This window comes from Elgaria multicarinata, chromosome 6 (assembly GCF_023053635.1).
Source record: "Elgaria multicarinata webbii isolate HBS135686 ecotype San Diego chromosome 6, rElgMul1.1.pri, whole genome shotgun sequence".
Lineage (NCBI taxonomy): Eukaryota > Metazoa > Chordata > Lepidosauria > Squamata > Anguidae > Elgaria > Elgaria multicarinata.
The window spans coordinates 101,646,212-101,718,300 of NC_086176.1; the positions used below are offsets into that span (position 1 = coordinate 101,646,212).

Sequence of the window (72,089 nt, forward strand, 5' to 3'; positions counted from 1 at the left end):
GGAGCGGTAGAAATGTGGGAGGCGGTCAGCGTCATCAAAATGACCTGCGAAAAACTGTAAGTGGCCAGTAATAATCGTACGATAAATCACTTTTCTGATGGTGCTCATAATCTCTCCTTCCGATCTCTGTTCCCTTTTTTTCTCCTTGCAGTCTCCTAAGAGTCTACCCTTCTATCATGGCTCCAGACGGTTAAAAAAAGGGTTGAATGCACACATTCCACCAGAGGGCTCCGCTGCACAGGATTACACTCAGAACGATTTTTTTTTATCCCACTTTTTGGACAAATACAGTCTCCTGAAACAGCTCAAGCCATTAACAAAAGAGGCCCTGCTCTCAGGCGTACAAACTAAAAAGGCAAGACACAAGGGTAGGAGAGTGCAAGAGAAAGGTAAAAAAGAAAGACCATTTGAACAGTGCCAAGACAACACTGAGTAGTAAGGCATTTATATCCAGCTGGAACCAGGGAGATCTTCCCTAGCTGGTGGTCGTGCTACTGACACAGTAGCCATTCCCTCGCCCAGAGGCAGAGGCTAAGATGTGCTTCCCCTCATTTCTGCAGTCTGAGGGCAGATGGGGCTGAATGTTCTTTCTGGCAGGGAAGGAGGAAGGAAGCTCTCTGGCTGCAGCTGCTCCTTCTTTGGTTTATGGATGAGGCCAGGCTAGGTTTTCTACTTGCCATGCTGTTCTTGGGAAGCAACAGCCTGTAACCTTAGTGGGAAGTCCTATAAAAACCTGCCGTTTGGGTTGTCTATCAATTCAACATGAACACAGTTTCACAGTTTCACACTCTCTCTCTCTCTCTCTCTCTCCCCCCCTCCCCCTTCATATTTCGCATATTTGTTTGCACATATAGAAAAGCTTATCTTTCTGCTAGGCATACACATACAGAATAATTTGAACAGATTGTATTGCATTTGAACCTTCTTTAGGAAGATTATTATAACGTCGAAGTTATTCCTCATAAAAAATGGGCAAATGTGATTAACGTGCCATACTATTTTGAATTGTCGTCTTGAAAAATCAATAACCCACTTAAGAATTCATGGGTTTATTGCACTAGGTGCACACGGGTATGTTCAGGATTACCAATTCTGTGAGGCATATTTAACACAATGGGGGCTTAAGGGCAGCTTAAATTTGAAGTAGAAACAGAATTAAGGATCTGGAAATTCAATCCAATTTAATAAATATAATAATAATAATAATAATAATAATAATAATAATAATAATAATAATAATAATTTCTTACCCGCCTCTCCCTTTGGATTGAGGCGGGGAACAACATTAGAACAGGAATCAATACATCTTTAAAATTCTTGATTTTACATTGATGGATAGGCCTGCCGGAAAAGGCTAGTCTTTAAAGCTGCCTTAAAATCACACAGAGAGTTAATTTTACGAATCTCCTCCGGCAGGCCATTCCACAATCTGGGGGCAACAGAAGAAAAGGTCCTCTGGGAAACTGATGTCAGCCTAGTTCTAGCTAACTTAAATAAGTTCACCCCAGAGGACCTGAGTGTGCGGGGCGGACTAATTTAGTGATACAGTCTCTGAAATTTTCAGACTAGGTTCGCACATAATGGGCAATTGTGGATTAATTAAACCACAAATTGCTTTGCATGAGCTGCCCCCCATTGCGTTCCTCACTTTTGCTTTCATTTAAGACCCTATAATCATCCCATCTGAACCTGGACACTCTGGATTGTGTAGGAGTTAAACAATTCAAATTTAACCCATCAACAAATTGTAGATTAACTCTGGGTTATTAACTCTTAAACCACCCAGAGTGTCTAGGTTCAGATATCATACGAACAACCTACAAATACCCTTGTTTCAAAGAGGCAATATAAGGGATGCTACTAGCTTCCAGTAACCTAAGCCACTGTCACAAATGTGATCCATAAACATCGTGGAAAGTGTGTCCTGGCACCCAGGTTGCATGGACCCTGAAGCGCAGGAACAACAACTTAAAAGAACTGGTTGTAGTGCCATGCAAAATGTTTCTAGCGCAGGGACAGGGGATTTGTGGGTGGTTGTTTTACATTTTATTCTATATCTTTTTGGGTATTCTAATAGAGGTGAGAGAGAGAGAGAGAGAACACCTTCTGGATGCAAGGTTGCAGCACGACCCCTAAAAATGAGGGGAAATAATGATCATGCAATATATAAGTCAGTTATCTCTTCTCAGGTAAATCCATATTATAAGTGCATAGTTCAGTTCACTGGCTCACTTCAAAGGATAAACTGTGTTTGATGTTGAGTCACTTTCATCTATGCAGTATGTAGTCTTATAAAAATGTGTGCAAATTCTGTTTGTCCAGGAATTAGGTTAATCTGAATTGAAACAGGAATATTCCGGTGGCTGGTTTTATTCAGATTTGCTTTTCAAAGGGGATGTTGGGTAAATACTATGCCTTTTCTCACCCAATGGATTGGTGCAACTGAATGGAAACACTTGAAATGTTAATCCAGAGAACAAGTTTCCCCTTCTCATTAGGTTTATAGATCAATTTATACCAGCTGGCAACCATTAATTGCTATGTATTGATTCAAGCGCTGTTTCACAGGTACAGCCAATGTGAAATTACATTCATAGGCTTTAATTATGTATTGCTTTCTTGCACACGTTAATGTAATACAGCATGGGAGCGTACCAGGAAAATGTACCCGGAAGTAAGTCCCTAGTAGTAAGTGTGCTGGACTAGATGGACCAGTATGGCACTTCTTATGTTCACTATGATCTCATCCTCAAAGTGTGAGGTGGTAAGGAAGAGGTGGAGTAGAGCATGTGTATCTCATCTATATATTATTATTATTATTTATTTATATAGCACCATCAATGTACATGGTGCTGTACAGAGTAAAACAGTAAATAGCAAGACCCTGCCGCATAGGCTTACATTCTAATTAAATCATAATAAAACAATAAGGAGGGGAAGAGAATGCACCAAACAGGCACAGGGTAGGGTAAAACTAACAGTATAAAGTCAGAGCAAAATCAAGTTCCCATCTAACCAAACATATTGTGACACACTACAAGCTTAAAAACAAAAAATGGGGATGCTGGGAATTGTAGTTAATACATCTCGAGGGCACCAAGTTGGGGAAAGCTGGGGTAAAGAACGCCATGCAAAACATTCTGGATCAGGCTTGCTTACCTGGTCTGAGCAATTGGAACCTTCCTCTTCTTGCTACGGGCCATCATCATTGCCAAAGAAATTATTTGGGATTCCTGGGCATGCTTAATTGGGTACCATGTCTGTGATGTAACTGCGGGTCCTCTGTAACGGTGGTCTTCAACTGGTCCAGACCGGAGACCCACCTCAGACTTCCGAACTACAACATGGAACCCACTTTCACAATTTTCTCCATGCCCAACGTGATGGCAACAGCTTTGAAGTAACCGATCTAGACTGCTCTTGCAACGAACCAGTGCTCTAAGGCCCTGGTGCCTGGAGGTCACTGAGTCTATACTTTCCCCAGGACTCCCAAAAACACCAGCTGCCACTACTTACTGATTTATAACCAATCTCTCCTCTTTTTTATCCTTAGCATGTGGAGTGAGATATACCAGTCTTCAAATCCACCCAGACCAGACCATAGGTATTTAAAAAGAATATGCCAACAACCAGAACAAACAATACCTTATAGTAAAAAAAAAAGTTTCTAAAAACCTATGATGACATCTCTACTTTCAAAAACATCTCTCCCTCCCTTCTCATTAATAGTCTGTCTCTGATTCTGCTCACAGACTAAGAAAGTACATAAGAACGTAAGAAGAGCCCTGCTGGATCAGACCAAGAGGCCATCTAGTCCAGCATTCGGTTCACACAGTGGCCCACCAGCTGCCTCCGGGAAACCCACAAGCGGGACATGACAGGAGTGCAACAGCACCCTCCCGCTCATGTTCCCAAGCAACTAGTGTACGTAGGCATATTGACTCTGATACTGGAGGTAGCATATAGCTATCAGGACTTTATTCTCCATTAATTTGTCCAAACACCTTTTAATACCACCCGTAGTGGTGGATATCACTACATCTAGCTGTAGTGAATTCCATAGTTTAACTATGCGCTGTGTGAAGAAGTCCTTCCTTTTATCTGTCCTGAGTCTCTCGCCAATCAGTTTCATGGGATGACCCCGGTTCTAAATAGCTTCTCCACTAACTTCACCCAGCATTCCATGTTGGCCTAATTCCTCCACTCACTCTCCTGCTGCGATGTCCTTTCCAAGAACAGCATCCTTCAATTCCCTTAGTCAGGCCCAGCTCTCCTGTAAACCAGACTGAGACCTTTTTCTCGGGCAGCAGTTCAGAGCTGGAGGTCCTTTCCAACCATCCATTGCAGCCACTTTGCTCATGTTTAATCCACCTGGCCAGCCAGCCAAGCTACTTCTATGCTGTTGTCAGAGTTGGCTGACATTATTTCCAGGCAGCCACAGGTGGATGGAAGAGGAGGAGCAAGTGGGTGCTTTGGCATACATGCAATTGACCCACAGCAAAAGGGAGAGACGCCTAGGGGCCACTGTCATCCATCTTCATTGGGGGCTCACAATGAGCCACAGACTATAGAATCATAGAATAGAATCATAGAATAGCAGAGTTGGAAGGGGCCTACAAGGCCATTGAGTCCAACCCCCTGCTCAATGCAGGAATCCACCTTAAAGCATCCCTCACCAGTCAGCTTCCAGCATCTGCCACTGCCTGCACTGCATCCACTCTGGAAGCACTGGTGGAGACTGGATGTTTTGGCAAGATGGGAGAGTTTCTCAGTGCTTGCAAAGCAGTGGAGGCTAGTGCTTCCAATGTCAGTGAGGTGGTGAATCTGCTCTGGGTTTCAGTCAGAACCTTGGAGAGTCTTTGGAGTTCTGACTGGTTCTGACTGGAACCCATAGCTGATTCACCACCCTATTGACCTCGGAGCCAACAGCTTCCACGGTTGCAAAGGCTCCTCAACTCTGCAAGGGGTAGAGAACGAAAGCACTTGGGAAAAAGAGAGGAGGGCAAAGAAATAGCTCCATGGCCAAGGTTTGATTTGAACCTGGGTTTCTCTGGCCATAATCTAACTTACAGCCAGCACACATTAAACTGCAGTTTGTGTGGCTCCTTTACATTCAGCTAGGGTGACCATATGGAAAGGAGGACAGGGCTCCTGTATCTTTAACATAGTTACATAGAAAAAGGAATTTCAGCAGGTGTCATTTGTATGCATGCAGCACCTCTTCATCACAACAGTTCAAGCTGCAGGAGCCCTGCCCTCTTTTGTATCTGGTCACGTTAGGCAGGGCTGCTACAGCTTTAACTGTTGTGATGAAGAGGGAATTTCACCAGGTGCTGTGTGCCTACAAAGGACACCTGCTGGAATTCCCTTTTCTGTACAACTGTTAAAGATACAGGAGCCCTGTCCTCCTTTTCATATGGTCACCCTATTTTAGGGCATAACCACAACACAGATATAAACTGGTTTAAGAAGTGTTCCTTTAGTTCTGTGGGGAGGCCAGTGATTTATAATAGATTTGTTTTTTAATATCCTTGCCAAATTACAATTCTCAGGTCAGACTATTTCAGGAAATCTATGCCCAATGAACTGATATAAAACAATGTAAGTCATTAGACTACCTTGGACTATCACTTTCAAAAATAACGTTTCTAACTACGTTACTCTTAACAATAGTTCCTGTAGTTGATTATTTCCATTTCATCCACTAGATGTCACATGCTGGCAGCTTAGCTCTACCATTCTCTACCTAGATTTCCCTGGCTTTCCTGATTCCAGGTAAGATGCCAAAGGGATCCTTGTTTTTCTTTTCTTCTATTATATATGTTGATAATCTTGCAATTTGGTGAACCCAAGTTTCCCTCTGTCCGTAGATAGATGCAACATAGTAAGAAAAGGACAGTAGGCGTTATCTATTGGCCCTTCAAAACAGCTTTTATAACGGGTGATGTAGGGTTTGTGAATAACGTCTTGGGACCACAATACCTGATGGAACGCCTCTCCTGACGTGAATATACCCGGTCACTACGTTCAACATCTAAGGTCCTCCTCCGGGTGCCTACTCCGAGAGTGTGGCAACAAGGGATAGGGCCTTTTCAGTGGTGGCCCCCAGACTGTGGAATGATCTCCCTGATGAGGCTCGCCTGGCACCAATGCTGCTATCTTTCCGGCGCCAGGTTAAGAATTTCCTCTTTGCCCAGGCATATGGCGGCACATCCTAATTACCCACATGTCTGGTTTTTAATCGGTTTTTAATGCTTTATGTGTGTATGTTCTGTGTTTTAGAGTTTTAAATTTTGTATACTTGTTTTTACCTCAATTTTAGAATTTCTGTAAACCGCCCAGAGAGCCCTGGCTATGGGAGCGGTATATAAGTTTAATAAATAAATAAATAAATAAATAAACTTCCATAATAGAGTGGAAGAAAGCATTTTTTCTCATTCACAAAAGGCAGAGTCTGCACATAATTGAGGAAGTAATGAGGGACAAACATGTGGGCGGAGAAGCGATAAGCAAACAGGATTTCCCCCTGTGTGATGACAGCACTCTTACTTTCTAGTGACTTGGAGAAAGGGAGCAAGATCCTAAACCAGGATGTCTGAGGAATCTGCTGTTTGCAAATTCCTAGACTGAATGATTTGATCGGCACCTATCAAATGACCGTGTGGACTGGAACTCAGCTCTCCACCAGATTTTGCACTCCCCCAAATGTCGTGGTCCAATGTTCAATTATAGGCATGGAGACCTGAAAAAAGAAAGAAAATCGGGGGGGGGGGATGCTGTTGTTTTTCCATGAGGTCACGATTTTGCTTTGTTTTCTGGGGGGGGAAATGAAACATTTTGGATTATGAAATGTTTTCTTTTAGAACAGGGTTGGGCAACTTGTTGCCTTCCAAATTTTTAGCCTACACGTTTTTCTACAAAAGGCTTACTATGCATTCCTGGTTGTTCATTCATGGTAGTTTGTGGGTTCTTTACATATTGTCATCTACCTCCAGGGCCTCTCCCAAGCTTTTCAACCATTATTGTTGGTGTTCCCCCCCCCCCCCAATGAGGCAACTTTGATATTATTTTTAAATGGCAGAATGAGAGGTTTGTATAATTGTGCAATTCTGCTGTCCCATTGTACCACCTAGTGGCTGTATAATGAAACACATACATAGGCAGAGAAAGAAAAAAACCCAGGAAAAAACATGTGTAAAAGAACTATTAATCCTGAATAGAATTGTTAAGCAGAAGCCTTGGTAAACGTGCAGGATAAAGCCTCATGTAGACTCTCCTGTTTCCATAATTTTGCACTATTTTCTTGAAATCATGCTCCTCCGTGTTAATTGAGGTATAATTATGTTTTCCTTCTACTGTCACCTTGCCTAAGAAGATGAATGGAAATGTATTCATTCTGCATAAAGCTGTTTCCCAACATGGCTGTTTTCTACTTAGACAAAGGGAATATGGCTCCAATCACTAGAAGCTTATAGCTTAAAGTTGTACCATCTGCCGTGAAGAATTTTAAATGAACTGTTACTTATGGATTTTAATGGGAACACACAGTAAAAGCATTGCACCAAATACTGTAATGAGGAGATATTCTGATACAATATCCATACACTCATTTTTAAATGCTTTAAAAATTAATACTAAAATTAGTAGCAGATACTTTGGTTAGGAAAATCAACCCATCTCAACAAAAAAATACATCTGCACTTAGGGTGGGTGGGTTTGCACTCCATCTGAAGGATCAAGTGTGCAATTTGGGAGTGTTCCTGGACTTGGTGCTGAGGCACCGCAAGTAGTGGTGATAGCCAGGAGTACTTTTTGTGGTTTGGGGTGCAGTCCTGTGCATGTTTAGACAGGAAAAAGTTCTACAACTCCCAGCATTCCCCAACCAGCCATGCTTGTAGGACTTTTTTCTGCCTAAACATGCATAAGATTGCAACTTTAGGGTTACTACTGGTGTTACCAACCTATCTGGAGATGGCTGGATCTTCTTTCTTGCCTGGACTACTGCTATGAGCTCTACATAAAACTGTTAAAAACAGTTTGGAAACTTCAACCGGTACAGAATTCAGCCAACCCAGATATTGTTGTGGTCTGGGTTATCAGCTCACGTGACACTGGTATTGTGCTTGCTGTACAGGTTGCTATGTGTTTTTGAACCCAATTTAAAGTGCTGCTTTCAACCTTTAAATTAAAGGCTTAATTAGCTTGACCCCACGTTACTTGAAGGACCTCCAGTCCTCCACCTGTACCAGCATACCCACACAGAGAGGTCATCAGCAGGAGCCCTTCTCACTTGCCCCCTGCACAAGGCAGTTAGGTCAGTTAATACAAGGGTAAGGGCCTTTTCAATAGTGGCCCCGCACCTCTAGAATGAGCTTTCATTAGCCTAGATGGTCTGAAAGCCTCACAGTGGCTGCAAGGTGGCACTGCATCAATTATACGATGCAGTAGCCACCTTGCAGCCATCACAGGGCTTTCCTGTGAAGCTGTGACTTTAAAATATCAGTGACTGGAGTGAGGTGAGTACAGTGAATCTTTGCTCTGGAATTGTGGCAGAGGCATTCCTAGGGCGGAGGGTGACCCCTGATTAGTCGCCATCCATCTGGGCAGAGGGTAGGGGGTGGACCCAGTGAGCCAGTGGCCACTGGAAACCCTGCACCCTCCCTCTGCATCAGAATTAGCTGCTGCCACCATGCAGTGCAGGGTGTTGCTTAAGCTGGCGGCAATGTGGCACCACATAGGCAGCCTCTAGGAATGAATCAGGCCCCTTCTCTACAGATTTTCAGGAAGGCTCTTAAGACCCACCTGTTCTCACTAGCCTTTCTAAAATTTGGGGGCTGTTGGTTTTATTATTGTTTTATGTTTTTGGTTTACATCTTGTATTATTTGTTTTTACGTTGTATGCTACCTTGAGAGGGTTCCACCCTAAAAATAATTTTAAATAAATACATAAATTTCTATTTGGAGAGCTTCATCCAGTCACAGCTCTCCGACAGGTCTACCTATACAATTAAGTGGTGCACCACAACACACCTGCAGCAATGTGGTGGCCCTAACAGTCCTTTTTCTGTGAAAGCAACTGTGTGAAAGCAACGGTGCAAGTGGCCCTACGGTGTGGTACCTCAAACTCCTATCATAGAGGTCTCTGTCAGGGCTGACAATTTGAGTCATCTGTATCGTGAACTAGTTGGGCATTTTTTTTTATTGTATCTGAAGCAGTGTGTCTGAGCATGTGCTGAGTTCTAGTCCCTCATCAGTGAGCCTTCAGCTTCTAAGAATTTGAGATGAGGTGGGAGGGAGGAGCTAAACCTGATCCCTCGCACCACTTCCTACTATTTAGTTGTATATATGTGTGGTCCTACTCTGAGGAAGCCATGCCACAATGTGTGACTGCCCTGTAAGCCTCCTATGTCACTTCAATGTATTAGTGACACAAAGCAGTAAGGGAGCTGAGTCCATTGTTCTACTGCCACTGCATTGAATGTGGAACTGCTATTATCAGCAGGTAAAATCTAGCAAAGGGATAAATTGACTGATCATTGTTCTCCCCATCCAAAAGCCTTTTAGCACTGTAAAAGAATGAGAATAATGCTAACTAATCAAAATCCTATTTCCCTGATTTCAATGGAAAACAATTTTCTATAGACCGGTAAACACTGCATGTCAAAAAGTGATGTGACATATGAAACAATATGCTTTAGTATTGGCAAGAATGAAAGATTTCTAGGGAATACATGGATTATGTTCCTTATGTGAGTGGATGCTGTCTCCAGAAGTATGGACAGTGGACGGTCCAGAGCAAACATGTTCACCTGAGAACTTCTTGTTAAGTTTTTTGGTCCTAGTTCTTATCATATGGAGGGTGCAAGGCGGGTAAGCATCCAAGATGAACAAGAAAAAGGGGAGAAATGTCCCAGGATGCTGTGGATAACTTTATTGTGAAGAAGCCCAACGCAGGCTGAAACACTTTGGGCTTGTTCACAATAAAGTTGGCTACAGCATCCTAGACATTTCTCTCCTTTTTCTTGTTCTTACCATATGGAACCTATGTATTTTGTGACACTTCGAGGTTCATCAGATGAGTATTTTATCGCACGCTGGTTACTGCCCACTTACAGATGTGCATGTGTCCTTTAGACATTGACGTCCACCTCCTGTGTGCCTCCCGCTCCTTCTGCTCATTTTCCCATTACAAAATAGACCCTTTTTAATCCGACTTTCTTTTAAATATGGGATGCGCCGCGATCTCCTGCTGTGTGCAGGAAAAGCAGCATGATAAAATGACCCGAGTGGGCCATGTGGTCTTTATTTACATCCTCTTTCCCCTCTCGGCAGAAAGAGGAAGTAATGAGGGACAAAAGTGTGGGCAGAAAAGCAACTGTAAGGAAACACGATTTCCCCAGTGTGATGACGCTCTCCATAGCACTATGTTCACTTTTGATTTTCATTCCAAAATTTCTTTTTGTTATTGCATGTTTTCTTTAAGACAATTCACAACACCCTTCTTGGGTGATAAATATTCTCTTGGTTGCAATTCAGAACTGTTTTGTACAAATAACAGTTTGTGCGAATCACTGTGCCCAACTGTTGAGACTGACCACCTGAATGTTTGGTGTATATACTATTATGTCCTGTGGTACAAAACAGTCAGCTGGAATAGATCATAAAGACAAAAGCCTTCAGCAAGCTAATAAAATTCAGAAACATATGATCAGCAGCAGTAAATCTCACTGTGTAATCTTTCCATTTCTTGAGCTAGAATAAAAGTTGTAAAGGGCTGTACATAACATTAGAAAGTAAACATTCTACAATTTTTATAACCTTGTAAAGTTCTATAAAGCTGGGTATGCATGCAAACATGCCCTCATATAATTTCTAGCTGCCTGTTCTACACCTTTTGGGTAGCAATAACTTTTCTGTCACAGATTTAATGATATATTGTCAGTTGGATTATTTTACTGCATTTTATTGCTTGTATCCCACTTTGGGATTATTTTAGAATGAATGTTTCTTATATACATTCACTCCACTTATTTAAAACTTTTCAGCTGAAGCAAAGTTCAATGCAAAAGTCTCAGTAATTGACACACAATTCCATATGTTAAGTATTGATGTGGACACTGGCTTATCAAAATAATAATCACAGAATAGCAACTCAGAATTTGCATACCTCATAAATATTCTTTAAAGGGTTATGAATGACAATGCATAGCTTAACTGAAGAAGAAAGCACCAGCTCATAAAGACAGATGTGAGTTTGCAACTATAACATTGTTAGTCATATGAGTACACCACTGACATGGGCAGAGGGATCTGTGTGAGTAAAAAAGCTGATCACCAGCTACAGTTGGGATCAACTCTTTGACAAGCTGTATGTATGAAACCTCTCTAACATTCCCACACAAGGAGGAAAGATTTGCAATGGCAGCCAGGAATGTATCTAATGCTTGCAGAATGCAACCTGTGTTCCGCATTCTGCAAGCAGTATTGTTTAAAGCTGAATTCAATCCTGTCTCTCTACCAGTGGAATGGACACCCTCTACATGTCCACCACACCTGCTCTGGAGCAGATTGGGGGGGCACATAATACTCTCAAAATACTAGAACCCGGAGTCATTCCATGAAGTTGATTGGTGGGAGATCCAGGACAAATAAGAGGAAGTATTTCTTCACACAGCACATAGTTAAACTATGGAACTCACTACCACAAGATGTAGTGATGGCCACCAATTTGGATGGCTTTAAAAGGGGGTTGGAAAAATTCCTGGAGGTGAAGGCTATCAATGGCTACTAGCCCTGATGGTTGTGTGCTATCCCGTGTATTTGAGGCAGTAAGCCTGTGTGCACCAGTTGCTGAGGAACATGGGTGGGAAGGTGCTGTTGCACCATGTCCTGCTTTGTTGGTCCCTGGCTGATGGCTGGTTGGCCACTGTGTGAACAGAGTGCTGGATCTAGCATGGCACTTCTTATGTTCTTACCCCCCCTGAGGGGAATGGCCACTGATCATCTAAACTTCACCAATGGAGAGACTACTATACAATTAATAAATTTAGGATTAGGAGATCCTCTTCACAACCACTTAGTTCCTCATGAATATAAATATCCAAACTTTCTCAGGAGTATATATTAGTCTATAACATTTAATGTTAGAACATGACTATATCCTACTAATATCTAGTATTACATACTGTACACACATCAGGTTTATGGTCAGTATTACAACCGAAAAAGCCAAAAGGAAAAGTGAATTGAAGGAAGAATGCAAACTCAGGTACTAGTTCTTAGTTATGTTTTTATGAAGGCTCTCTGGAGGGGAAACGGGGGACACTAAAAGAAAAGAGATGGAGAGGGAGGGAGGAAAACAAACAAACTCTGGTATAAATTCATATGTCCAGCTGGAATGGAAACTGGTAAAGGAGAGGAAGAACCAAAAGTTGCTGGCATCTCAGCTGAGCTGATGGAGTGCCATCCTGCTTGTTGTCTCTGCCTCTGGCAGTGGAAAGGGTGTTGATAGGTGACAGTTGAGGAAAAGACAGAGCTTGCCTCTCAGCGGAGCTTCCCTTTTCTCTTGCTGCAACCTTGTACTTTATTATTTATTAATTTAAAATAAAATACGGTCCATGGCGGCTTACAACTGAAAGCAGGAAAACAGCAGTAGCAGCAGCAACAATGGGTTGGATCTAGTCCTAGACATCCCTAAAAGAATCATAGAATAGCAGAGTTGGAAGGGGCCTACAAGGCCATCGAGTCCAACCCCCTGCTCAATGCAGGAATCCACCCTAAAGCATCCCTGACAGATGGTTGTCCAGCTGCCTCTTGAAGGCCTCTAGTGCGGGAGAGCCCACAACCTCCCTAGGTTTCATTGTCGTACTGCTCTAACAGTCAGGAAGTTTTTCCTGATGTCCAGCTGGAATCTGGCTTCCTTTAACTTGAGCCCGTTATTCCGTGTCCTGCACTCTGGGAGGATCCAGAAGAGATCCTGGCCCTCCTCTGTGTGACAACCTTTTAAGTATTTGAAGAGTGCTATCATGTCTCCCCTCAATCTTCTCTTCTCCAGGCTAAACATGCCCAGTTCTTTCAGTCCCTCCTCATGGGGCTTTGTTTCCAGACCCCTGATCATCCTGGTTGGCCTCCTCTGAACACGCTCCAGCTTGTCTGCGTCCTTCTTGAATTGTGGAGCCCAGAACTGGACGCAATACTCTAAATGAGGCCTAACCAGAATAGACCTCCATTGAAATCAATGAGACTTAAGTTCGTCACCACGACTTACTTAGGTCCCATTCGTTTCAATGGGCCTGCCTGGTCTAAGTCTCTGGAACTTAGCTTCGCCACCACGACTAACTTAAGCGGCGTTGGTTGCAACGGGCCGGCCTGCTGCAAGTGGGACCAAGTCCAGAACGGAAGTTCGCCACCACAACTAACTTAAATTCCATGGGTTTCAATGGTCGCGTCTGCTCCAAGTGTGACTAGGTCTGGATGCAACACGTTGTGGCATGTGAGCTTCCCAGAGACCTTCAGCTACTGGGCAATATATAGAATGTAATAAATAAAATAAATAAACTCAATGTGTTAAAAAACAAACAAACTGAGAACTCCACAACAAGCGGCATAAAGTACATGAGGAGAAAAAGTTTTAAAGCAGACTCCTTAAGACAGCCACACTCTCCCTTCCTGAGGGGGCCCCTGAGGTCACTTCAGCCGCCTTTCTCTGAGTGGGCGACTGACGGGCGACTCTCCGGCTCACCTTCTCCTCTTCCTCCTCCCTCTTTCCGGCGCCTCCGGAGTCTTCCTCCTCTTCCCCCGCCCGCTCCTGCCACATCCTCCGCCGCCGCCGCCACTGCTGGCGTCAGCCGAGCGAGCTGCGCCGCCATATTGGAGGGGAAGCAGCTGCTGCCGCCGCCGCCGCCGCCCGCCGCCGCCGCAGGGGGAGCCGAGTCCAGCCGGCGCGGCCCGTCTCCATTCCCCTCTCCCTTCCCTTCCCCTCCCTGATCGCCTGCGGCGGCCGGCCGGCCGACCTGCCTGCCTGCCTGCTTGCTTGCCCCGGCCCCGGCACGGAAAGCGAGGGAGGCTGCGGCCTGCTCGGGGGTCTTTCCCAGCCCACCCAGCAAGGCCTGCCCGGGGTCCACGGCTCCTCCGCATCTCTTCGTGCGCCTCCGCCGCCATGACTTCCCTGACCCAGCGAAGCTCGGGCCTGGTGCAGCGCCGCACCGAGGCCTCTCGCAGCGCCGCCGCGGCCGACAAAGAGCGGGTGGCCGGCGGCGGCGGCGAGGGCTCCGAGGAGGAAGGCCGGCGGGACGAGCAGGCCGAAGACGAGAAGGGCGACTCCAAGGAAACGCGCCTCACGCTCATGGAGGAAGTGCTGCTGCTGGGCCTCAAGGACCGAGAGGTGCGGAGCCGTCCCGAGAAGTGGGGGGCGGGGGGCGAGACGGGCCTCCGTGTGTCGGTGTGTGTATTCGAGGCTGGGGAGAAACAGAGCGGGGGGGGGCTCTGTGAAGTGGGGGAGCCCAAAACGCTCCTGGGGGCGCGGGGGGAGGGGTGCTTTTGGTTATGGGGAGACGGGGGCAATGAGGGAGGTCTTCGGGTACGGATTGTGAGGTCAAAGTGAGTTGTGATGGCGGGGTTGGTTGTCAGTTGAAGGCCTTGAGATTTCCATGGGCTTTGGCGTGAGTGTGTGTGTCAGAGAGAAAACAAGCCTTGGCAAAAGACAGATTTGAGGATGGGGTGGGAATAATGTGTATGTGAGAGAGTGCGAGGGAGGCATAGGTAGTGGTTGGGGCATAAAGGTAGGAGGTACTTTGGCACAGTTTCCTTAATTAACCAAGGTCCTCAGGAAATACCATAATAATAGTATTATTGTCCTATCCACCCTGCCATTCAGCCCACAAAGTGGCCCAGCTCCGGAGAGCAATCATAAAGCTACACTCCTCGGGGATGAATCAGATAATAGAAAACAGAAGAAGTAAAAAGAGTCGCCCAGACCCCCAATCTGGGTTCGGGGATGAGGAGAAAGGTAGTATGGTTTGAAAGTAGGGGGCATGGGAGTTGAAGGTGGGCATCAGCCCTAGTCTGTGAGGCCTGTCTTCCTATTAGTATACTAACATACTGGGAGAATGCTTATATCAGTTTGTTAACATGGCTATATTAGAACTCTATTCGATTAGGTATGACTGAAACTAAGAAAGCCAGTACTTCAATGTGTGTAAAAGGGGGTGCAGAGAAGCTGGTTTTTATTAGCAGCAAATATGGAGAAAAGGTTCAGTCTGAAGGTATGTGGGCTTGACAGGAGAATTCCATAGGGCAAGAGAAACTACAGAGTTGCATGAATACCTGTCTTTAGTTGTTAGTTTAGTCTAAAGTTTCTTGAGAGCAGAGATCCGTGTAGTATTTTCCTGGCCTCGCACGCTTTGCACTTCATGCCGGTTTAAGCTCTCTTCTGTTACAGTGCGCTAGTAAAGTTGGTGTGTTATACTATAGGCAGATGCAGCAGTGTCATCGAATTTGGGCAGTAACATTTTTTTGTAAATTTCAGATAGCATCACAGCTGCGACTTACATTTCACTCAACTCCTCCCCACATATCCTATGGGACTCTTTGTTTTGGGGCAGAAGTTGGCAGACCTGATTGTTCTGCACTAATGTGATTGGAATGCTTAAATCTAAGAGCTGAAAGATTCTGAACTATGTGAAAAAGCTTTCCTCTCAAAACATCTGAGGTATATGATTGCTTAGAAATGCAGAAAACACCAAACATAAGGTTAAAATGTGTGTTTTTCTCAAAAAATGTGAGGGCTCATAGGATATGTTTATGAACTTTTCTAGAAATGAAAAACCTTGAAGAAGTAGGTTTGGGAGTGGATTCAATGGGTTGGGACATTCTTAATTGTAAGGCTTGTCAGTGGATGTAGTGCCATCATCAGTAAGATAACTGGGTAGGGTAAGAATATCTAGATAGTGAAAAAGGTTCTAAACTATTTTACAGGTTTTAAGGAGTTTGTTCAATACTGAACAAGTTAATAAAGGAATGGAGCTCTAGTTTACATGATGCTTAAAACTGGCTGAGGAATGGAATTTTTTTAATAGAATGTGTGAATAAAATATGTGTGTAGAATAAAACTAATTTTGCCTTTCTCATGATAGTTGGTTTCAGTTATATATCTGCATGGGCTTGTCATGTGGAGAATGTCTTGTTCACCCCTGCTGCCCGCCCCTGGCCTTTTTTGCCCTCCAAGTCATTGTTGCCACCAAATTTTAGTATGGGGGTGGCAGTGACAAAAAAGGCGCATTTTCACATTAAAATAAACATGCAGGGAGCACATGATTATACATTATGTATTAAAACAAGGGGTGCACTCCCAGCATACCTTATTTTAAAGTAAAAAATGGTGTTTTTTTTTGTATCAGTGTTAATTTGTTATGGCAAAAATAACTAAGACTTTTTTTGGAACTTCAAGATTAACTATTGTTATTATGGCATAAGTTTAGGCACTCATCTTGATCTTATCAATCCCCATGGTTTGTTAATTATAATGAATAATTATATTTAAATAGCACTATAATTCTTTATGGAATGGCTATAACTGGGCATCGCTTTAAGCCAGGAATCATGGTTGGGCTGTGATCATTCACATTGTGCTTTATCAAACCAGGATTCCTGGCTTAAAGTGATGTCTGGTTATAGCCAATGCAATGGCTATAACCAGACATCACTTTATGGGTATCCAGACGTCACTGTACTGGATATCACTGTATGGTATGGCTAAACATATGAGGAAGGGATAGCTTTGTATGAGGTGCAAACCCAGGGAGTAAAGCAGGAGTACACATTTTCCAGGCACCAACAAACATGTTGTATGCATCAACACACAACTCATTCACATTGTGCTCTATTAAATTAGAATATTTGGCTTAAGCATAAATGTGAATGTGGCCACTGTGTCCCTTTTAGCCCTCAATTTCTTCATGCCTGTTGTAAGCCACACAAAATATTTGATGATATGGCATGAATAAGCACTTGACACCTGTTGCCCTTGGAAGTTGATTAGTTCAGATCTCTGGCAAGAGTGATAAGTCACCCCTGTGGCAGTCCACTTGGCAAGGAGAACGAGAATGGTTGGCAGAAAGAGAGGAAAGGGAAGGCCCTGCATTGTTTTGGCTATGAACAGAAAAAAGTTCCCACCTTTGGCCTCAGTCACAGGTAAGTAGCCCAACACTACCAAGTAGACAATCGTAAACCCACAGCTTGGGCCAAGAACAAAACCTGTATGCCTCACCATGTCATCTTGTAGTTGGGATAGTGAAATACTGCCAAATCATATGAGTTAAATTGTCTCCAGTGAGTTGCATCTTCAGCAGCATGTTAATTTTTCCTGAGTGTTACCAGTTTCACTGATGTCTTGTAAGCCTGAAATACTAATTTCTCTTGGATGAGACAAAAACTTAGGTGTAATAATGCTGCAGGGATTTTATAAAAAAGAGTTTTCTATCACTTGGGAGGAACTGCTGCTCAATTATTTCTTAAGAAGATACAGTGACACACCAGTTGTAGCACTTTGCAGACAAGAGGTCCTCATCCCAGTGGAAGTGAATTTATAGTTTAGGCAAAATGTAGTGATTGTATTCATCAGAGCATGTTATGAAATATGCATAGCAAAACCTATGTAATAATTCTTTGCTGCTGCTCACATATGAGTACTTTTGTTTTTAATTTGTTTTACTATTTGTAAGACAAGCTTCAGAACAATTAAAAACATAAGGCTTACTGTAATACCAAACAAATATTTATTTACATTTTAATCCTGTTTCTCAGACAGAAATTGGCTCCAAAAGCAGCTTATAGACATATAAAATGCAGCTGGAGGGAGCGTTTTGGCCCAGGCATGATGAAAGAATGCCCAACATTAGCCTTCCTTCCCTTAGTCTTAGCAGTGAATCAGAGCAGACATGAAATCAACAAACTGGATGCACTATTTGGGTAAAATCTTTTTTGAAAGAATGGGTGAATGTCATTACTATATGCAGTACTATTTGCAAGTTACTGAAACATATATTCTGAATAATATAATGTCACACATGATATATAGAGAAATGTAGAAGTTCTTTAAGGTCCTAGGTTCGATCGCTGGCTTCTCCAGGTAGGGCGAGTGTTTTGGTCACAGATCGTTTTCACTATTTGAGATGTTAGGCAGCAAGCTGTACCGCCAGAACTCCTGTTGGCCCCATTATCAGTGCTTCAAAATCCTCATGACCAACTCCTTCACAAATATGTTGTGTTTTTCCTGCTGGCTGCTGACAAGATGGAAACATCCAATCACTCAACAGGTGCAAGATCCAGGGATGTTTCCCAAGAATATGGCAGATAGCATTAGCCAAGAAACTAACACATCCAAGTTGAATGGCAAGGACTGCTAGTAAACAAGACCGTTTCTGGAATTGTGGTTTTGTTTCTTCACTTAAATTAATGAAGGAATAATCCAATTTAACCTCCCAGTCTCACAGGTCTTTTTCTGGAGTGTCACACTTATTTGATAGTTGAGGTAGATAATTCTATGTTTGTTCACGTTTCATGAAACGTTTTGAAGAAAAACACAGGCTATTCTCTGTTGGTTGTTGTTTATTGATATATACTGTTTGTAATAATTTTAAAAATTAAATTTATATAAAAAGAGACTCTTGCGTAGTTTCCTAGATTCAGCATTACTTGGTACAGTAGAACATAGGACTGGGCTTATAAATACAAATTTTCCCCATTGAGTGAAATAAGACTATGAAAGAATTGTATTATTTATCTTACTAATAGATACAGCTTTGTTATTTGGGTTCCATGGCCGAAGTATGCCTAAAGTATTTTGCTTGTGCTTGTCAAAACGATAAGGAGAGAGAATTGTTTTGCAGAAGAAAGTCGCATAATTTTGGTAAGGAAGACAAAATAATGTCCCATGGATAGCAGAGGGAGTACTGCATATTTGTATCCATATAAGGTATCCTGAAAATTCAGAATTTGCAGGTGTTAGATAATCCTAAGGAAGTTATATTTGAATAGCTTTCCATTATGACCATATTGTTCTCTCCAAGAGCAATTATTGTCTTCAAAGAAAAAGAATTACTTCGATGCCAGAGAAGCCAGCTCACACGCTGATATTTACAGTCAGTATATTAAAGCCTTCAGAAGATCAAATACTAGTATCTTGGTTTCTTGTTGCATACTAAAGCAAAGTATTAAGATGCAAAGCACCATGTACATCGATGGTGCTATATAAATAAATAATAATAATAACAAAGCAATGGTTAACTTATTACAACATAATTAGTTTCCAGCAATCTTTGAGAATATGCAGATCTTCTGGAAAAACTTTGAATGTATCACCTAAAAGCATTTTTGTATTTAATAACTATTTCCATACACCCTTCCTGAGTGTTCAAAGCAGTTCACAGACATTCTTGGTAAATAGGACATTGCTATTATACTGATATTGCTAACTTTTTAATATTAAACTAATTAAAAAGTTGGGAATGGGGATGGTGACTGGAGCAGAGAGATAATGGATTAACTAAGGCAGCCTTCCCCATCTTGGTGTTCTCCAGATGTTTTGGACTACAAGTCTCATCACTGGCTGTGCTGTTGGGAGTTGCAGGCCAAAACATGTAGAGAGTACCATGTTGTGCTAGTTCATGACCAGGAAAGAAATCATGAGGTTGTGGTAGACAGCTCAGTGAAAATGTCAACTCAGTGTGCGGCCATTATAAAGAAGGTAAACTCCATGTTAGGCATAATTAGAAAAGGAATTGAGAATAAAACTGCCAGTATTATACTGCCTTTATACAAATCTGTGATGCGACCACACATGGAATACTCTGTACAGTTCTGGTGCCACACCTAAAAAAATGGTTTTCGTACAGCTGAAAAAAGTGCAGAAAAGGGCAACTACAATGATCAAGGAGCATCTCCCCTAGCTGGGGATGTTTAGCTTGGAAAAAAAGAGGTTAAGGGAAGATGTGATAAATGTGTACAGAATCATACATGGTGTGGAGAATGTGGATAGGGAGACATTTTTTTTCCTTCTCTCATAATACTAGAACCTGGGGCAATGCCATGAAGCTGATTCGTGGGAGATTCAGGACAGATAAAGGGAAGTACTTCTTCACACAGCACATAAACTATGGAATTCACTACCACAAGATGTGTTGATGGCTACAAATTTGGATGGCTTTAAAATGGGGTTACACAAATTCCTGGAGGAGAAGGCTATCAATGGCTACTAGCCCTGATGGTTATGTGCTACCTCTTGTATCTAGGCAGTAAGCCTATATAACCAGTTGTTGGGGAAGATGGGCAGTAGGATGCAGTTGCACTTGTGTCCTGCTTGTGTGTCTCTGGTCGACAGCTGGTTGGCCACTGTGCGAACAGAATGCTGGACTAGATGGACCCTTGTTCTGATCCAGTATGGGTCATCTTATGTTCTTATGGCCGAGTTGAGATTTGAGCTCTGGATTTTTGGCTCATGGTTCATTCCTCTAACTCTCTCTCATATCTCTTCAGTTTGTATGGTTATTAGAATGCCTGTGACTGAATTGTTATAAATTGTACTATAATTCTTGAATGAATTGTTATAAATTGTACTGTAATTCACTCCCTCAGCTGAGTTTTATAGGGGTTGTAGGGAAAAGCTGGTGGCCTCTTCATCTAGGATTGGTAGAGATAGAGGTCAGAGATGGGCAACATGTGCACCTCCAGATGTTTTGGCCTACAACTCCCATCAGCCCTAGCCAGCATGACCAATTTAATGGTGGGAGTTGTAGGCCAAAACTTCTGGAGGGCCACAAGTTGCCCACTTCTAATATAGATGAAGGATTGATAGAAGTATGGGTGAACAAAACAGTTTCTCCTGCACAGCTCTCTCCTCAGGTAATTATTTCTAGGCTTTTGGGTTGTATTAAGGACTTATGTTTTGTCAACATTATTTTGGTCTGTAGATATTCACCAGATGAAAGTCTCTTATAATGGGTAGTATATGAGTTATATACTCCCTGATATAAAGACGGTTTATTTTCAGGCAAACATAATTGGGGTGGAGGATGAATTGTAATGTAAGTCATGAAATGTAAGTTATGGCAACGCAGTAGCATGATCTTCCCTAATGTGATGAGATTCATTAGAAGTATAAAATGGCCTTGCTTGGCAGCAGTACACGTGAAGAGGACCTGGATGTCTCTGTGGATCACAGGCTGAATATGTGCCAGCAGTGCAATGCAGCAACCAAGAAAACTAATGTGATCTTGGATTGTATTAACAGAAGCATAGTGTCCAAATCATGGGAAGTTCTGTGTTAGTCAGTCTGCATTTGGACTACTGTGTCCAGTTCTTGGTGTCCCATTTTAAGGAGGACATTGACAAGTTGGAGGTGTCCAGAAAAGAACAACCAGGATGGAAAAAAAATTCTATGAGTAATGGGTATGGTTAGCCTGGAGAATGGAAGATTAAGAGGAGACTTGCTAGCAGTCTTGAAAGGCTGTCATGAAGAAGATAGAACAGACTTGTTTCTCCTCCCAACAGCAAGACTGGAACCAACAGGTAGAAATTTAGGCAAGCAGATTTTGGCTTAAACGTTTGGCGAAACTTCCTAAGAGTGAGAGCTGTTCAGGAGTGGAACAGATTGCCTTGGGAGGTGGTGGGTGTTTGTTCGCTGGGGATATTTAAGCAAAGGCTGTCAGGGATTATTATTATTATTATTTATTTATATAGCACCATCAATGTACATGGTGCTGTACAGAGTAAAACAGTAAATAGCAAGACCCTGCCGCATAGGCTTATATTCTAATAAAATCATAATAAAACAATAAGGAGGGGAAGAGAATGCAAACAGGCACAGGGTAGGGTAAACAGGCACTGGGTAGGGTAAAACTAACAGTATAAAGTCAGAACAAAATCAAGTTTTAAAAGCTTTAGGAAAAAGAAAAGTTTTTAGCTGAGCTTTAAAAGCTGTGGTTGAACTTGTAGTTCTCAAATGTTCTGGAAGAGCGTTCCAGGCATAAGGGGCAGCAGAAGAAAATGGACGAAGCCGAGCAAGGGAAGTAGAGACCCTTGGGCAGGCGAGAAACATGGCATCAGAGGAGCGAAGAGCACGAGCGGGGCAATAGTGTGAGAGGAGAGATAGGAAGGAGCTAGATAGTGAAAAGCTTTGTAGGTCAACAGGAGAAGTTTATATTGGATTCTGAAGTGAATTGGAAGCCAATGAAGAGATTTCAGAAGTGGAGTTACATGATCAGAGCGGCGAGCCAAGAAGATGATCTTAGCAGCAGCGTGGTGAACAGAAACCAACGGACTGATTTGAGAAGAAGGAAGGCCAGAGAGAAGAAGGTTGCAGTAGTCCAACCGAGAAATAACCAATGCATGAACAAGAGTCTTGGCAGAAGAGACAGACAAAAATGATCGAATCTTGGCAATATTATACAGGAAAAACCGATAGGATTTAGCTACTGTCTCAATATGAGGAATAAAGGAGAGCGAGGAATCAAATATAAAGCCAAGACTACGAGCTTCCTTGACTGGAGTAAGCGTAACATCATTGACAGTAAGAGAGAATGAGAGATGAGGAGAAGGTTTAGGAGGAAAAACAAGCAATTCAGTCTTTGCCATATTAAGTTTCAAACGACGAAGCAACCAAGCTGAGATATCTGAAAGACATGCCGAGATACGATCGTGAACATCAGGAGAAAGATCCGGAGATGAAAGATATAATTGTGTATCATCGACATACAGATGATATTGGAGGCCATGAGATTGAATAAGATTACCCAAGGGCAACATGTATAAAGAAAACAACGGACCAAGCACCGAGCCTTGCGGAACCCCTACTGAAAGGGGAAAAGAAGAAGATGAGCTGCCATTAGCCAACACGCTGAAAGAGCGACCCGCTAGATAGGAGGCAAACCAGTTATAGACAGAGCCACAAAATCCAAGGTCATGAAGGGAATCTAAAAGAAGATCATGATCAACCGTGTCAAAGGCTGCAGTTAGATCAAGGAGAATAAGAACGGAATAATGGCCTTTAGACTTGGCAGTAAGAAGATCATTGGTAATGTTAGTAAGGGCTGTTTCAGTGGAATGCAAAGGACGGAATCCAGATTGAAAAGGATCCAGAGCAGAGTTACTAGAAAGAAAATCAAGACAACGAGAGTAGACCACACGCTCCAGGATCTTTGAAACAAACGGCAACAAAGAGACAGGTCGGTAGTTAGACAGAGATAGTCTATCAAGAGTAGGTTTCTTGAGAATAGGAGAGACTGTAGCATGTTTAAAAGCAGAAGGAAATGAACCAGAGGACAGAGAAAAATTAATAATATGAAGCAAAGAAAGGAGGATAGCAGGGATAAGATTAATAAAGACGCGAGAAGGAATCGGATGACGAGAACAAGTGGAAGGCTTTGAAGAGCGCAGTATTGTAGACAATTCATCAGCTGAGACCGAAGGAAACGCAGAGAAATTTGCAGGAGGAACTGACAGATGAGGAACAGGAACTGGAAGAGGAGCAGAGCTGGCCAGCTCAGAGCGAATAGTTTGGATTTTAGCATTGAAAAAAGAGACAAAGTTATTAGCAGACAGAGAGGCGGGGAGAGATGGTGGATTAGGCTTCAGAAGAGAATTGAAGGATGCAAAGAGCCGCTGAGGATGCCTAGCATTTGACTGGATCAACGTTGAGTAGTACTGCTGTTTGGCCAATGAAATGGCAGAAGAGAAAGAGGAGAGTACAAATTTGTAATGGACAAAGTCCGCCCAGTCCATGGTCCTACGCCAAAGGCGTTCAGCTGCCCGGGAACAAGAGCGAAGGTAGCGGAGGAAAGAGGTGAGCCACGGTTGGGGTTGAGAAGGGCGAACTATCCGAGTTGTAGATGGAGCAAGATTATCAAGAGTTGAAGATAAGGAGGAATTAAAGAAGGAGACAGCTGAGTCCAAGGAGACAGCCGAAAAGACAGAAGGAAGAGAGGAGGCTAGAGAATGAGAAAAAGCCTCATAATTGATAGATTGCAAGTCACGACAAGAGCGAGAAGCGGGACGTGAAGGAGGAGGATTATGAGTAATATTGAAAGAAACTAGGTGATGATCTGACAACGGAAAGTGAGCAGTAGAAAAGTCCAACACAGAGCAATTCCGAGTGAGAACAAGATCCAGACAGTGTCCAAGGGAATGTGTGGGTACATCAGACCAAAGCTTAAGATCATAAGAGGAAGATAATGAGTGAAATCGTAGAGCTGCAGCATCTTGAGGGTCATCCACATGAATATTGAAATCACCCAAAATAAGAGTAGGACAGTTATCAGAGAGGAAAAAGGACAGCCACGAATCAAAATCAGAGATAAATTTTGAGGACGAGCCTGGGGGGCGATACAGAACTGCAATCCGCAGTCGCAATGGAGCGAAAAGCCTCACCACATGTACCTCAAAGGAGGAAAAACAATGTGAAGGTGGAATGGAGAGAGGCTGGAACTGGCACAAACTAGATAATAAAAGACCCACACCACCACCCCGACCCTCTGGGCGACTAGTGTGAGAGAAAGAGAGTCTTCCAAGAGAGAGGGCAGCAGAGATGGCGGTATCATGGGCAGGAAGCCAGGTTTCAGTAAGAGCAAGGAGGTGGAGAGACCTAGAGATAAACAAGTCCTGGATGACAGGGGCCTTAGAAGCAACAGAGCGACAGTTCCATAAGGAACACGAAAAAGGCAGCTGAGAAGAGGGAAGACACCGAATAGGAACTAAGTTAGGAGAGACGAAATTGGAACGAGCCATAAGGAACAGATATGAGGAGAAAAGAATTGAGAGGAGAAAATGAGAAGATTGTGTCCTGAATCAGAAAGTAGCAGCGACCGGACCGCGGCTGGGGATTTCCTCCGGAGTAGAAGTTCTGCTTGACCGGCTTTGCGCCCACGGCAGAAAGCCTCAGGCAGAGAGCCCTTGTGCTCGCGCCGAAGGCTCGCGCCTCCAGCAAACTGGAGGCTGGAAAACCTAAAAGAGGCGGAGCAGATGCTGAAATTCAAACAGACCAATCAAAGTTGCTCAACAGCTTCTCTGCTGAGCTTAATTGCAGCTGCTCTTCAAACTGCAAACTGCAAACATCTGTCATCTGTCAGGGATGCTGTAGCTGCACCATGCAGTTTAGAGCCTGCATTGAACAGGGGGTTGAACTAGATGATCTCCAAGGTATCTTCCAACTTTATGATTCTATTATTCAAATTTTAAGGGTGGGGGAGAAGGCATTGAAAACTTATACTAATTTTAGCATGCTGAAAGAGTTGTGTATTAGATATATTGATACTTCCTTGGTATGGTCATCTGAAAAAAGGTTAACTACAAAGTTGAAACTGCCCGATTTGGTATTGTATCCATTTACTATATTGCTAATTAATTTTATGAAACAATGTATGTTTAGAATTGTAAAAAGATGTATGGAAATTTTTCTGCTCCACATCACTGGAAGTTACATATCAACTTCTATGTTTTCTATTTTGCATTTAAAGAAGGTTAACTTTTGAAATGTAGTTAGAGCAAATTCCAGGGACAAGGAGCAGCGAAAGCAATTAAGAGAACTTATGACTGTGACTAAGGCGGGACGCGTTGAGAAAGAAAATGTCTTGCACCTTTAGATAAGCATTCAAAGGTTGAATGACAAGGGCAAGTAAGGACTTGAAGGTAAGGGGGGGAGTTCCTTATGAGTGCTAGTAGCAGAATTTTGAAATGAGATCACTAAGCATCAAGTGATGAAAGTGAGACAGAAAAAAAGGAGATTGCTGTAGCTTTTTCTTGCAAGTGAACTCTATGAATTTTTTAAAAAGCTGTGCTATTAGTTGTTGGCTGCCTTTGCTAAGACCAAGAGAGTAATTTTGTACTTTTGCTTAGTTTCTGGCTATAAAATTATTTTTTCTTATATATTCTTTAAGTTTTCTGTACAAAAATTAAGATGATGATGCAAACAGCCAATACATTCAAAAAAGCCAAATTATATGAACTACAGGATTGGCTGTATATTGCTCGTATATTGGTACAAACCTCTTGCCTTCTCCTTGGCTACATGGGGCCTTGCTAGATGACGGGATAGCCCGGTACGAGCCCCACCCCGGCCCCTGTGCATCCAGATGACAGGGGATCCCAGGCTCAGGCAGGGCTGAAACCTGCTTCGGCCTGGGCCAACCGGAACCTCTTTTGGCCCAGTATTACTCGCGGCCTCAGGCTGAGTCCAAGACTGCGAGTGTCTAGCTTGTTCCGCCACTTTTCCTGGCTACCACGCTTACTTGTGAGTAGCCGGAGCATGCAGTGGAGCCCGGGGGAGGTGGGGGGGAGATTGGAGCCTGGGGGAGATGGGGGGGGGGAGAGCGGAGCCCGAGGGGGGTGAGTGGGGAGATCGGAGCCCGAGGGAGGTGAGGGGGAAGATCGGAGCCCAGGGGAGGTGGGGGGGAGATCGGAGGCAAGGGGGGAAGGGGGGGAAACGAAGCCAGCGGGAGGGGGGGGACTCATGGCCAGGGAGTGGGGAGAAGGTTTTTTTTTAAAAGGGCCTTACCTAAGCGCAGGAGCGTTCCAGAGTCCGGCCCCTTTAAAAAAAATGGCGGACGCGACAGGGCTTTGCTTTCCCCCGTCGCGTCCACATCTAGCAAGGCGCGACAGCCTGTGCTACTTGTAGCATGGGCTTGCCACTCCTCCCGCCCGGATTAGGCGGTAGGTCTAGCAAAGCCTTTGGTTTGACTAAATGTAACAACAAAAAAGGGGACATATAAAATAAATGAGCTCATATTGTAGTTTTGTATCATGAAAGTAGTTGTGGTGGTGGGGAATGAAAGAACACATTAAAATAGGTTTGATCTGTTTTGTCTTTGTGAGGCAAAAAAAAGTCTATTTCAAAGTTGGAATGTTTTCTTTCTCTACTTGAAACTTACTAGAAGTACCAGGAGAAAAGTGCCTAGAGCTACTGAGAGCAAAGTGTTTGTTTCTTTTCTGACAGTGGTGCCACCTTCTCCTCTCCGAGGAAGGCAGGGAGACTGTTTTCCTGTTCCCATAGAAGTGAGTGGAGAGGGATGCAAAGCAGTCTGGTGTGCACAATAGGGGATCTTGGCAGTCACAAGTGAGCCCACAGGTGCTGGGTTGCCAACCCTGATGTAGCTGAACATCTCAATACTGGACATTATTGACTTTGATTTTCTTCTCTCTCAAATTGGCTCTGTGTTTCTTGAGGAACTGCAGACCACCAATCCAGAGTTTTATTAACATGTTTCTACAAGTACGAATGGTCTTAATAAGCCTGGTGGCATAAGCTTGTATTAACAATGGGGAAATAGTCTTGTGTGCAGTGAACAAACTATAATAAGTCTTTGTTGGGGTTTCACAATTGGTTTCAACTCTCTTGGGAAAGGTAAAGCCTTTTCAGCAATGCTTGTCTAGGAGAAGATTGTGCAGAGTGGAACAGGTGGGAAACGAATAGGTAACCTTGAAAAGTTACAGGGAAAAAATTATGCCTGCCAAATGTATATCACAGAAGCAAACATTTTCTAAGGAAGATTGGACAGAAATATTATCTGGAAATTGCTGATTAGCAAGAAAGTTAAAACTAAAGACTAGCATGATTTTAAGCCTCATTGGTATTTTTGAGAATTTAAATATGATACAAAACAAAAACTACATAATTGGTGTAGGAAATTGATCCCTTCATATTGGGTAGAACTACGCACACATAGAAAAGTATAACATGAAATTAGGAGGTCTGCTTGATACCAGCAAGTGCAATTCAGAGCAAGTTACATATACTCAAGTCCATCAGTGGGATTTGAATGTTTCAAGCTCTTCCTTGATTGTTCCCAATGAATGCAAGAGTAATTGTGGAGTAATTACTTACTAAGAACATTTAATCACAGACTGCATGTTTTCTAATATGTTTATAAACTCAGCTGTTTTAGTATTTCAATTGTGGAGATTCGCAGATATTTGTAGATGCATGTATATGCTCATGATTATCTTCAGTGGGCCACGATAGCAGTTTCAAGAGACTCCACTAATTTAGTTGAATATCTTTCAATAGATACTTCAGGCCACAAACTGCTTTGGAAATTCAAAGTAGTTTGTTAGCTGCTATAAAACAAAACTATTGACAAATTGGTAACATAGAGATTTCCATTCTATGACTAATTCAAAGTTTTCACATCTACAATATGGTGACACAATGCTCTTTTATTTTGATAGCATTTTTGAAGATGTACACAGAGAGCATCCAGAGTATAGAATACTTTGGTTTGAAAAGGAGCTGTTTTGACAACTTGGGAATGCTAAAATGTTATTTCCTTCAAACAAATTTTGTGGAGGGAAGAAAAGTTTAGCTGAAAACCAGGATTGTGCGAATAGTGCTAAAATGTTAGAGAGATCTGCTTTCAAATTTCCTTCAACCATGATAAAGTATTTTAGCATGTAATGTTGTGGCTTTAATTTTAATGTAACTATTTATCCAAGTTTTGCTTAATTATTTTATTTATACACTCGAAGCATTTATTCTTTAAATACAGAATGATATGAAGGAGGAAACTTAAAGGGGAGGTAATGGCGGTAGAAGGGGGAAGATTTTATGGTTTGGATTGTATTGGGAAATGAAAAACCCTATAAACTGTTAATAACAAAAAAGGCTATGTATATACTTTGCAAATTCTGGTGAGGTGGAAACCTAACTATTTCAAAGTGGTGTGTGTGTGTGTTTTATCAGACCCATAATTCCTATGGTTATTTACCATGAAAAATAAAATCATACTTCTATATAGATATATCACTTTGCATGAAGGTTCATTAAAAGTTATTTTCACTACACTAGAACCAGCAAAAGGAACTATTTAAAGGAATGAATTTAAGATACCTTGTTATTCTTTATTACTATAACTACTTTGGGGCATATAGAGAGGAGAAAATTGTCTTAAATAAGATTTATTACATTTCTGTAACACCCAATAGCTGAAGCTCTCTGGATGTTTCACAACAATTAAATCCATAAAATACAACATGATAACAATACAATATAAAAATTTACAAGTAAATTAAAAAAAAACAGCAAAATAGAATCTGGCACCAGTGCAAAGACTTAAAATACAATAACGGATGTAAAACAAACTAAAAAGCTAAAAATGCCTTGGAAAATAAGAAGATGGCACTGAAAAATGTACAACATAGGCTTGAGTCTCTCTATTAAGCTCATTCCACAACCAGGGTACCACAACAGAAAAGACCCTCTTCTTAGTAGCCACCCACTTCACACCCTTTAGCAGGGGCTCCCAGAGAAAGTCCGCTGAAGACGTTCATAGGGTCTGTGGAAGGTATATACGAAGGAAATGATCATTTACGTAATCTGGCCCAAGCTTTGAACTGGGCCCAGAAATGGACTGACAGCCAGTGGAAATGGAAAAGTACTGGTGCACTATGATCACATGGGCCAGTCCCTGTTAACAATCTTGCTGCCCTATTTTGGGCCAACTGAAGTTTGAGAACCATTTTCAAAGGCTGTCCCACATCTTTTCTGAAGGTGTGATTATAACAAAATTATTTTTACATATATATTTTATTAAAATTTACTGATACTTTTTTTGTTCACCAGGGTTACACATCATTTTGGAATGATTGCATTTCCTCTGGGCTACGTGGCTGCATGTTAATTGAATTGGCACTGAGAGGGCGTCTTCAGCTGGAAGCATTTGGAATGAGACGCAAAAGTCTGCTAACTAGAAAGGTAAATGGAGAAGGATGAAACAATACTACTTTTTAACTGTATCTCATACACTTTTATACATGCTAATTTGGAGGTTTTATACTGCTTTGCAAACGTGCATACTCATTTCAACATTTCTTTGGAGTAAAAGAATGCTAGAATCTAAACAATAATTTAAGTTCCAAAAGCCATGTACCTTATATTAAATATGTGGGCAGTCTTGTAAAAGATTAGTGCTTATGCAGTTCACTGAATCCAAGGCTTCGTTGAAGGATGAATCAGGCTGTGTTCCTCTTTGTGGTTGATTTTGTTGGCAATATATGAAGGTAATTTTGTGTTTTCTGAGATCTTGGGAACAAAAATGCCTCACTTTATAACCCAGACTTAGTTACATGGGCAGTCTGCCCTGTCAATATTATCTTTTGCTCACCTATTTAAAAATCAACTCTGAAAAGTTTCTACACTGCTCTCCTGTTCAGAATTGAGCAGACAGTTATTGCTTATGCACAGCTGCATTTAGTTATGATTAGGTTGAAATGGATCTCCCGTGTTCTTCGTAAAACTTCCAAGATTCTTTGGTTTGTCAGAAATGCAGGAATGTTCCTTGAAATACCAAGGCAATAAATAACGTGCATGACTTTTTCTAGAACTTTTTAGATCGGTGTTTTTAAGGAAAGTGTAAAAGACATACTTAGGAAATTAATCTGTGCAATCAAGTTACTGTATAGTGTAAGGTATACTTTCAGTTGAGGCTCTAACTGGGTAGAGGTTATGCAGTGGGGGAGCAGAATCCCCCATCTCTATGTCTATCAGAGAGGCATGCGTGTTTGGTATACTTTTTGTGAAGCCCAGTTGTACATATATTCAAAATTCACAATCATTCCCCAGATTTTCAAAGCTTCATGAATTGAGCCATGTGATCGTACTCTACACCTGTTGGTCCTGTTTAAACATTCCATCCAGTGGGTGGATGGCAGAAGGACAGGCACCCCGTGCTAAAATGTGATCCTGTTTTTCTAGTGCATATACGCTCTGTCCTGAAAAACCTTTACTTGAGCGACCCCTTGGATATTCTGTTCTTTCCATACTGTTTCTGTGGAAAGCGTATTTTCACAATTTTGCTATCTAGTCATTAACTCAAAATGAACAGGAATGTTATTCTAAATTTAAGCAATAACATGTAATCTAGAAGTAGGTAGGGTTGAGGAATGTATTGTTTTTACCAGAGCTTTGGGGTCCACCAACTAGAGTCAGACACAAAAAATGGCAGCTTGGAGGGCATAGCCTGGTGAGTCAGAGACTGTAGGCCACCAATTTTATTTTTAATAAGCTGTACAACTATTTCACGTGCTTAAAAGTGCCTTGTTAACTGTCAATACCATCCAAGAAATACCAATCAAGAAATAGAGGGGCAGGGTAGGAAATTTAAAATGTGTGTAGCAGCAGTTACATACTCTACTTGCCCATATAACTTTTTCAGGCCTCCTCCAGCTCAGTATGCATTTTCCGTTCTATCTGTGAGAGTGAAATGTGGATCCAACCCATTGATTTTAACATTGAGCCTAGACATGTAAAAAAATAACCCTGCAGTGTTGCAGGCACACTTTTACTCTCCTTGGTGCTTAAGAAGTTAAAAAGCAAAAGTTTGAGGTGCTGGAGTGAACCCTTGTGTTTCCCATCAGGTGATCTGCAAATCGGATGCTCCTACAGGGGATGTTCTACTTGATGAAGCTCTGAAACACATTAAGGACACGCAGCCTCCCGAAACAGTGCAGAACTGGATAGAGCTGCTTAGTGGTAAGAGACATCTATAGAATATTAACACTTTTTAATGCGTAACAAATTATGTTGGGCTATAATATAACAGTAGTTTCTGAAGAGTACATTTTCAATATTTGAGCTTGGCATTTTCCTACTAAAGTGATGTCATTTGCCCAAATTATTTGCAGCAACATTATATGCTATGACAGTTACATTTAAACATTGGTGTTCAGTCAAGTAGGAAGCAGTTAATGCTCCCCACAAAGTGATACATTCACCAAGTAACATTCATTGCAGTCTGGGGATGGAGGGGTCTCTGTGTGTGTATTTCTGTCATGTTTCTGGGGACTTGTAATGTTGTTTTCTTGCAACTGGGAGTGGCTGTGCTGTTCACTCACTTGGTACAACTCACTGTTTCCTCTTTGGGCTCCTCAGATTCGTTCTGTTTGTAGTTGGAGGTGCTTCTATGATCTGCTAGTACTTTCTGGTCTGTTACCATCCTGATAATGTGCAGCTCTACTCTTTCAATCTCTCTGCCTCTTTATGCATGCTAACTACCTGTTCAGGCAGTGACGTGCAAATCTGGTGTTTGAGGAAGCACATGGGATTGAGGAAGCAAGGGATCATGAGGATACTTCCATTTATATTTTGTGATGCCATAAAGGAATTAGTGTACTTAGCAAATGTTTGAGTATTCACAGCACCTTTTTCCAGAAGGATGATGGTCTTGGGTAATTAATAATCATCTCTGTGCATGGCAAGGCCAACTTTTGAACCAGTGCCATGTAATTCCCCAAAGACCTGGCTATGTCATGCCATACTCAGGACAACCATTTGAAATGCACCAGGAGTCGCTAAGATGAATATTCAAAAAGCCCATTGCTGTTTACATCAAGGGGGAAAGCAGGTGGTTTAATTGGGGATCAACTGGGTGGGAACTCTTCTAGTAATAACATTCTTAAAAGCGTACAAGGTAATCCTAACTAAGAAGTGTTCTCTCCATTGCAAAGACCAATGCTGCAGTTCATGCTTCCATAACTAAGAATAAGGTTAGGAGTTTATGTTATGGATCTCTCCACATCATGGAGAAGGAAGGGGTTACTCAATTATAATTATCCTATTGGGTTTCCATGTTTCTTGTAAAACAATACTTCGTCGTCTTTCTATGAAACTGTTGTTCGGCAGCATGTATGAACACCAGGTTTAGAATGAGAAGTGGAGAAAAATCCTGGTCACTTGTAATTACTGCAAGAATTCAGAAAATACAGTTCAGTCAGATGACTATGAAAAACTGCTGTCCTTTGTTTCTTTTCCATAACTCAGTGCATATACATAATCCAGTCTTATTTTCCTTTCTCCTTCCTTTGCTTACTAAGATTCCTCCACCTTTGTCAAATATCCTACATATATACCATGATGTTTACTCACATATTAGTCCCAGTAAAATTCGTGAAACTTATTCCTTAGTAAATGGGTTTAGGGTTGCAATTAAACCTCAGTGGCACAGGATGAAAATGAGACAAACCTGGAGCTTTCCTGCTAGTGGGGTGTGTTCAGTGTTTTCAAGATGAATCTCATTGTATTTTTTGAGTTCATTTCACAAATAAAGCATTTTTAGCAGAGCATCTGGTATTGCATAGTGGCTCAGAATGACCTACGCACCGAAAGCCTCTGGCCCCTGACTTAAATCTTGGGTGTCTTGTCTTCTCAGCCCTACCAGCTTTAAAATGGGGATAATACAGCAGCCCTGTATTATGGACTAGCAATGATTACTGAAAGAGTGCTTGTGAGGTGCTTTGAGCACTTAGGCAAAGGCCTGTGTAAAAACGCTATTATTATGTACCGTATTTCTTTGATTCTAAGACGCCATCAATTGTAAAACACACACTAATTTCAGTACCACCAACAGAAAAAAAGCTTTGATACTAAGAAATAATAAACGCATCCGCGATTCTAAATAATAAACGCACCTGCGACCCTGTTTTTAGAGATGTTTATATGGGGGGAAAAGTGCATCTTAGAATCGAAAAAATACAATATATGCATTTTACATAATTCTGGTTACAAGGTTAGGATTTCTGATGGTGTAATGAGAGGAAGGAAGATGTCATTGATATTTGGAAACTGGTAGGCCATGAAAACTGACTGAGAATATGAGCTATGTAAGAGAGGCAGGGGATTGTATGAAGCACTCGTCCCAACCCTGACTTTTGGCAACCATTCACAATTTCCAAATGTTTCTCTGTCAATGCTTTCTACTTTTAATTTTAAAAGCTTCAATTCCTAGGTTGCAGAGTTCTGCAAGGCATTTCCACACTTTTGTAATACATAAATAATCATATACTCGCATTACTTTCTGTGTGGCAAACACTAAAACCATAATAATGTAAATATTTCTGCAGGTAGAACTGTCATCCTAGTTCTTATTGAAGTAATAAACCCGTGTCTGGGCTGATTGATCACATGCATGCACACACACAACACACTCACTTTCCATATAGAATACTCACATTTCAAGGAAAAGAGTTCATCAAGTCTTCCCCTGATATGCTAGTTTTCTATGGGCAGAGATTAAAAATATTATTTAATGAAGGAGTATTTATTCATATGAGGCTCTACCTTACTCTTAAATGGTACAGCCATTCACAGATTAACCACCCCAGTAAGAAGTACACTTTAGAAATCCCTTTTAGTTGCATGTTCTTCTTTCCTAGCATGCAGAGTTTACTGAGGTTGGGCAGAATGGAAGGTTGCTTTCCTTTTTCAGAGATCATCTGTTTTCTGATCTGGTTTGACCCTCTTGCTGCCAGTATTTTCAACAGACTTCAGTGTTAGGAATGGGGCTGGTACTTGCAGCATAGCAATAACCTTTTCTCACAACAGTATGATGCTTTTGCAGGATTCTGGCTAAACATATTGAATCTTTTAAAAAATGGTATGATATTTGATAAAAAAGGTACTGATCATTTTATTCATTATTTCTTCTGAATCCTGAAGAATATTTGCACAAGTCCTGAAGAGCTCAAATTTCAGAAAACAGTAGAACAGGTCCTTTATTTAGACTTCCTTGTAGTTAGACGGTTTGGTCACAAGGTGTCACCAAGCTACTGAAGAAAGCCAAAACTGAATTTAAAAATCCAGTTAAATTTTCACAGTACTTTTGCTGGAGCAAAGTCCCCCCACACTTCATTGCTTGTCTTGGGTTTGTTCCACAAGACCTTAGACTGTAAACCTGTGAAGCGAGCCTGTGTGTTCTCATTCAACACCCAATGTATTTTTAAAAATATTACTTTATGAATGATACAGTAATGTGGCTAGAAGTTTTCAGCAGGTGGATGGTTTTCTTCAGGGTAGAATTTTTAAAGCACATGTAAGTAGCATCTCATGATGGGAATTACATATACACAGAATAAACTTACAGTTTAATGACTCCATATAAGACAGACAGTAACTTTTTCCAGACTCTAGCAAATATAATAAATGAGAGGAAGCTGCTACTTTGCCATTTGGTTTTCGATGATGGGCTTTGTTAAGCTGGCTGTTGTCTCTCACACCCTTTTCCAACAGTGTTTGCTATAAACTTTATCTAAAATATTTGGTAGGTATTATAAATAGTAGCTTTGGAGGGTTACCAATTTTGTCTGAATACAGCACAAGTATTATATATAGTAAGCTGGCCAACCAGTATTGAAGAAACTGGCTATTTGGTGTAGAAACTTTTCCATACACCTACTGAACCAAAAGTTTCAAGTTTGAGGCATACCAACAGTAGAAGTTTTATTCTACAACTAGAAGAGGTAATAGACTTGTTCTCATACTAAACTTAGGAGATAAAACTTGCATTTCACCTCCGCAACTGGGATACTTTTGAGATTTACTTGTGGTGATGTTCTGGGAGCCACTTTGTTATACAAGTCTGCAAGCATGGAACCTCTCAGGGTATTACTGGCAAGCTTCTTTGCCTTGAGCCAGGGGTGTTGAACCTTAGGCCTGCAGGCCAAATCAGGTCTGCTTGGGGTCTCTATCATGCCCGCTGGGTTCCCCAGAGGGCCACACACCCTTTCCTTGACCACTGATTGTTTGCTTTCTGGGCGTTTGTGCAGTTTTTCCCAATTATAAAAGATTGAAATGCCTCTGCTGAAGGCTTAGTAACTGGCAATAAGAACTTTAAGCTAAAACGCCTGGATATGTTTTGGTATTTTTGTCCTGCCCCTTTTGCCTTTTGGTGCACCCACCATTGGAATGCAGCCTGGGAGAGCTTCTCTGGAATTGAATTCGGCCCTTGGGCTGAAAGCGATTCCCCTCCCCTGGCCTAGAGCCATTTGGTACAGTTGATCATTAAGTTGTTCTTCTTCCTTTTATACCATTGTGACGATTCATACTCTATCCCTGCCTGATATTGTTGTGCTAATGCCTGCTGTTCTGTCTTGTGCCCATGATAACAATCAAAGTATCAGCCAAACATTCAGGGAGCTTTCTTGTTTGCCTTTTTTTTTTCAGGTGAAACATGGAATCCATTAAAATTGCACTACCAGTTAAGGAACGTACGTGAACGATTAGCCAAAAACCTAGTGGAAAAGGGGGTTTTGACTACGGAGAAACAGAACTTTCTCCTCTTTGACATGACCACGCACCCTCTCACCAACAACAACATTAAGCAGCGCCTCATCAAGAAAGTTCAAGAAGCTGTTCTTGACAGATGGGTAAATGATCCCCACCGTATGGACAAGCGCTTGTTGGCTCTCATTTACTTAGCCCATGCTTCAGATGTCCTTGAAAACGCTTTTGCCCCCCTTTTGGATGAGCAGTATGACCTAGCCACAAAGAGGGTGCGGCAGCTCTTGGATTTAGATCCTGAAGTTGAATGTATGAAGGCCAATACAAATGAGGTCCTGTGGGCTGTAGTAGCAGCTTTCACAAAATAACTGCAATCAGACTGCTCAAGTGTTCTTCTTTCCCATTTCATGTAAATCAGTTTATCTTCTATTGGCGATTCATGATTTCTGTCATCTGCACCTCTCTTCCTCATATGGTGAAAATCAGCTCTTGTTCATGGGAATGGTAGGTGGTGTGTTCTGTTTTTTGTGTGTGTGTATGTGTGTGTCTACTACAGGATTCTGCTGGTACAAGAGAGCTTCCTGTTCTTAAACATGCTCAATTCTCAACTATCACGTTGGCATTCTATTTTGTATCAGATTTAAGTTACTTCATGTGGATTTGTATTGTATTCCCTTTTCTTCCACTGGAATGGTTTCATGCAGAAGGCTCCTCCCAGGAGAGAAACAAGCACCTGGTCTCCAAGTGATTCAGCCATATGATCAGCCTCAGCAGGGCATCTTGGGTCAAAATTAAGAAGACATCTTGAAATCTCTAAAGTTAATTATCCTAGGAGGTCTGGAATACAGTTTTAATAGGCACTGTTAAATCATTGAGGCTTGTGTGGGAATGTCACCCAGAACACTACTGAAATGGAGCAGAGATTAGCACAACGGCAGCACCTGATATAGATCGTCCTTTTTCTTCCTAGACAAGTGTTCAAACTACTTTAAAAGTAGGAATACCTCCAGGTTGGCTCAATAAATAGTTCAGCCATCTCATGCATTTTGCTGTTTGTGCAAATCTGATTACTTCTTGTTTTGTTTTTTAGATAGCTCTGAATCCTCAGGCTAGTATAGAAAGGTCCAGTTGTTTCACAAAGCTGTTTTGGGATGGGTTACATTCCTGTATAGTCTGTATATAGTGTGAATGATTCCATAGCAGACAACATCTACATGTAGTCACCCATCCAGCCGCAGGCCAAAGCCTTTCCAGCTGAGCCGGCCTGCAGCGTGATGGGTGACTGCATGTGGATATTGTCTGCTATGGATTATTCACAATAGTAAGAATTATATATTAACGCACAAGCACATTTTAACAATTTTAGTTGTACATCTGGCATTCCATTTCAGCTGTTGCCTATTAGCAAAAAGATGGGGCTCCTATAAGTGTGTGACTGTGTGTATGAGACACCTCTCTTTCTCGTGTCTCTGGAGTTTGTGCCATCCAGGTACAATCTGTCTATGCATTGCCTTTATAACTTTTGTTCTGTGATGAGACCACTTTATCATTGTTTCTATTTTTATTATTTCATGTTTTGGAAGAGGCTTGTGACCAGTACAATTTTTGGGTGCAGTTTTCAATTTTTGTTTGTACACAAGTTAATATTGTGTCTCATGTCATTAATCTACTTAACACTTCAAAAAAAAATCTGTCATCGATCTTAGCAAGTGTTGCATGTAAATTGTTAGCAGGTGATGACTACAGTTCAACCAATTAAGACTTCTGTAGTAGGAAGCTCTACTATGTTTTAATTTTTATATACAATTATGCTGATTAGCACATTATTGTAAAATATATAAACTGGCTTTTTAAAGTTTATTACCTCTTTACCATTGCTTGCTCTAGCTCCATTCACAATGTAAATATTATGCAGTGAACAAATTAAAGACTTACTTTTTCCCCCTTTTTTGTTTCAAATAACAGAACACACTAATAGTGGGGCAGGTGTCGAGAAACATTTGGTTTAATATTGAAAGCAGAAAATACTAAATGACGTATATAACTGTAGTTGAAAGTTAAAGGGATCCCCAACTGTATACTAGCTTTTTACCTACAGTAAATAAACTATGATCTTGAAAGTGCCTGAAACAGAGCAAGCATGTAATTTTGTATTTTGTGTTCCTAATTCTAAAAAGGGCCATGATTTGTGATGTAAAAGCAAATTCTGATTAGTACATGAGGAGTAATTCTCTCATTACTGGGAAAGCCTGTAAGTAGTGTGATATCCATATCTGCTTGGATCAGCTTCTTCAAGCAGTTCAGATTGGTATAAGAAATGAAGGCAAAAGTTTGATTTTGATCTGAGATTTTCTGAGCCCTCTTTGCTTTAGCAACATGAAAGAGAAATCTTGGTTTTCGTGGACTGATCCAGAGGTTGGAGCAGAAGATGGGTTCTCTTGCTTCTGTAAATACCAGACTATGTGAAGCTGAAAATTATGGACCATTCTTCTTAGAAGTGATTTCCCCTATGTAAGAGAGGCATTAGGACACAACACTCTAGTATTTATTTCAGCCCTTCTCTTGCACGTTACAAATTGTGTGGGATATTGAGAGGGATGTGTGTCCTAGGTTTCAGATACTCTCAATAATGCATTACATGTATGCTTTATATGGACTCAGCTTTGTTCAAAACTGGACACAAAATGTTGCTTGGAACTTCAAGTTCTCATTTTTGATACAGATTTAGGGAGACCTACTTAGGACTAAGTAGGACTTAAGTACTGGTTCAGACAATGCCAAACCAACAGTGCCCTCCAATGGCAGCTCAACATTCCAAACCATGTTTGGATGTAACAGCAAACCACAATTTCCTCAAACTGTGGGTTTGCTGCAAACTAGCTTCAAACTGTAGTTTCAGATTCTGGTTTGGCAGTCACTCACAACACATGAATTAGTGGATGGTGTTGGTTCAGACATTATAACAAACCATGGTTTGACATTACACCTGAGTAACTATCTTAAAAGTATGTGAACCATTATGGTAGAGGAATGCTAACAGCAGAAAAAAATGAGTTGCATGGAATACTGACAGAGAAAGTTGTACACTATGGCTTCTGGATGCACTTTTCTAACATCTTCGAATCTTGCACCACGTAGAATACATGCACCAGAAACCTGACAATTGCAAGCATCTGAGAAAAGCACTAGGTTTCATCTCAGAGACCAAATTCTGGGATTCATGAAGTGATGACAGCCATGCAATGACCAGGTCTATGAATGCTAATTCATAATTAAATCAACTTAGTCCAGATGGGAATGAAAGCTAAGAATAGGTTATGGGAGTCTTTGTTTTTTAGACTGGTCAGTACCATGGAGGAAAGTTTGGAAGTGTGTGACAAGTGCCTGGAATTATAGTGATTGGCAAGTTCTGAGTTTATTCTGCTTGGCATTCCTCATTGCACTATCTTCTTAGTCCAGGAACTCAGCCAAGCTCTTCAAAATGTCTCCCATCCTCTCTGGCAAAGTTTTGCAAACCAGGCGTTTGAAGATTTCAAAAGATGCCAAGGCATGATGACAGAGAAAAGGCCTGGCAGCAGGTGTTGACAATATTATCCTTATCTAGACTGCCTGTGGAGTTGTTTCCCACATAGTCTTGCAAATTGTCAGGCACCAGAAAGCTCTGGCCTTTATCACATCTGCTCGAATGAGCATAGCATCTCGCATTCATCACATGCCTAACGGTGAGTTTAGGTGCAAATACAGCTGGGGAGCTTGCACATTTTTTGCTTGTGGAAGATCCTTTTACTGTGGATAGATCACAGCTGGAAGAGTGACACCTTGCTACACTTCCCCCTATGTTTTGTTTTTTGCTCTGTTGCTTGATAAAGTGACCGTGAGGAAGAAGATCAGAGTTGAAGTGAACCATATGCCTACCTAGCCTCACTCATTGCATGGAAGCAAAATGGTCCACATACTAAGCACTCCTCCACCTGCCACGTACACAGTTTGTTCCCTAGCAAAGAGTACGTATGTTACAAACAGTGCTTTTGGGGCTGTTTCTTAGCATGATGTATAAAAATGCTATAGGGGAAAGTACTAGCTCAGTAACTGAGATTACAATTAGATAATGCATCTGAAATGCTTTGAACACTTGAAAGTGCTATACAAATGTTAAGTATTACTGTTCCCAAACTGGGCCAGAGCTTGCTAGTGGGCTGTGAGAGAATTGGTAGTGTGTCATAAGAAATTTAAAAGGCTCCCGTGAGCCCAAAGTTCTTACTCCCTAGTGATGCCCATTTGCTGTGTGTAGGTTTCACTGCTCTAGCTGTGCCTCTTTTCAATCTGCCCCTGCTGGGCATGGTTAACACCATTTATCTGCATCAGGGTGATTTTGGATCTTAACTGTTTAATTTACCTTAGAGGAAGCAAACCCAGAATATCAACGCTTACAGAGAAACAGAAATGGCCTTCTGTAAAGGTGGGTGTTTTTTTGCTCTTAACATACTCTAAATCAGGGGTGACAAACCTTTTTCATTCTGAGGGCTGGATTCCATTGTGATGAAGCTTAGGAAGGGGCTGAATTCCAGCGGTGGGTGGGACAGAGAAACCAGTCCCTCCAAATTTCATTACTAATTTATAGTAGAAAAAAATAGCTATTCAGAAATGAGCATTGTAATGTTGTATAATGCTTTGTATGAATTGTGAACTGCCCAGAGAGCTTCAGTTATGGGACAGTATTGAAATCATCATCATCACAACAATAATGAGAGGCCTCTGCATGTCTACTCAGAAGTAAACATGAGCAGCATGTCTATTCTGAAATGAGAAGAAATGAGCCTCTGAATGTTTGGTGGGCTATGGAGAGCCCAATCCTGGTGGGAAATAAGGTTTGCACTCCCTGCATGCATTGTTTCCTGGGAGAATTGCTTGGATTAGAGCAATGACAGCGGCCATGTGGGGAGGCACAAAGAGTTGAAGCTGGCTGGATGTTGCCCACCCCTGTTCTAAATGAAGCCATAGAATTTCAACATAGGGGAAACAGCCTAAAACATATTTAGGAAAAGCGATGCTTCAAAGCACACACTGGAGAAGTTGAGTGTGGTCATTGTGTGACCAGAATGCTGGACTAGATAGACCCTTGGTTTGATCCAGTATGGCTTTACATATGGTCTTATATTCTAATTCATTCAAAAGGGAGTTTCAGAGTCGTGGGGCCACCACTGAGAAGGGCTGTGTCTGCTGGCTGCCAAGCTAATCAATCTTACAAGTGGGCATATGAGCAGGGCCTCAAAAGCTGCTGTTAATGTATGGACAAAGCCATATGTTTGAAGGTAGTCCTTTAGGTCATCTAGTCCCAAGCTATTTAGGACTGTTAAGAGTAACACCAGCACTTTAAATTGGCCCTGGATGTGCAATGGTAGTCAGTGGAATTGCTGCAAAATTGGTGTCAGAAGCATTGCAGCTTGGTGGTACCTGAAGCTAGGTCTAATTGCTCCAGATAAAGCTGAAGCTGGCTTAGTAGTATAAGATGGGAAAATGCACTCCTGGCCACTGATGCCACTTGTCCCTCCCCAGATAGCAATGTGTCCAAGAGCACCCCTGAGCTATTAACTTGGCTCTTGAAAGGGAATGCAGTCCCATTCAGGACAGGTTTCAGATCTCCCGAATGGCTGACTTCTCCAGCCAACAGTGCTTTAATTTCATCTGGATTAAATTTCAGCTTGTTCACCCTTAACTATCCCAATACTGCCTCTAGACACCTATTCAAAGTTCCACAGTCCCCTTGGGATTCAGTTGAAGAGAAGAGAAGCAAAGTTCTGTGTCATCTGCATTTTGGTGACATTGAAGCTCAAGTTTCTGGATGACTTCTCTCAGTGGCTTCATAAACAAATTAAGGAACATCAGAAACAGGGTGGAATGGAAAACTAAGGCCGTAGCTAGACCTAAGGTTTATCCCAGGATCATCCCGGGTTCGTCCCTGCCTGAGTGCTGGATGCCCTGTGTGGCACTTAGATGAATAGGTTTGAGCCCAGGACAATCCTGGGATACACCTTAGGTCTAGCTATGGCCTAAGACACCCCCAAACCATAGTGTGGATCAGAACCCCCTAGCACTACCTTCTGAGATTGTCCATTCAGGAAGAACGGGAGCCACTGAAACAGTGCACTTCCCAAGCCTAGCTCAGTCACCCAGGATGTGATACCGTGCTTGATGGTATCAAAAGCTGCTGAGAGGTCCAGTAAGACCAGTAGGATTGCACTTCCACCGTCCCCACTACAAATCATCCATAGGGGTGACCAAGGTTGCTTCATCCTGAAAGCAGGCCAGAATCCATATTGGAATGGATCGAAATAGTTTCTTCCAAAACCATTTGGAATGGAGAAGCCATGATGCTCTCCAATTACCTAAAAAGGGAAGGATAGAAACTGGAAGTAGTTGTCCAGGTTCACAAAGCCTTAGCTTTCTTAAAGGCAGTGGAGGGCACATCCTTGCTCAAGGAGGCATTCATGACCTCTAAAGACCAAGTCCTTAAACTCACCCTTGCAGTCTTTAATAACCGTGATGGGCAAGGATCCAGACAAGAGGTGGTTGCTCTCAGACTTCCAAGTAGCTGTTGTCCTTTTCTTCAAGTTCCACAAGCTAAATATATGCATTACAAGAGGTGATGTTTTAGCTACATCCATCTTTGACTGTGTTATAACTAAGGCATCCCTATGAGGGAAGGTTACATCAACTGGGATTGTTTAACTTGGAAAAAAGGAGGCTAAGGGGGACATGGTAGAGGTGTACAAAATTATGCATGGTGTGGAGAATGTGGAAAGGGAGATATTTTTCTCTCTCAAAATACTAGAACCTGGGGTCATCCCATGAAGCTGATTGGTGGGAGATCCAGGACAAATAAGAGGAAGTACTTCTTCACACAGTGCAGAGTTAAATTATGGAACTCACTACCACAAGATGTAGTGATGGCCACCAATTTGGATGGCTTTAAAAGGGGATTGGATAAATTCCTGGAGGCGAACGCTATCGGTGGCTACTAGCCCTGATGGTTGTGTGCTATCTCCAGTATTCAAGGCAGTAAGCCTGTGTGCACCAGTTGCTGGGGAACATGGGTAGGAAGGTGCTGTTGCTCCATGTCCTGCTTTGTTGGTCCTTGGCTGACAGCTGGTTGGCCACTGTGTGAACAGAGTGCTGGACTAGATGGACCCTTGGTCTGATCCAGCAGGGCTCTTCTTATGTTGTTGTGAATACGAGTGATTTTATCCACAAAAATGGAAGGCAAATTTGATCACCGTGTGTTTTCAAGGTCACCACCATCTAATTCCTTGGATTTCTATAAAGACCTTTTCTCACCCAAAACAGCTCTGCTGGCCAGCATTGTGTGGATGCAGTGGTGGTGATGGAATATATTCCCTTCACCATTGCCAACTCAGAAGATGGCTTCTCACCTGTGTTTGGCTATGCACACAGCAACTCTGTATTTTTTAAAATAATAATACTTAGCATTTCTATGTTCCTCTCTTTGTGTGAATACTGTACAGCAGCCTGGTTTTTTTAATCAAAAGTCTCAATCTGAAATATCTTGTAAATGAGAAATGAGCCATTTGACTAAATTTGTAACAGGATGACACTCAGTTAACTGATGATGAGTGGCTAAAGTATTGAGAGTTGATTGCAGGGTCAAATGCCTGATCAAATATGAATCTATTGGTTCGGTAGCCTTGAGTTACAATTTCTCAGCCTCAGTTAGTCATCTCAAATAATGACCTAATTTATGGGGATCTCGTAACAATTGTTCAGAGAGGAAACTGTTGTCTCTCGTGCTAAGCCTTAAGGATAGGAGTGGATTACATTTTTTTATACTCTGCCCAAACTGGGTTTTGGGGATTATTATGCATGCTGCATAAGTTTGCAGCGTTGGAGGTTTAGTGCTTGATTAACATTCAACATTTCTCCCCCTCCTGTAGACACCTGCTCACTGAATAGATTAAGGCTTGAAAACCCACTCTAATGTAGGTCACTGAATAACAGATTGTGCACCTTTCTCGGGAGGTTAGAACTCAAGGAGGGGAGGTCTGCAGATGCAATAATGCTCCATTTCCCACAGGAGGTGACCTAAAAGTATGCATCGTTCCTTATTGTTACCTTATACTTGCACCTTCTTTCCATGGAATTCTACAGCGAGGATGAAATAACATTCCATCAACCTCAGAGATGTGATGGGATCCCATCCATTTATCTCCCATGGTTCTGGGAGATGTTTTTTGTACTCTCCAAGTACAAAAGACATCTCCACTCTCCTCCACTTTCCCTCCCACAGGCAGCAAGAGTGGCTCCAAGCACCAGATATCTGGTGTTGCCTTCTCTAGTGAGGGGAAGCCAGCCCAAAGCACCAAGGAGATGCTGTAAGTAATTGTTCCATTCTTTGGCCAACTTGAACATTTGCATTGTAATGCTGGTTTTGAATGGATGAAGAAGGTATTTTTTCAGGGACCAGAAGGAGTCTTTTAGTTGTTTTTGCTAGTACTAATTCTCTGAGCATGGATCTTCATGTAGCCAAACTGGCATCATCTAGGCGCAACAGGGAGGTATCAACAGGCTTGGGGAAACCTTTAGGGGAAAAGAAAAACTCTCTAAAGAGGTGCACACGCATGCACGCATGCACACAGAAACACAAAAGCCCAGTGAAAATTGAGCATGCAGGCCGTTTGCCTCCTGCATCATCTTCTTTCCCAAACTCCGCATATTATCTTACTCAAAGAATTCATCTGGAAGTTCAGCCACACCTAGGCTGGGGGTCAATCTCCATGGCAAAAGCTTATCATGGAGTAGAGTATCCTTGAAGAGGGTATGGCTGGCGGGAATCCTGAACATGAGCACTCCACACTGCAATATTTTGTTGCAGGTTACACTTGTAGCTATTAACTGTAAGAATCTGTTATTAGAGGAGATGAGATAAATATGCTGAGTGGACAACTATATGGGGATGCCTATAGTCCCAACACCTGGAGGGTACCAGGTTAGGAAAGGCTTGTATAAGCCAAAAACTTTTTTTTTTTATAGATGGAAAAGCAAAACAATATATTAAGTAGTATTGGAAAGGTAATATTAGGGAGGCCAGGCAGATCTCACATGGAAACAAGTTCTACGATGAGGAGACACCCACAGAGAAGGCAATTGTCCTATGTTTTACCAATCTCACCTAATAGAGGTTAGGACCAAAAGAAGAGTCTGTGCTATAGATTTAAATGCACAGGGAGGGAGGAAAATAGGAGCTGTTTTCTATAATATGTACTCTAGCCTAGAGACTGGCATTTGCCTGTGGGCTACTTTTAGTTGACAGCAAGGGAACTGGTGCAACAGATGGCTATCTGTGTGTTCTGTGTCAATATTAGTATCTAGCAAGAAAACCCACATCCTAAGAAGCTCAATTTTCATCTAAAGAAAAGACGTTTTGAATCCTTATGGGGGGTGGGGGTGGAGAAAAATGTGAAAATATTAGTCAGTGCTTGGTGGTATCTCAGACATCCATGAAAGCTCTCCTCGTGCTTAGGAGTGAAATGATGTACTTAGCGTGAGGGTTTTTAACATTATAGTATAAAAGGCACGTTATAAGTAGGTCACAATCTGCTGCATGGTTAAGTGAAATAACACAGGAGCAAATCAGTAGGGAAAAGGGCTAACTTTTGTTTTTTTAAAAATGTGATAAATCTTTTTGTGAGCCTTTAGTCATAGATGGATTGTACCAGCATAAAAAATTCAGGAGACTAAGCACTTAGTGGAGGATGGCTTTGTTGGCAATGCCGGCTTACGTCAGTGCAAAATAGTTGCATGGACATTAACAATGGATTCTTCATGAGGCGCAGGAGATGCGAGATCTACATAACTTCAGTTACTTATTATGAAAATGAAAACAGTGAGAAAATGAGCCTCCAAGCCACAACTCTTGGGGGGGGCGGCGGAAATATGTCTTGAGGAGGAGATCTCGCTGCTAAAGCTGACTTTTTGAAAAGGAACAGAACAGGAACATAAATTATTATATTTATTTGTATCCCGCCTTTTGCCCAATACTGGGCGTCGAGGCAGCCTTACAAAATTTAAAACATATACATTTTAAACCTAGGAAAAGAAATGTACAAAAATAAATTTTTTTTTTACAATATTAAAACATAAACTTTACAAGTCCTTAACATAGATGGAGGACCAGATTATTCTCCAAAGGCCTGCTGGAACAAACAAGTTTTTGCCTGCTTCCGAAAGCTCATCAAGGAGGGAGCCAGTCTAGCTTCCCCAGGAAGAGAGTTCCAAAGCACTGGAGCAGCCACCGAGAAGGCCCTCTCCCATGTTCACACCAAGCGCACCTGTGAAGATGGTAGGACTGAAAGAAGGACCTCTCCAGAAGATCTCAAAGCATGGGCAGGCTCATAAGGGAGAATATGGTCTTTCAAATAACCTGGACCTGAGCCATATAGGGCTTTATAGGTCATAACCAGCACTTTGAGTTGTGCCCGGAAACAGACTGGAAGCCAGTGGAGCTGTATATATGAGCTGGTGTGGTGTAGTGGATAGATTGATGGGCTTATAGTTTGGGGAAACCTGGATGTAAATCCTGTCATTGAGTGACAGTTGGCCGGTCACTCTCTCTCGTCCCCAGCCTACCTCACAGGCTTATTGTGAGATGAAAGTTGGATAACCTCCATTTACGCAGCCCTTCAGGTTCTTGGAGGAAAAGCAAAAAACAAACAAACCAGTATGCATTGGCCAGTGCATGATATATGTTTAATCCTCTTTAATATGAAATTAGTCATTGCTATTCTGCTTTCTCTACTCCAAATGATGTACAAACCCAGACAGACATGGACATTTATTAGAACTGGCAGATGAATAATGTCTGAGAGCTATTGAAAATGAAGATAAAGCAAGCCAAGGTGTCAACCGATTTCCCGGATTGGAGGGTAGAAAGAGATTTTTGTCTTTCATAACTGATTGTTTTAACATTTCTTATGATCAGGACTGACTCCAAGAGTATCCCTCAGGCATAGGGACCATACAGGTGAGCTTACCTGCTCAGCCTGCCACTTGCCCCTAGACTACCAGGCAATAACTTCAGAGTCTTTTCCTTGCTGGATTCCTTTATTACTAAAACCTCCTAGAACAGTGACACTCCAAAACCCTGCTGCAAGGCCCACACCACCAAGTGGCTGAAACAGAGGCCCCGCCCAGGCCTTCCATGAGGTCCTGGAGACTAGCAGCTACAGGCCTCTTAAAGGTATATACATCCACATATCACATCCCCCCTTCTCCATAAAAACAATAACTTTTGTTCAATTAAATCTTAACTCGTCAATCTCAGCTCTTCACCACTATCCCATAACATAGTCCTTAAACTTTGCTGGTAGTCTCACTTCTCGCCCACTCCGTGTCCGTTCGATTCCATCTTATTATTATTATTATTATTATTATTATTATTATTATTTATTTATTTATATAGCACCATCAATGTACATGGTGCTGTACAGATTACACAGTAAATAGCAAGACCCTGCCGCATAGGCTTACAATCTAATAAAGTTGTAGTAAACAGCAAGGAGGGAAAGAGAATGCAAACAGTCACAGGGAAGTGTAAACAGGCACCATCTGACGAAAGTTACATCAATAGCTCCCTGGAGTTGGTTCTCTTTTTCACCACTGCAGCCTGCTTGTTCATCTTCCTCTTGCTCTGGCCCAGAAAATGGTGGTCATAAGGAGGAGCAGTAGGTGGCACTGCCTCCTTGCTCATTGGCAAGCAAATGGAAGCAATGATGAGAAGCAGTAGCAGCAGATAACAATAGTGGTGAGAAGGCAGGCTCTCTGAGGGAGGGGAGCAATTAAGGGTGTCTTGTCAAAGAGTCCTCAAAAACGTGGAGCTGGAATTGCTTATAATTCTGTCTCATGATTGTCTCTCATTTTTTTTATTCTTAGTGTGCTTCCAGTTCCATCTCACTTAGAAGCCATTTTATGAGGAGCAGGGCCTTTTCTATGGAGACCCCAGGACTTTGGAATGCCCTCCCCTGAGAGGTTCGCATGGCCCCATCCCTGCTATCCTTTCAAAGACAGCTCAAGACTTCCTTTCGAAAGAGCCTTTGAAATGCACTAACCTTCCTGCAATTGTTTTTTATATTGATAATTCTTTCTTTGTTTTGACTGGACAATAGATTTTAAACATCTTTGTATGGTACTTAGGATTTTTTAAACTAAAAGTGGTATAGAATGTTAATTAATTAATTACTGTACCTAAAACCTTTTGAACCCTTGTAGGTGTTGGTGGTATTTGACACATGTCAGAACATTATGACTCTTGCCTGGTTTTGCTGCATTGAATTCAGTAACAGCTGGCAGGTTGGTTGTCCAGGTAGTTGTGTTCTAGTGGTTTAGCCAATTTTTAGGCATGAGTACAGGTGTGTGTGTGTATTTTAAAACCATTTTACCCCAAAAGCCAAATTCTACAACACAAAATATAGCATGCAAGTTTTGCATATCTTTATTTCTTGATATAGTTGAGCTTGTTTCTGCTTGCTCTGGGCAGGGAACTATGCCAAATGTTGAAACCCTGACATTTAAAATCCTGCTCATCATTCTTTACCCTGGGCCAAGATTTGTTGTGGAACTTCCCAAACAAGTAGAAGCGCATGTATTAGGGGATCATGGGGACTAGGAACATGTCCTCTCCCAGCCTCCCTGTTTATTAAATGCAAACTGAGACTCTCAAAATGCTGACTCCTACAACTCACCATTTGTAAATCACTATTAACCAAGCACTGTAATATATAATTTTTCCATCATCAGATGTTTTAAGTGTGGTGCAATATTGCTACATCTTGACGGCTTTGTGTCACGGCAAAAACATTTAGATCACATTCTGACATTTGAATAAATGGGGTGCAATTATCAAAGAGAGATGTCGATAAAGATCTACGTGGTGGAAGCACAGGGAGTTCTGCTAACTAGGAATTATGGACATTATAAAATATGTTGCAACTTAGATACTAATTGATTTTAATGCAACATGACATGAGCCTTGCCAGGTTTTTCTCTTCCGATGCAATGGAATTGTGAACAACTTGTCTAGATACTGGGAGTTGCACTAAATGCATCCAGAGATTTTATTAGGTAGGGAAATGGGGGAAATGGAAGATTTAAGAGCAGTGTCATAGTTTACATTTTGTAGGTCAGTTTCTTTTCTTTTTTCTTTTTGGAGTCTGCCAGGACTTCAACTGATTGATGTGATTCGTCAGTCCTTTGAATTTTTCATGCTTCCTGCGATACACCTGTGCTTCCTCTCAGGGAGAAGTAACATCTTCAAACCAGAACCCCTCCATACATTGCTTGCTAATGCTTGATCTACATCAGCTACAATTCGTTCGAGGTTTTTAGGGCTCTTCTTTTTTCTTTCTTTTTTACTAGCTCATTTCTTTTCAAAATGATGACCCTGAAAAGATATTTGTGTGTTTCTGTTTTGCTACTTTACAAATTATACCACATGCTTTTTTTAATGTGTAAAGCTTTCCTCCATTTGTATTTTATTTAGCTCATGATATTTGTTGCATAAAATGTATGTTGCAGGAAAAGGAGTATAAAAAGCAGGAGGACATTCTGAATGCATACAAATTCATTCTCTGGAAAGTGTAAGGCAGCTTTCCCCAATCTGATGCCTTCCAGATGTGTTGAACTGCAACTCCCATAATCCCCAACCAACCCATCTGCCATATTTTATAAATTGCCATGCATATTGATAGCTTAATATACAGTAATAATAGAAATAATGTAATTTATTTTCATACGTTTGTGCACTGCCCTGAATAGGTACACACACATTCCAAAAGGTAGACTGTAAATATTTAAGATAAATAAATAATAAATATGATCTTTCCCTAATTAATTATAGGACAGAGTGAATGGAATAATAAAATCATAGAATTATAGAGTTAGTCGGGACATTCGAAGTCATTTAGTGCAACTTCCTGCTCAAACCAGTAGAGTGTCAGACTGGGAGTCGGGAGATCCGGGTTCTAGTCCCCACACAGCCATGGAAACCCACTGGGTGACTTTGGGCCAGTCACAGACTCTCAGCCCAACCCACCTCACAGGGTTGTTGTTGTGAGGATAAAGTGGAGAGGAGGAGAAGGATTATGTACACCGCCTTGGGTTCCTTGGAGGAAAAAAGGCGGGATATAAATGCAATAACAAATAACAAAAAATCTCTGGACAAATGGCTGCCCAGTCTCTGTTCGAATGGCAAGGAATTGTTTTCAGGCTCACGAAACATTACAGTATGGGGACATCCAACAAAATCAATTGTCAGTAGGTTAAGGATACATCGAATAAAGCACTCCTGAACGCAACGCAGAACGAATTTGTGGAATTAAATGCTACAAGATGTGGCGATAGACACTAGCATTGTGGTGATTTTTTTTTTTTTAAAAAAGAATTAGACAAATTCATGGTGATTTGGTTATTAACAATAATAATTAGAAATGACACCTCTGTGATCTGGGGCGATAATGGTGCCTATGGCTTTAAAGGTCAATTAAGTGACTTAAATTGGGCCTGGAAACTCACCAGCAACCAATGCAACTGGTACAATCTAGGTGTCCTATGATCCAACTTCCTAGCCAGTAGCTTCAGTTTGCACCAGCTGAAATTTCTACTTGCTGGGTGTGGATTAAAGGTCAAGAATCCATAAAATATGAAATGGATATATAAGCTGCCCTGGGAATTGGTCTGAATTTGTTATTTAGCATATATAAATATGCTAAATAAGTAAAAATAGCTCTATTTGATCATCAGTGCATGGCAACTCCAGACATCAACAGATGATATGGAGAAAAACTGCCTGAACTATACTAGGTCTGAAGGGAAAATGTGTTTGTGGTTCAAAACCTTGCAAAAACCTCTCTTCAAGCTGGAATTGATCCAACATGAAGACATGGGGACAATCCACCAATGTCCAATCGAAATCAACAATATTTAAGTTAGTCACAGCTAAGTCCCAGTCTATTGCTTTTGATAAGATTTGGTGATATCATCACTCACAGTTGCTGGTTTGCGCTACTAATCTTTCGCTATTCTGTGGCTCTAAATCACATGAGAATAGTACCATTTATTAACTGCAAATACAAAAGAATGTTGATTTCTCAAAACCTTTGCTTTGTAAGTATGTGCGTGTCTGTATGTGCATGTTCATCTAATCTCTTCTGGCAAGTGTAATGCAATATTGATAAAGCATGCTGACAATCTGACTTGCCAGCCTAGGTTATTTGTGTATTAAAAACCTGCTTGTTATGTCAGGAGAGAGATTACTTATAAACGCAGCCTGTGCCTTTAAAAGCACCTGCTATTTATTACAAAGAACACATGCATCAAACTGCAGTGCCAGTTCTGTGAATGAACAGCTTTTCCCCACAGCCTTATTTATGTGCCTGTTACAGCAGCATAACGGAGAATGCCACGCAATCACTGTGAGCTAAAATACCCCGGTATCTCTCAAATAACATCCAACTACTCCCATGTGCTCCTGTTGCCTTATGTGTCATGATGCAGAGTAGGTGTACAACACATTGTTGGTCCCTAAGGCTGCATCTGGGGCATGGTATTGGGGGGTGGGGGGAGGGCAGGGAATGCCAGTGGCATTAACTGGAGGAGCCCAGCCAATGTTTTGACTGGGGACCTGATGGTGTCAGGGGCCTGGCCCCCTCCCCTGAGGTCACAGGTGGGGCCCCAACCTCTTTTGGGAAGGGGGGATCCAGGGGGCAGTCTGGCTCCCAGATGCAAAAATGTTCCCCATCCCTGATCTAGAGGCTGGGATTACTAAGGGCCAGGTAATCCATCCTCTTGGTGTCCCAGAGAGGACCTCTTTATTTTATCCAGTATAAGTGAAATGGAGGCCGTTCATTCCTGTGGCAAAATGTAAAATGCTGTTCATGATGAAAGAAAAGAAGAGGGGTGGCCTTGGGGAAAGGAACGGGACTTTGCATCTTTCCACCCACATGTTCAAGCCTGATGGAACCATTTCTTTGAGAGAATTCATATCCAACATTAGCGTTTCCCATCTCTTTTGGGGTGTGTGTGAAAAAGACTCCCAACACTAGTGTCCTTGAATGAAAGACATTTCATAGTCCAAGCCACTTCTCATAAGCCTATTTGCTTCTCTTGTTTTTCTTTTCTTTTTCTGTACAGCTTTCCTGTAGAACGTAACAAGACTCTTGCTGGATCAGACCGAAAGCCTAGCTAGTTCAGCATCCTGCTTCCCACAATGAACAACCAGATGCCTTTTGGAATTCCACAATCAGGATATGAGCACACTAGCAACCTCTGCTTACTTTCCCCGGCAGCTGGTATTCAGAGGCCTGCTACTGGAGGGAATATATCCATCATGACTTAATAGCCAGTCATAGGTTTGCTCTCCATGAATTTGTTTAGTCACCTAATTTGGCGGCCATTGCCACATCTTGAGGGAAGCGAATTCCGTAATTGAACTATGCGCTGTGTGAAGAAGTCCTTCCTTATGTCTGTCCTGAATCTCCCAACCCTCAGTTTCATGGGGTGACCCCGGTTCTAGTATTATTATTCATTCCAGAGTGGCCTCTGAATACAGGAAATTTGATGATTAAATATATAAGAGTGATGAATCCAGAGCTTGCTGTTTGGCAATTCAAATTTTTGAGGCAAATTAATAATTGATCAGCCATAGTGAAGACCTACTTCCAGGAAAAATATTCCAGAACCATATATCTTAACTTCAAGAGTTTCAGATCTTAAAGATGGTAGCTTGGTAGGTCTCACTGTGTTTGCCCCAGATATATCTCAGCCTTCCGTGATTCATTATCGTTTAGACTAAGTGATCCTTAATGGTTACTCACATTGGTGCTCCATCATAAATGGGCTAGTGTCAAGGGAACTGTAAATCTTGGTAGGTTCTGAAAGATGTCTGTAAAGACAGAGACGGAGAACACTTCATTATTCTAGGGGGATGAATGTGCTTATATCTCTGAGAGCAGGTGTGGGGAAACTGGTGTCTCTCCTGATGTTGTTGGACTTTCACACCAGCCACAGCCCAGCTGATGACCAATGATCAAGGATCATGGCAGTTCCAATCCAGCAAAATCTAGAAATCCTCCCAATGAGGAGCCCCAAGCCTCCAGGCCAAATTTGGTCCCATGGGCTGCCTCATCTGTCCCATGTAGGCCTCAGGTGAGGCTCCTCCCCAAAGCCCTGTTCCCTCAGTAAAGGGTCAGGGGGAAGGAGGAGGATGTAACTGTGGATTAAAGGAACAATTGGGGGAGGGGAGCAGGGAGCAGGGAGCAACGCTGGCGGGTGCAAACCGTATTGTGGGGAGCTTTAAGTTTATTCGGTAGCTCATCTGCGGTTCCTCACACAGTGAGAAGATCAATAAGGGAGGGCAAGCATCACCCACTCTCATTTTATTCTTATAACGACCCTGTGAGATAGATTAGCCTAAGAGAGGGAGTCTGTGCCCAGGTCACCCTGTGAGCTTCATAGCTGACTGGGGGTTTCTGAAATACCTCCCCCCAGTTCTACCCTGCAGTTCAACAACATTATGCATGCAGCAGAATAAGGTGGGAGGATACAGAAGTGATAGAACGGGCTGCACAACTTTAGATTGTGGCTGTGTGTGTGTGTGTGTGTGTGTGTGTGTGTGTGTGTGTGTGTGTGACTTTAAAAAAAGTTTCCTTCTGTAACAAAATCCCTGCAATCAGAAAACCGGTCCAACATGCCAAGGACTGAACTAGAACCATTCTCCCCAGTGGAACATTTTTTGTATTTGGAAGTGTTCGATTTTTATTTTTATTTTAATCTGGGGGAGCATTATCTTGCTGCAAGTGTAAACCCAGCCTGGACGTGGAACATGTTCTCTGACAGCCATTGGCCAGGCTGGCTGAAGATCAGATGCTGCACTAGAATTGCATTAGCAGATGTTCCTGAGTTCCTTGTCAAACAAGGCCAAAGAAAAAGTATTCATGGAAGGGTAGAAAAGCCTTTGAGCCACTCCTGTTTGCCCTAAACTGGCATTTTGGGAGGAATTTGGTCTTGCTTGTACAGTGTAAGTGGTGCAGACTGGGCAGCCCGTCTGCATCTGCTAATGCACATGTGCACCTTGATCCAAGACGGAAGTACGTTGTATGGAAGCATCCGTTATATGTGGATTCACATGCAGGGATAGGGAACCTTGCACGTAGGCGGAATGTAGATCGGGGTGTTGAACTTCTTTCAGCCTGAGGTCTCAATTCCATTCCGAAGGCAGAAGGGGGCGGAGCCAAGAATAGTTTTTAAAAGCCTGCATATTTCAGCTTAAAGTGCTGCTTGCCAGTAACTAAGCCTTAGGGGAGGGATTTCAACCGTTTAGAATGGGGAAAGAACTGCATAAACCAGGAAACCACCAAATGATTGGTGGCTGGGGAAAAGTGGGTGGAGCCAGGGGAGGGAGATGTGGCCATCTAGGGAACCCCTAAGGACTGGATTGGGGCCCCAGGCCTGAGATTCCACGCCCCCTGATGTAGATGGCAGCACAAATTTCAATGCAAGGCATCTAGTACAGCTCCCATTTCCCCTTTATACTTGTGGATGGGAATGTAGCATGCATTTTCAATATGTCAGCTCCATCAGATGAGTGTTTTATTGCACACTCATTACTGGACACTCACTTTTTTTGTGGGTCCCTCTCACGTCGTCTGCCTCCCACCCCTTCTAGCCTTCTTCATGTGACAAAAAAACACCCCAGTAAGTCCAAATTATTTTTAGAGATGGAAGTTGTTGCTATCTTCTGCTGTGTGCAGGAGAAGCAGCGGGATCGAAATGGCCCACTGGATGGGCCACGTGCATTTTGTTTACTTCTTCTTTCAAAAGAGGAAGTAATGAGGGACAAACGTGCGGGCAGAGAAGTGACGGTAAGCAAACGCGATTTCCCCGTGTGATGACGCTCGATATCCTGAACTCTGATAAAGAGAGGAATAAAAATATTTAAATGAATAAATCCTCAACCAGTGTCATGCATTTTTAACACATGACTGTATCTGGATCATGGTTTCCGCATGCCCACAAATGTGGGTATTAATCTTGCTGGGTTTGTTGTTGTTTTTAATTTGAAGAGTTCACTAGGGAACATTTAGGAGTCCTTGCTCCAAACTGAAGCAGTATCCAAGAATGAGAAGTAGTGTCCTGTGTTGCTCTTTGGAGAGAGAAATCGATATAAAGTGATGATAAATTTTAAACCTGCTTCTCCTCTCACACCAGTTCCACAGCTGTCTAAGGATGTCCTCCCACTTTCCATCTTCCAAGTAACAAAACGTAACAAGCAAATCAAGTTCTTTCATCAGCATGCTAACTTTGCAAGTTGCAAACGCATTCAAGTCAAAGCCAGGAATGTGCACTCGGTCAACAACCCACACACCAAACATTCAGCTTCAGACCAAGTTTTCAAAACCGTATGACTTTAGCGAATCTAGCCCTTTCTTGGTGCAGCTGTGATTATTAAATAATGAACACTGTATTCCCACTAATAAAATTTAAGTGTATTTTGTTGTCAAGCTGTATTGGCATGGCTGAACAGGTACTTTAGATGTTATTTTGCAGTAGTGTGTAACTTGTTATCCTACATGGAAAATGAAAATGTATCATTTTACTATAGAGTTTATGTATGTCATTTCTATACCACCCAATAGCTGAAACTATTTTATTGTACATTATAATTAAAAGGTCTTGAGTATGAAGACAAGGGATTTCCAAATCTTGAACAAGGAAAAAAGTAACTGGATCTCTGGTGCGCTTAGGCCCAATTTGTAATGAAATAGCACATTGGGGTGAAGGCTAACCTAGGGTGACCATATGAAAAGGAGGATAGGGCTCCTGTATCTTTAACAGTTGCATAGAAAAGGGGATTTCAGTAGGTGTCATTTGTATATATGGAGAACCTGCTGAAATTCCCTCTTCATCACACCAGTTAAAGCTGCAGGAGCTATACTAGAGTGACCAGATTTAAAAGAGGACAGGGCACCTACAGCTTTAACTGGTGTGATAAAGAGGAAATTTCACCAGGTTCTCCATATATACAAATGACACCTGCTGAAATTCCCTTTTCAATACAACTGTTAAAGATACAGGAGCCCTGTCCTCCTTTTCATATGGTCACCCTATCCAGTCTCCCAGGCATGCTGGTTTTCTAAGTGCAGGAAGATTGTTTTAAAACAACAACAACAACAACAAGGAAACATTCAAATTTATCGCTTAGATTTGCAGATGGGTGTTGTAAATTTGAAGAAACATTACCACAAAATATACCAACCTGTTGTTACCACTCCTTCAACAGGACATTACTCCATAAGATTGATTTACATAGACCTTGTAAATGACTTATTTACTGTGGTGCTTCCTTTGCTTAAAATTCTTTGAAAGCATCTGTTATCCTTACCGTCCGCAACAGCGACCACCTGCAGCCAGGAGTGGCTTTAGGGGCTGAGCCGTGTGTGCCTGGGCTACCTATTAAAATGCTCACTCGACAGATGAAATGAATAGTACAAATAGTTCTCCGTCACTTGCAAAGCTGGCAACATTGCTTTTTATTTGTGGGGAAATCTGCAACATCAGTGCCCATTCAACAATTGGTGTGCGCATGAGTGAGTGTGAATGAGTTTGAGCAGTTCCACGCATTCAAATTCCTTATCCTATATGAATGGGATAAACCATGCATGCAAATCGTGTAACAGTTGTGAAATGAGCTACACATTCAATAATTTAAAAAAAAGGTATTCAAAGCTGAACAATTGGAAAGGAGGCACGGAGCAGAAGTTCACCTAGAGCCAGTGCTGCCAGCAGCCCTTCAAGGTCGTTTCTTGCTAGACAGAAACCTCAGAGCCATGCTTCCCAGCCAGCTCCAAAAGTAAACTCTAGGTTGAGCAACTGCACAAGGCCCGCAACCCAAGGCCTGTGAGAAGGAAGTGTGCATTGTAGATCACCGGTGATATGTGTTGCCTTCGCCATAATTAGTTTGTTCATCTTTAAGATGCCACAAGACTCTTTGTTTTTGCTACAACAGCCTAACACAGCTGGAAGTCAAAACATAAGAGGTTTATTAAGATAATTATATACATAAGGTAACAAGGTGCCACTTTTCAAATAATAGGTTAGGTTCACTTAATTGTACTAAATATGCTTTGTTACTACTCCTAACAACAGAGTCTTTCCTGCTAAAAGCTCTTAATAACTTTATCCTCAGACCAAATTTCCCAAAACTTCATGCTAGCTGGTCTCTCACAGCCAGGAACAGATGCTGTACAGCAGTCTTCCTCTGTCTCCAGTTCTTCCTGTTGCCTGCAGCTTCTAGGATGATGTTGCTGTTTCAGGAATCACTTGTAGGAGTTCCCTTTCATCAGATTTCTGCCTGAAACCTTTTGTTACTGGGCTCTGCTGCCTGTTTGACACTTCTCCAGGCACTCTTGAATGAAACGGATTATCTAGATCCATTTCAATCGGGTTTCAGGCCTGGTTTTGGAATGGAAACTGCCTTGGTCGCCCTGTGGGATGACCTCTGCCGGGAGAGAGACAGGGGGAGTGCGACCCTGTTGGTTCTCCTGGACCTCTCAGCGGCCTTCAATACCATCGACCATGGTATCCTGGATAGGTTGTCTGAGCTGGGAGTTGGAGGTACTGCGTTGCAGTGGTTCCGCTCCTACTTGGATGGCCGATTCCAGAAGGTGGTGCTGGGGGATTATTGCTCTGTGCCATGGCTCCTAAGCCATGGGGTTCCACAGGGCTCTATCTTATCCCCTATGCTGTTTAACATATACATGAAGCCGCTGGGGGAGGTTATCTGGAGATGTGGACTGAGGTGTCATCAATATGCGGATGATACCCAGCTCTACCTTTCCTTTTCATCAAACCCAGGTGAGGCAGTGACTGTTCTGAACCAGTGCCTGGGCACGGTAATGGACTGGATGAGGGCTAACAAACTGAGACTCAATCCAGACAAGACGGAGGTACTGTTAGTGGGTGGTTCATCTGTCCGGCGAGGTGATGTTTGCCCTGTCCTGGATGGGGTTGCACTCTCCCTAAAGGATCGGGTCTGTAGTTTGGGGGTGCTCTTGGATCCAGAAATGTCACTTGAGGCACAGGTGAACTCAGTGGCAAAGAGCACCTTTTATCAGCTTAGGTTGATATACCAACTACGCCCTTATCTGGACAGAGATAGCCTAGCAACAGTTATCCATGCTCTGATAACCTCTCATTTGGATTACTGCAATGCGTTATACAGCGGAGGGCTTTCCCCGCTGTGGCACCCCGGTTGTGGAATGAGCTCCCCAGAGAGGTCCGCCTGGCGCCTACACTGTACTCCTTTCGTCGCCAGCTGAAGACCTTTTTATTCTCTCAGTATTTTAACACTTAATTTTAAATTAAATTTAAATTTTACTGTTTTAACTCTGTATTTTAATTTTATATCATTTTTGCTGCGTGGTTTTATCCTGGCTGTGCTTTTTATACTGTATTTTGTATTTGTGCTTTTAACCTGTTGGTTGTTTTATTATGGTTTTAATTTTTGTGAACCGCCCAGAGAGCTTCGGCTATTTGGCGGTATAAAAATGTAATAAATAAATAAATAAATTCTCCACAACCTCACAACACACAGTCTGCACTGACATTCAAACATTCCAGTCAGGTTCTCTCAGACTGGTCTTTCTCCTTCCCCACCTTTGAGCACTCTCCCTTCAGCTAACTGCCATTAAATCTAATTGCCCTGTCATCAACTAGAGCTCTCCCTTATAGTGACTAGCCTCTAAGGGTGCAATTCTATGCCTGCTGAGATAGAAAAAGCCCTACAACTCCCAGCGAGCTACACTGGCTGGGGAATGCTGGGAATTGTATCACTTTTTCCCATCTCAACAGGCATAGGATTGCACTCTGGCTTTTTTCAAATCTCCTGGCCAATCATGGTCCTTATGGAACTTCTAACTGCCAATCGTCTTTGTTGCCCTTATGGCACTTCTAACTGCCAATCACCTCTGTTGATCTATTTGACCAATCCAAACAACAGTGTCTTCTTTCTCTGGAGATTTTCAAGCTCAGCCTGAAGCCTCCAGTCATAAGCAACTGTAATCAAGGCAGCCACAACTCTTTTAGGTCTCATACATGGTACCAAAGCTAGGCTCCTGGTTTACTCAGTTGCATTATAATATCACAGAGGACATTAAAGCATAACTATTAAACATAAACAAATATGAAAATACAGTATTTTGCCACAGCCCCCTTTTATAGGGTGACCTTATGAAGAGGAGGACAGGGCTCCTGTATCTTTAACAGTTGTATTGAAAAGGGAATTTCAGTAGGTGTCATTTGTATATATGGGGAACCTGGTGAAATTTCCTCTTCATTACAACAGTTAAAGCTGCAGGTGCCCTGCCCTCTTTTAAATCTGGTCACTCTAGTATAGCTCCTGCAGCTTTAACTGTTGTGATAAAGAGGGAATTTCACCAGGTTCTTCATATATACAAATGACACCTGCTGAAATTCCCTTGTCTATGCAACTGTTAAAGATACAGGAGCCCTGTCCTCCGTTTCATATGGTCACCCTACCCTTTTAGGCCAACATTTTTAAAAGTCTTGCTGCACCATTCACGCAACTGCCTTCATCTGTCTTTTCCTCACCCACCACTGCCTCCTCCACTCCACCCCAAGGTGCTACCTGAAGCAGGTCACTTCACCCCACTGAATGGCAGGGACAGCAGTTTGTGGTAGGGAAAGGAAGCATCTACCCCTTTTACTTATGAAGATATAAGTAAAATATCAATTAATGATGTGTAAAAATGATCTAGGTTTCCAGTGTTCCAAATGATGCTTGCACTGGGATAACTGACAAATGCAATCTTAAAAAAATAAGATAATTACTTATTTCAGTAATATTCAACAAAATTAATTAACCAATATATATTAAGCTACCAGTATTTGGTTTTTCGCTGTCCTTCATTGATACATATCCTGTATTCTTAGGCCTCTTCCTCACAACATTTCTGGCTACCGGCCTAGTTCTAGGCATTAATTCATAAGCATAGCTGAAAAATGGCAAGGGAGAATGTCACCATCTCCTTGGAGGATTTCGAAATGATAATTGCCAGCCTCACATATTTTCACACCTGAAGTAAAAGGGTCAAAAGGATTGATGGATGGGTCAGGCTCTGGATGGGAGGTTTTTTTTTTTTTTTTTTTTTTAATGACACATAGAGATAGAAATTGCAGGTAAGGAAATTGTACCCCATATAGAATCTGCTTCCTAAGGAAATGCTTCATATTACTCCAAGGTAAGCCAGCCCTAAGGGAAAGCAGAAGAAGCCCATATGCGTTCCAATGCCCATGTGAGATGTTTTCTGACTCCTATCTCTCATCATAGTGGCAGATAGGATTGGAGAAACGCACGAATCTATTGCCTTCATTAAGCAAGCCTGGAACGGAAGTTTGAGGCTCTCTGTTCAAATCAATACGGAACCCTCAGCGCACACACAAGTATTCTTGGCTGAGGGCTGACCAGGACAGAGAGAGCAATCAAGTCACAGAAGTCCAAAAGGAGGATCTGGTGGCGGTGTAGCCCATTGTCTGCAACTGCCTGCAATTCCTGCGGGACACACCGCAGATTTAATATTACCTGAGTGACACTGTCATCTTTCAAATGAGGCGAGTGCCATCTATTATTCCCTGAATACTAAGTGATGGAATTAAAGCCTTAAGCTGTTCACAGCTTGCTCCCGCTGTGCTTGTATGTTACAATAATTACAGTAAGGAAGAAAAAGGGCCGCGTCGCTTTTCACAGTTTCTCTCTCGTTTTGTCTTGGCGGTAAAACAGCTGCCGAGTCGGGGAAATCGTTCCAGAGAAAGTGCCACCCTTGGGGTTCACATTTCCTCTCTCTGCTCTGCAATTCTCCATTACCAAAGGAAGGTGGGGAGGGTAGTCAGCTCTGTTGCTCAGTTAAAACAACAACAACCCTTTACCTCCAATCACAGGAGATTTTGAAAATATAAACAAATTAACCACGCACGCATCACTCATTCATATATCTGATGGTGGTAGGGGAATCCCCGCCCTGACATGTCACTCAGAGAGGATTCTCCCGCCCCGCCAATGGGAACCGCTCTCCTAGGCTTGCCTGGAAAAGACCCAGGCCCCGCCCATATTCAAATAAGGAGGCGGGGCGCTCTCTCCTTGAATGAACACTGGATGCAAAAGGGCGGAGGAAAGCGCCGGATTGGCTCTTCTCCTTTCCAAAAAGCCAAGCGAGGTGTGTGGGCGGGGCGGGGAACTTTGAGCGACCAATCAAACCTTTCCTCCCACCCCTCCCGCCTATCGGAGATGAGGGAGGCGGGCGGTTTCTTCGGCGATCCCCCCAATGGTTCCAAGCGATGGAGCTAAATTGAGAACAACAGTAGCGGGAGGGTTCGGGTCTTTGCCCTCCCCCGAGTCTTTGCGTCGCGGTGCGAGAATCCCGACTTACCTGCCTCTGGACCGGCCGCAGGTGAGAGACGCTACGGGAGGCAGGGAGAGCCGGGGTGCTGCTGTGGGGCGGGGAGAAAGGGCATGCAGTCAACCAGCGGTGTGGCTGTCTTGGCATCGGTAGTGTTCAGACGCTGGAGCGAACACTGCGGTAGTTCTGCGTGGACCGCTGGAGCTAATCTGCCCAAGACGGGGTCGGACGGGGCTAAGGGCAAATTGGATGGTGGTGAGCGGAGGGAGGTGGTGCCAGGCCAGCTGGAAGCGGGGCCCCCCTCCCCACACCCTGGTTTGGAATTTGCCCCTCCCTCTCCTTTCTGAAGAGGGGTGTGTTGCAGGCGTGTGGGCGACATCCAAGAAAGTTTGAGGCTTAAGTCTTGCCATTGACAGGGGTAGCGGTGGAGGATGAATGATCCCTTCCATCCTTGGAAAGGGAAAAGAATGTGAGTTATATCCAAGGGGATGCAGTAGGGACCGAACGGACCACCCCGAGTCGAAGTGTGTCCACTTAAGAAACCGGTTTATCGTCGAAAGGGTGGGAGGAGGAAGAAGCACACACACCCCCACTTCGATTTGGGGAGAGGGCTTCCCAAGTTAAGGAGGTTTTAGGGTTGCCCCTCGCTCTGCTTGTAAAGTCGCGTGCCCTGTGCGGTTGAATGAGAAACTCAAAAAGGAAGCGGTGCTAGTCCCTAAGAAACATTCCCCACTTCACCGTCTGGCAAAATGTTTGTATTGGGACTGACCACAATGTCTCAAAATTCGGGCTCGGAGGGTCTAGGGCAGCCTTCCCCCAACCGGGCGCCTTGCAGATGTGTTGGACTGCATTTCCCATCATCCCCAGCCCAGGTTGGGGAAGGCTGATGTAGGAGGTGGTGATCCGGCCGCCCCGGGGTGGCTCCTCCCGGTCTGGTGAAAGGCATGGAGTCGCTCGCCACCAGAGAACTTCAGCTGCTGGGACTTGTCAGGAGTCGGCAAGGGCCGCGGGGGCGGATGGCTGGGTCGGCAGGAGAGAACTGCCTGCCTGGCTCGCTTGCTCTGCGAGGGAACGATCGGCCGCCTCCCGCGCCTTGACATCCTCACTTTGTCTCTGCCCGGACCCCAGGGCAGGCTAGCCTGGGAAAAGCCGCTGTTTGCTGCTTTGGGGCGCTCGGTTGGTCTCCCGCGCGCGAATAAAGGGCCCCGCTCCTGGGTTGCACGGCAGGGCAGAGCGCCTTCTAGAGGAGAGAGCTGGCAATGGCAGCTGGGTCGCGGGGCTTAGGGCAACAGGAAGGTATAGTTACATCGCTAGGGCAGCCTTCCCCACTTTGGTAGCGCCCACCAGGTGTGTTGGACTACAGCTCCCACTATCCCTGGCCATCCCAGCTGGGGATGATGCTGTAGTCCGGGGGGGGGGGGGATCTACACTACTGCTTTTAAAGCACTTTGAAAACTGTATATGCAGTGTGTCCTGGGCCCCAACAGTTGTCAAAACTGTTATAAAGCGCTTTAAAGCAGTAGTGTAGATCCCCCCCAGGACACTTGGAGGGTGCCAACAGGTTGGGGAAGGCTTCTGGAAAGGCTCTTTTGCCAGGTGAATCTTCTTACTCCTTGGTCGGTGGTATAAATTGTTTGGGTTGAGAGAAGCACATCTGGAGGGCTAACCCCCCCCCCCAAATTGCCCAATGATTAGGGCAATCATTAGGTAAAATACTTGAACAGAAGGTTGCATTAGATGGGTGCTTGGGTCTGATCCGGCATGGCTCTTCCTTTGTAAGTTCTTAAATAACTAGCCCAGCCTTTCTTGGGGGATGATAATTACAAATGATGCAAAATGCCCACCCACCCTAAATCCTCTATGCCAGTTGGCTTCTTTCCTCTACAGCTGCTGATGCATCTAGGGTTGATCCTCATGGGTTGGGTTGGGTGGCCTCCCCTTTTAAGCTTGCTAAGGCAGAAGCCACAGGTGTCGCGCTTGGCTCAGATAGTGAGGCAGAACTGAAGGAGGCAGGCTTGGGCTTTGTGGGTGTAATCCTGCTCTCATGAGCAGGATGCTGAGCTAGCAAAGAATGGGGAGGAAGAAGCGGTGTGTTTCAGGTGAAACTTTTCCAAGTTCAGGGATTGTAGAGATGCTCCATTACTACTGATCTCCTGAGAATATTGTGTAAGTGACTTTAAATGCACGTAAACTGAGGCGGGTCTTATATTTCAATATGTACTTTCTGCTGTAGACCAAAAAGCACCCTATGGCACAATCCTACGCACGTTTAGACAGAAAAGAAGTCCTACATCTCCCAAGCGTTCTTTAGCCAGCATGGCTAAGGAATGCTGGGAGTTGCAGGACATTTTTTCTGTCTAAACATAGGATAGCGCCCTTAAAGATTCAATGTATATCTGCTGAACTAGGCTCTAAATCATGTAAGTATGTGTAACAATACATGCTTTTATATTAGTCTTCTTGGGGGGAGAGTGGGCACATGACTCTCTAGTTACTGTGTGTGCTTTTCAAATAGGGCATTGGTTGTAACTTCTATTCCCCCCCCTTTTTTTTGGAAGGCTGCATAAAATTTGGAACGGCAGTTTTAGGGTGGCTTAAAACATGTGCTTAACTGCACAAAGACATTTTTTTTAATGAATGCATGTTGCTCCCTCCCTCTATGTATACAAATGCGTGCCTGTTTGTATGGGGCTCCAGTAGATCCTTTATGCATATAATATGGCCTGTTTCGTATGGGACCTGTGGGTTCTGCATTGCGTGACACTGTAGGCCAGACCCACATGGTTTGGCAATGGATGTAGGTTGGACTTGATAAGAACACTGAGGTCTGGCATTGTATGGGAATATCCCGTGCCACACCATCCCTGTTTAAATAGGGATATTCTGGCATCCTCCTGGTTGTCTCGCAATCAAGGTAGAAAAACAATCTTTGCCGTAGCCAGCTGTCTCAGTGATGGACTATTTCAGTCCAGAAATCTTCCCCTTAGGCTTTAGGTGTTACTCCATGGTCTCCCCAACTTCTTGGAGGCATCAGAGATGATAGCAAGAGATGTATTTTACTATTTTCTTATTTATTTAAAGTGTTTTTATCCTGCTGTTCAGCCAAAAAGCCTCCTGCTTACAGTCTGTTAAAGAACAAGGTCCCTGCCTGCAGGCTTACAATCTAAAAAGAAATGACATGCAAGGAAAAATGGATGGGTAGGGAAGAGGAAAAACATGAAGGAGTGGTTTAGCAGAGCTGTGGAGTGGCCCTGCTTTCCTTCTCATCTCTCTCTGCTACAGCCATCTGGAATGGCTGCTGGGGGTGACAGATGAAGGAAGTCTTTGATCAGGGCTGGTAGAATGGCTCTTCGTCTCTCCTCCCTCTTTACAGATGTAGCTCTCTGGAGCTGGTGGATCAGAGTATGGCTTCCTGGTTATTGGAAAGGTGGTAACAGAATACTGTCTTGTGGAATTTTAAAAGGCTAACAGTTCTATTGTGGCACAAGCTTTAGTTGAGAAGAGCCCGTTTTATCAGAAGCATGAACTGGTGGTCTCAGTTGGCAGAGAAAAATGTATGGCTTTGAATTTCCTTTATAGGAAAAAAAATTAACACACATGCGCAGACACACATACACACACACACACACACCAGGCTCAGATGATCACAGTGTGGTTAACAAGCCACGGATTGTTGTTGGACTATTTGAGGGTTGCTGCCCCCTTCCCAAAACAAGCCATGCTGGCTGGGTTCAGATGAGATAGCAAACCGCACCAGTGAGGGTAATTAGAGAAATCCGGCTGGCACACACAGCAGGGGAAATAAGTCACTGTGGTTTATTTCCCTGCCTGAGATTGTGTGAACCGGGCCACAAAGAAAGAGAAGGAGAGAAGACAGTAAAAAGGTAAACTGTGTGCAAACTGGGCTACAAAGAAAGAGAAGAAGAGAGAGAATGAGAAGGTAAACTGTGAAGGCAAAGACCATGAAGTGCAAAAGGTGCAAGCATGTCTGTGACACTTTTATCTGCAAAACTCAAATATATATAAGGTAAGAACAGTGACTATTCAGAACAGCAGTAATTAGCAATAACACAATCTCTTTAGATTTGCTATGTTAATTTGACGCCTCTAGTGGGGGAGAAGTTCCTGTCCAGTTCTAAATTAGTAGAATCAAGCTCGCTGATAAATTCTTAGTCCAGCAGTGTTACTCTGGGATCTTCCCTTGAAACCTTTTCTTGAAGAATCAAGTCAGCAGCAGAGTGTCCTGGGGATCTGAAATGTTCACCCGCTGCTTACTGTACGTCAGTCTCTTTGATGTCAGATTTGTGACCGCTTTAGTCTTTTGCATAAGGACTGTGGTTGCTTTTCCTCGCTTGATTTCGTCCCTAGAGGAGATGGTTTGGGGTTGGGAGCTGAACTTGTACAGTGGTTTGAAAAAAAAAACCTAAGAAATTCTTCCCTCCTGGGCTATGATCTTTAGACCTAAGAGAAGACACACAGCGCTGATGATGTAGTCTGGATGAGTACGTGGAATCTTCTTTAGAATTAATTGGTGCTAATCTCTTGTGAATGCCTAAGTGTCGACGATTTTGTTTTAGTGGCAGAATGTAGCCTTGGAACTTCATGGAAATGATAGAACTTTAAATTGACTTCTCATTTCTGCCTGCAAACGTTGAATAAGAATTATGTTGGTTCCCAATTCTTTGTAGTCATTTTGCCCTTTTTACTTAAAGATACGCCAGTTTATTAAAAATAAAAATATTTAGCATTCTATTATAAGTGTTTTAAACTATTCAAAGCGCTACACACAGATCATTTTGGTAATCCTTATAACGACACTGTAAAATAGGCAGCTTTGATCTCTGTTACAAGAGGGGTGGACGTGTAGTTGAAAGACAGGATTTTGTCTAGGGTAATTTACAGTGCAATTCTATGCATGTTTATTTGGAAGTAAGCCTCACTGTGTTCAATAGGGGCTTACTCCCAGGTAAGCGTGCATAGATTAGCACCTTAATAGCCATAGTTTGGCCACTAGGCTTCTGAAGCATGTTGCGCAAGATTTCCAAAAGCCACTGATCTTTAGAAATGAGTAGAAGGGAAGAATGGTCAAAATTGTGCAGTATTTTTATTTTATATTAAGTTTCCAGTATTTGTTACTGTCAAGGATAGCAATTGTGACCCATTAAAATGGTGGGTGGTGCTTTAAGTAGCATTTATTGTTGCTTGCTAATTTGTGCTATCCCTCTTTGCCCTTATTTAGAGTTTACGGATCCAAATATGGTTTCTTCCTTCTCTTTTTATAAATACCGATAAATAGTTTTACAACTTGTTGCGTGTTACTTTAGAAGAGAGACAAAAGAAACTTGAAATTGAGATAGGAAAGAAAGTAACTATTATATTCATGTCTACTTAGGAGTAAGTTCCACTGTGTTTAATGGGGCTCACTCCCGAGTGTGTGGGTGTTGGATTGCAGTCTGAAACAGGTTTATATTTCAAGCCAAAAATTTAAAATGTTTATCTCTAGAAGCCCGGATGTTAGGCTCTGTACAAATTATACAGATCGTTGTAATGCAAATAGACATTTTCTTTATTTTTTAAAACGCATAATCTCAATTTGCATTGTCTTTTCTGAGTCCAGTAGCTGAGATCTGGGGAGGGGAGATTCATGATTTGGAGCTATGGTCTCAGAACCAGAATGCATGATGCAGAAGAACTCCACTCAACGTTGGAGTCATTCTCAGAGCCCCATCACATCTCGGTCGAAATGCGCAGTTCCTGTCGCTTCTCGGTCGTCACTCCGACATCACTTCCTGAAATCGCTTCCTGAAAACAGGAAGTACTCAGGCCCATTCAGTCCGGTAGGAGAGAGCAGCAGAGGGACTTTTTCTGGTTTTTTTTGCCGTGCAACAAAGGCCAGAAGGGGCAGAAAATGTCATGTGAGCAACCCATGAGTGCCCAGTAATGAGCATGCAGTAAAACACTCGTCGGACGGAGCTTATACATAGGCCAAGAACATGCTCTCCATCCTTTATTGTAAATGGAAGTTGAGATTTTCAAGAACACAATACAGTTTCCACATCTGGTGTTCTGTCACGTTTATGAATGTGAAATGACATCAGAAAAACAGCTTAAGTACGGTTCTTTTATTAACAGTGGGGTGGGAGACCTGCAGTCTCCAGGTGTTGTTGGACTCTAATTCCTATCAGTCCCAGCCAGTATGACCCAATAGTAAAGGATAATGAGAATTATAGTCCAACATCTAGTGCGTTATAGGCTCCTAACCCTTGCCATTCACACTTATAACAGATCATTGGTGCTGTACTAGATATTGCTGAGCAGAACTTTCTGATCTGGAAAACCTGACTTTAATTCCTCTGGGCCTTAGGACTGTAACACAAAAATTAATTCAAATCCTAAAGTCAACTCTATTTGTGTGTGTGGAGGGGAGGGGGCAGGGAAATGTCACTGTACAGAAAATGGATTCGTGTGTGTGTGTGTGTGTGTGTTTAAAGGAAGAACTTGTACTCTTCTTTATCCAGCGACCTAATAAAATCAGACAGCATGAAACATCTGGCAGCTTTTTTTTCATGGGTAAAATATAGTTCAGTGTGTCATGAAGTACATCCACTCTACAAGGTTTGATGCACAGTGCTGTAAGCGTCAGAGGAACTGGAAAAAGAGCAAGTAGCCAACAAACCAATAAAAGGCACACTAGTATCCAAAACTAAAGCAAAACTGAACCTAGAATTACAGTTAAGTGCATTGCAGAAAGAGGTGTGTGTGTCCTGAACTTGCCATGTAACGTTCAGGCCTTGGAAGGCCCTGTGTCTGTCTGAAGGAGCCATAAATTACAGTGGAATTATTTGGCTTCCATTCACAACTTATTTATTTATTTATTTATTTATTTATTTATTTATTTATTTATTTATTTATTGCATTGCTATACTGCCCAATAGCCAAAGCTCTCTTGCTTACCTGTGCATCATGACTTGCTAGGATGCCTTTTTCATAGAATCTTGGGTTAGATCTGAGCTCATGGGTGGTCTGTCGTATAGGGTGTTGAAGGGCCGAATTCCATTCCAGAAAAGCTCTCGGGGGCCGCATGTCAGTGGGGGTTGGGGCTAAAGGGTCATGGGCAAAAGTCCAGCATCTTTTAGCTTAAAGCTCTTACTGCCAGTAACTAAAGATTAGGAGAGGCATGTCAACCTTTCCACATGGGGGAAGAACTGCACAGAAGTTCGGAAACTACGAAAATATTGGTGTGTTGTTTTTTTGGGGGGGGAGGGGAAAGTGAGACCAGGGAAAGGGAGCATGGCCATCTGGGCAACCCTGGTGGGCCATATTGAGCCCCCTGGCTTGAGTTTGTGCATCTCTGATGTAGCCATTATATCCTGAGTTGCACCAGAGTTTGATTCAATTCACCTCTGGTGCCTAATTGCAGCACATAGTTGAGTGGATGTCCTGGGTCAAAAAGTGATTTTTTTTTAGCAGATTCATGTTCAAACTTTGAAAAAGCACACATGCAATCTTATGCATGTTTAGACAGAAGAATGTCCTACAACTCCCAGCATTCCCCAACGAACAGTGCTGGCTGGGGGAATGCTGTGAATTGTAGGACATGCATAAGATTATGTCTTTAATCTGGTTCCCAGAGGCTCCTTAGCTGGTCCCAGGGCTAGCTGAAGGTTTGTAAGTGGCCCTGGCCTCTCTCCTGCTGGGCAGACATACCAGTAATGATGGACAGCACCAGTCGCACAATGGGAAGCAGGCAGCTTTGAGCCACCTGCCACTTACATTTCCCGCAAGGGACCAAATTAGTGTTCTGGACATTGTGGGAAATTTAAAATGGCAGGTGGCCCACAGTTGTTCTCTGCCAGGTAAAAACTGAGCTGGGTTAATGGGCGACTAGGATTGGGCCCAATCTGGAAACAGGTGGCAGCACCTTTGGGCCCTTCATATCTACCTGGGGATGTGGAGTGCTGATGGAGGGCCTGTGTGGCCACCACCTGAAGGACACTCCGTTATGCATCTCAACTAGCTTCTCTCATGTAGACTACAATTTGGGCAAAGGGCTCCCATCTGTATGAATAGGAGCAAAGGTGGTAGAAGCCCCCTCCCATTATGTACCTTGGTTGCTCACTTCCTTGTGAGAGCCAGGCAGGGTTGGCCCTACCGTTAGGCAGAATGAGGCGATTGCCTCAGGTGGAAAGTGCTAGGAGACGACAGTGGCAGCCTTCCAGCTGTTTCTCCTGGATTACCCAATTGTTTCCCTGTGTTGGTGGATAGATCTCTTGACCTGGGCCCCTTAAACCAGCTTGCTGCTTAGGTGTGGTGGAGGTCACTATCCCTTGGCAAGTGTTGAAGTAAATTTCAACCGCCAGTCCAGCCAGCTTCTGTTCAGGGGATGGGCCGCCATCTTGTCCTCAGGGAGCAAAATGTCTTGGGGTCACCCTTGAGCAAGGATATGGGTAAGAAAGATGTATCATTGGATGGTTCTGCCCAAACCTCTCTTGAATTGGAGGGAAAGGGTTCACAGAGCCCTTTGGTGGTGTTTTGGCAGGAATGAATCACAACAGTGGTACCTGTCTGGCCCTTCAGCTCTTTTGCAGTCCCAAAGGCATGACAAGCTCTTGATTCGGATTTTGTAATATGAATTGACTTGACAGTAAACTTTGTGGAGAGAGAGAGAGACTGAAGAAGCCATCTGACTTGGCTGCATATGCTGTTTTGTTTTGTATACTCCTAGCAAGGATACAAAATAGAGAATATTAAAGGTTATCTCACAGACTGTGATTTCTTCCCTCACCCCTCCAACCCAGAAGTCTCACATGAATACTGGCTCCCCGACATTTGCATGGCCTTAGTCTGCCAGGGGCTGAAGCTCCTGAGATTTGGGTGAGGGAGGCATTTTGCTGTATAAATGCATCAAATCGGTATGCAGATCCGATACAAAGCAATTACTCCGGAGAGCTGTCATGCCGTGGGCCTGTACAAGAGATAGGTTTGGGGTTGCAGCGTTGCATTCCCTTCCCCTCCTCAATGTCCATAGTGACAATGCTTGCTGTGACTTCAAAAAGTCAAACTCCCTGTACAGGCTCCGAGGTGGAGCCTGGGGAGAATCAGGCTCAAAGTCTGGCAGAAAATGGGATTTACTGGTTCTTCAGATCCCAGTCCTGGTTGGTTACCTGAAAGAACGTGCTTTTACAGGTCCAGCCAGTAAACATGGGCTGGTTTGCAGCCCGGAAGGGGAGGCTCCTCTGCTGCAGGCATTCCTTTGATAAAGAACAGAGAAAGCAAGAGAGCTATTAATAAGACTCTACCAGTAGGACCAGAACAGCACTCCTGTTCAGGGTTCCACCCAATGAACCCCACTTTTGAGGATGCTCCATTCCATTCCTTCCCTGTTCTGCCACTCAGTATTCTGTGATAGGGCTGTGCACAGCCTCAGGCCGAGGCCCCGAATCCGAGCCAAGGTGGGCTGATTCGGCCCACCTCAGTTCCAAGGTGGTTCTGGCTCAGCCTGAGGCGCCCTGAAGCCGATCGGCTCCAAAGCTTCAGGGCATCTCAGGCTGCTTTGGAGTGGCACAGCCCTATGCCTTACCTGCTGCTGCAAAGAAGAACAACCAGGCCGCGCGTGATTTTTAGATATCACGGGGGCTCTGAGTAATTAGTGACTGATCTATAGCCACCATAGTTTGAGGCCATAGAGGTACTAAGCTATTTAGTACCGCCGGCGGCAGCAGGTAAGTGGGGAGAGCGGGGAAAGGGAGGCTTCTCTGGGTACCGGCTGGGCAGCCAGCACCTAGAAAAGGCTGAGTTGCCTCGGAGGGCCTGAATCTTACCTCGGCTTCGGCACTAAGGCCAGGCGGTGCCATCCTGGAAGCACCCCAAGGCGAATCGGGCTGCTTCGGGGGCTCTGAACCGGCCTCCGAGGTGAATCGGGGGTTCCCTGCACAGCCCTATTCTGTGATCCTTAGCTTGTCCAGTCCTCATTGGATTATGACTGAGTTCCCACTCTCCTTAAAGTCTTTTTCTAAAGCTTTGTTTGATTGTTTTGTGCTTCTGGAATCCTTGGTGTTCCTTGTGATAGCCTCCCTCTTGTGCGCATGGGTGATGCATTGGGTATGTAAGGATAAGCACAAGGAGATGCTGCTTAAAATGTGTTTTTTTTTACAAGGACCCTAGTTCAAGTCCGTGAGCTACTTTCCGTCATGCATTATTCAGTGTTGATTGTTCAACAAAACTCAGGAGATCTGTCGCCTTCCCTTCTTCAATGCCAAGTCCCGGTCCCTCCTGCCCCAAGCCCTTTGCTGTCACTTCACAATGAAATGTAAGCAACTGGTGACTTGATGACGACGCAAAACCTGGAAATAACATTTCCCTTGTTGGATTCTCCTTACGCCACCCATAGAATTGGGGAGCATAAATACCCTGCCACTTAAGGCTCATCTACAAGTTCAGCAAAATTGCAATGAAGAAACTTCCCCGAGCTGTACTACTTCAGACTGCAATTTTGTGTGTGTGCGTGTTTTAAAAATGCTAACTCGCCTAAAAATATTTCCCTATGTGTAGAAAATTGGCACTGGGGATAATGCTTCCAG

At 42.9% G+C, this 72,089-nt stretch overlaps 1 protein-coding gene and 1 long non-coding RNA gene across 2 annotated transcripts in view; one reads left to right on the forward strand and one right to left on the reverse strand.

Moving 5' to 3' along the window:
- The first annotated feature begins 13,922 nt into the window (after positions 1-13,922).
- GOLPH3 (golgi phosphoprotein 3) lies at positions 13,923-38,161 on the forward strand. Its single transcript, XM_063128181.1, has 4 exons — positions 13,923-14,383; positions 29,603-29,734; positions 31,396-31,510; positions 35,975-38,161. Exons 1-4 carry the CDS (start codon positions 14,159-14,161, stop codon positions 36,397-36,399), a joined length of 897 nt encoding a protein of 298 aa, XP_062984251.1. The 5' UTR covers positions 13,923-14,158; the 3' UTR covers positions 36,400-38,161.
- A 30,250-nt stretch (positions 38,162-68,411) lies between these two features.
- The window catches only part of LOC134400360 (uncharacterized), an 18,611-nt gene continuing 14,933 nt past the window's right edge, over positions 68,412-72,089 (reverse strand). Inside the window, exons 4-5 of the long non-coding RNA XR_010025576.1 lie at positions 70,674-70,760; positions 68,412-70,230 (exon numbers count right to left, since the gene is read on the reverse strand). This is a non-coding gene — a long non-coding RNA (uncharacterized LOC134400360). The remainder of the gene's footprint in view (positions 70,231-70,673; positions 70,761-72,089) is intronic.

What these genes read in the sequence shown, in the direction of transcription:
- GOLPH3 (XM_063128181.1), top strand. Translation starts at nt 14,159, where the DNA reads ATGACTTCCCTGACCCAGCGAAGCTCGGGCCTGGTGCAGCGCCGCACC. An exon ending in AAAGTCTGCTAACTAGAAAG is followed by an intron (nt 29,735 to 31,395) that starts GTAAATGGAGAA and finishes GTTTCCCATCAG; the next exon opens with GTGATCTGCAAATCGGATGC. An exon ending in CTGGATAGAGCTGCTTAGTG is followed by an intron (nt 31,511 to 35,974) that starts GTAAGAGACATC and finishes TTTTTTTTTCAG; the next exon opens with GTGAAACATGGAATCCATTA.